Source organism: Papaver somniferum, chromosome 4 (assembly GCF_003573695.1).
Source record: "Papaver somniferum cultivar HN1 chromosome 4, ASM357369v1, whole genome shotgun sequence".
NCBI classification, from domain to species: Eukaryota; Viridiplantae; Streptophyta; class Magnoliopsida; order Ranunculales; family Papaveraceae; genus Papaver; species Papaver somniferum.
The window spans coordinates 49,786-109,082 of record NC_039361.1 but is presented as its reverse complement, the minus strand read 5'-3'; the positions used below and the strand labels follow the sequence as shown (position 1 = coordinate 109,082).

Here is a 59,297-nt window from a genome sequence, read left to right as displayed (position 1 = left end):
CTAGTAATTTAGAAAACACTTATTGAAAGCTGGTATGCCGTTACTTTGCATTATGTCAATCTTTTTCCCATTTTCGTTCACTCAAATAAAGTGATATTTGTATGAGTTATTTCAAAACAATAATCATGTCACAACCAATGTTTCTTTATGGTTATGCCAAAAGCCTGTATGAGTCAGTCTCCAACATTTCATCGTCGAAGTCAATATGGATTCAATAATCCAAATATTATAGTGAATTACATTGCACTAGATTGACTCATTAGTTTCTCTAAAATATATTTCCTTCCAAATATATTAGATACTATAAAAGATGCAATCAGTTACATTCTCATCATTTTGATGTTCCACATGATATCCATTTGCACGGGTTACTTGAAAATTTAACAAGGTGTGATTATCTCTTGGTACATTTAAAGATTTTGCGACGTCTTTGTTCTATCTTGAAAAAAAAATGAGCAGTGTTGCGCTCGATAAGATAGGGATTTGGGCAAGCAAAGTTCTTGTTGCCATTAAAGTTGATGTGAAAATTGGTTGTTACTATGATACACATACACATTACATTGTATATACCAACACCTATGACCAGGTGCATTTCCAACTCTTTTATTATGATGGGAGCTAGAATTACATCTTAGATGATCCCATGTTCAATTGATACATATACTTTGGTGTCATTACTACTGGGAAAAAAAAAATATTTTTGTCTCATGATATATATGTCCCTTTTCACATGCTTTATATGAGTCGGTATGTCTAACCCTCATTACTTCGGGGTTCTTTCCATTTTCAATTTTTCTAAATTTAGCTTAATTTGAGAAATTTCTTTATCTCAATATGCCAAGAGAATCTCAATACACATGTCAACCACTTACGTTAGGTTGAATATATTGCTAAAGATAATTCTCTTGTTGTCATACTTCAACATATACCGGTTCGTTAGTATTATGGATGAAGTAGAGAAATGAAAATTTTATGACTCATATTATCTTTTGTGAGTTCTTCCACAAAAATTGGAATACATGTGATTTTATTCGAATGTATCTTTTGAAAACTACAGACAGATTAATAGTCGAGCAAGTGGATTACATTCCAAGGATCATTCAACTTTTGGGAAGAAAAAATCATGTACGCATTAATGGTGTTCAAGTACTTCTAAACCCAAAATAAATATATTTGAATTGAGTTGGTACAACCAATGAACAAAAAACGCCATTCAACTATAGCCAATATCATATCCAATAAAACAAAAAATAACATTACAACCAAAATTCTTAATGGACGAGATCAATAGTCATAATTTAAATTAACCGTTTATATGATATGGGCTTATCTTAAGGGGATAAAAAAAACAAAACTAGGCGTGTTCTAAAAATAGATAAATAAGCCCAACGAATATTCGATGTAAATGTAAACAGTTACATACCTTACATTTTGGTTCCCACTGTATATAAGCAGAACCGGAACTAGAACAACCTTGGTAGGATACATCCCACAACCAGAACCGGATTGGAACACAGTTGGATCGGCCTGGTTGGAACGGGTAACTATTCAGGAAGAACAAATCACCAACTCACCCACTTTTTATCATGACGTGTTGGCTTTTACTTTCTCTTTCACATAGATTTTTCCCATGGATGGAATTGTGGTTTCCCACCGACGTGATTAGCACATCATAAGAGTATAATATTAGAATACATGATTAGATCACGGCATAAACATGTTATAAAGAATATATTAACATGATAAAATTCATAAAATGTATTCACAACATATCGGATTTAATCTATTGGACGGCTATGCCAAAATCAAAATCATAGGAAAATCAAATCACATATCTATTTTGTTTCACAAAATCGCACCCAATACCTAACAACAATCAAAAAGACGGGACTCTCCTCTTCTCACGGATTGGAATCAATTTTCACACCCAAGCACACAAATCCATTACAAAATATAATCATTCCATTAGTTTTAGTATAGGGTTGATTCTATTTTTTTTTCGAAGTGACAGATTCTAAAAATGAAACCAAACAGCAGGGAAAAAAAAAAATAGAATATATATGATAAAATAGATAACTTAGCTTATTTGATTTCAGATTTCGCCATTAACGGTGTTGAAAAAAATCATCCATGTAAAAAAAAAAGAATCAATCTCGCTCCGCGGTATAGCATCGTGCGTGATAACGTGTTGCAGTAGAATATTAAGGGAAAAGGAAGAGGCAGAAAAAGAAAGGATTTCATTGATAAGAGAGTTCTCTAGTTACATGGGTACAATATACTTTATATACATGGAAAAGGGGAAACCCAAAAGACATCTGTTTTGGACCGCACACCTATGGGCTGTAATCCCTACAACATGCTGAAGATTTTAAAGATTGGAATAAAAATGTTTTCAAAGACATTTTTAAAAATAAGGAAAGGATTTTAAAACAAGCAGATAATGAAAATAGGAAACCTAATCATCTGATATCCGGGAAAAACTCTTCGGCTTAGAAAAAGAATTAGATACTTGGAATAAAATCGAAAATATCTACTTGCTAGAGAATAGTAGAGATAATTTTTTTAAAGAGCATGATAAATGTACTAAATATTTTTTGATGTGGTGGCGTGAAATAGAAAAAGGCACAATATAGTTCACTCTTTGAGGGACAATTCTGAATTGTGGCTAGAGGAAAAAGATCAGTTAGATGTCTTACTTAAGAACCATTTTCTAGGTATCAGTACAACTGCGGGTAATAATATTGATCATATTTTTGAGCATGTTATTCCTAAATATATATCGGATACAAAAAATGAGAATCTCATCAGAGTTCTAGATAAAGAGGAAGTTAAGAATGTGCATTTTACTATGAACTCGTGGGGATCACCTGGACCAGATGGATATCCTCCAGGTTTCTTTTAAAAACACTGGAGTTCATTGGAGGATGTTTACAGATTGGTTACAAAATTTTTTGAATTGGGTAAGCTTCCAGCAGCATTGAATGAAAATTTTGTTGCTTTAACTCCTAAAGTGGGAAATCCAATTACTCTAGTAGATTTCGGACCAATTAGTTTGAGTAATGCTCTTTATAAATTAATCTCTAAGATTTTAGCTACTAGATTGAAATCGGTTTTGGATAAAATTATAGCTCTGAATCAGTCGACATTTATTCCAAAACGGAAGATTGTGGATAATATAATTATTGCGCATGAAATGTTACATTTCATGAATACAAGCAAAACCTGGCTTTGAAGTTGGATTTATCTAACGCGTTTGATAAAATGGAATGACATTTTATTGTGCACATGTTTAAGAACTTTGGTTTTAGTGATAAATGGTGTGATGTAATTTTTGAGTGCATTTCAACTGTTAAATCTACTGTCCTGCCCAATGGGGTGCCAGGTTTGCAGTTTAGCCCAACAAGGGGTCTCCGACAAGGAGACCCTTTGTCTCCATATCTATTCATTACGACTTTAGAGGGATTGTCTACACTGTTAAGCTTTTTCAGGTGTGCAAATCAATAAAAACTGTCCTGTCATATCTCATCTACTGTTTGCAGATGATTACTTTATTTTCTGTAAAGTAGATATATCAGAAGTTAGACAAGTGATGAATATACTGGATGCTTTTAGTACATCTTCAGATCAGAACATAAGTTATCATCAATCAGGGGTTTTCTTCAGTAAAAAGGTACATAATAAGCACATAAAGATCCTAGCTAAAATGATGAGAGTTCGGAGAATATCAAAAGATGAAAAATATCTATGGACTCCATTATTTTTTAATAGGAAAAGAGCGCTGAATTTTAAACCATTACTGGAGAAAGAATATAAGACTTTGCACGGATGGAAAGCAAAATTACTGTCTCAAGCAGGTCGTACTGTGATGATAAATTCAACTTTGTCTTCTTTTTCAATATATCAGATGCAATGTTTTGAGTTGCCTTCAGCGGTACTTGACAAGTTTGATAATGTACAAAGGCATTTCTGGTGGAATAAAAGTAATCTTAGGAAAGCATATTATCTGAAAACTTGGTGTAGAATCTGCACACCTAAATCTTGTGGAGGTTTAGGTATACGAAATTCTCACAAAATGAATATCTCATTGTTGAGTAAGTTAAGGATGGAGATTATTGAATAACCCAAATCATTTATGGGTTAGACTGCTTAGGGGTAAATACTTTCCTAGAATTCACCCTTTTTATAAACACAAAATTGGTTAAAAAGACCAAAATCAAGAATTCCTGGGTGAAAAAGACTTGTACATTTTGATACTGTTTAAATGGACAAAAATTAAAAAGATACTGTTCAAATGGACAAAAATATAAAAATAGCCATGATGTAACCAGTTTCATCCTACCCATTTTCAAATATTTTTTCTTTTTTTTTAATTTATATAAGGATGCATCCAGTTTCATCCTTGCTATTTTTTAAGTTTAAGCCGCGATGAATCCAGTTTCATCCTTGCTATTTTTTTTGTCCATTTCACCCATACTAATTTTTAGAGGTCCATTTGAACCAGGTTTTAAATTTTTTTGGACAAATGACCCATTTTCCGTTTTATAAAAATAGATACTATAATGTTTCTTGGATATGGACTAGTATTATGAAGGGAATAGAATTCATAAAAGAACATAGTATCTGGGAGGTAGGAGATTGAAGAAATATTCACATCTCGAAAGATAACTGGATCCCTAGGCAAGGTATTTTATCTGATTGGCAGAATGATGAGCTAGTGTATGTTTCAGACCTTATAAATATGCAAGGTAATTGGGATATAGCCCTTATTGACTCGGTTTTTCCAACCAGTATTGCATCTAAGATCAAATCAATACACATTTGTAGTAATCAGGATACAATGAGATGGATAGGAAATAAAAATGGGGAGTTTACCACCAAGTCTGCATATCGTATATTCTCTAATAAACATAATAACAATTCAGATAAAATATGGAATCAAATATGGAAGATGAATTGTATTCTTAGAGTAATTCTATTTAGATTGAAAATGGCAGCAGATATATTACCTCTGAGAGCAAAAATGAGTTCAGTTTTAAAGCATGTGGATTCCGATTGTTTCTTATGTAACTCAAATGTGCCTGAAACTTCAGCACACTTATTTGTTCATTGTCCTTTTACTGCAGCAGTCTGGTTTGGTTTAGGTATTCAGAAGCCAAGTTATAATTTAGATTTTTCACTTGGATAAGAAAATGGTTTACTTCTGAACTTTGGGAGCGGAAAGAAATTTTTGGCGTCATATGCTGGAAAATTTGGAGTCATAGAAATGATGTCAACTTTAACAGGGAAAAGCCAGATCATGTAGAATGTATCAAGGAGATTAGAATTTTTTGAATGACTGGAAAAATTGTTCAGCACCGCATTATCAAAAAACAAAGAAAGGAAAAATAAAATAAACGGAAGTAATTCGGACAATGTAAAGCATGAGATCTTCATTGTTTATGCTTCTTATGATGAACTAGATGGTTCATATGGTGTTGGAATCATATACTGTCTGCATAATGTTATTGCTGACATTCTATTTTTTTTCCAGAAAATACCACAGGACCAGCTGAAGCAGAGGGATTAGCGATTTACAAAACTGTGCAATGGGAAAAGGAGTTGGACATAAATACTATCAAGGTTACAACAGATTATCAGGATGCAGTGAAATTTTTGGGCAATAAAACATCCTCCTGTGACTGAAGAGCTAAATCTATCTTGAAGGATGTCATATCTTGTGTGGGTAATAGTACTTTTGAATGTAATTATGTAAATAGGGGTTTTAACGGGGAGGAGGACAAACTGGCAAAATGGTGTCTTGTAAAAAGGAAATGTTTTGTAAATGATGATGCCAGTAGCATAAGCTTGAAAGCTAGAATTCTGGATGGTATTGTAAAAGGTCATAACTTCTTGTTGTACAGTGGCTAGTTCTTAATAAAACATTTTCTTATTAAAAAAAAAAACATTATCTAGCGACCCAAAATTCCAAAATCTGTAGCGTGAATCCGAAATTAACTAGTATCCCAATATATGCATCGCCTTGATGGCCCAAATCAATGCTGTTTAGAAATCAAAACTCTTGTCATCTTTAAAAAGGTGGTGCGTAGTCATCTTTAAAAAGGTGGTACGTATTTTGCCTCTGTCTAGAGATAGATCCACCGTTCAAAAGAGGTGGGACAAATCTGGACGTCCATAAATATCCATATCCCAACCAAACCTAAAGAGGAGGAACCTTATGAGGAGGCATTACAATCCAAATTTAAGAAGAAAAGGAACAAAGAATCAAGAAAATAGCAGAGAAAAGGAAACTCAAGGGAGGAGGGTGAACAGAGAGAGAAGATCAAGATATCTAAGCCCCTCTAAACCACGGAGAATCGAAGTACTTACAACAATTAAGGAGTCAGGTCATATACTTTTAAGGGAGGAATTTCGTTATTGCTTTCTTACTTGAGGAAAATGACAAAAGTCTAAACCCTAGTTTTTTTTTTCCCTACTCGAACTGCACATTTATTTATTCGTCTCTACAATTACTGTCAGCACCTCAAAACCTTAGAGAGAATAGAAGATAAAATCTTGGCTGAAGGATCACATGCTAGATAGATTCAACAGATAGTATTAGACGCATTAAGCAGATTTGGTCGTGCTGCAACTCTAATCAAGAAAAGGAAGTTCACTCCAGAGTTCGAATGGCTATATTCAATATTTAATTCTCGCTGCTATTTGTTTTTGAACTTGGGTGTAGCTTAGACTGCTAAACAGATGTAAGATTGCAAGATACCACCAAGAGCTCAGTTTTTTCCTTTCACTTTGTAAAACTGCAGATTGTAACTATGGTTATGTTTGTATACCTTGCTGCATAATGAAATTATGATTGTTTTGGAGTCAAAAGGTTTATATAGGTCGAAATGGAAGGGGAACAAACAGATTAGTGTTATAAGTTTCCAAAAAGTCTGGATGAACCGCCATAAAAACAACACAAAAAAACCCGCTACTCACATTACATGCCCCTGCTAAACTCCCGAGGGGTGGGGCCCACTTGGAACCACAAAACTCACATAAACCGTGAGAGGCGATTTTTTCTTAGTTTTTTTGGTGGTTTGTTTTTAATCGCGCATAAGTTTCAATGTGTAAATTATGGAAATGGTACGATTCCAAATTTCGAAACAACTGAAACTTCAAATAGAGAAAAGATATATAAGGTGGGGAATTAAAAATTATACTTTTGAGTTGAGTGGGTATAGTTGCTTTTTTCTGCTGATCCTTATCCGAATTAGCAATTCGGGATACAAACAGTAGTTCGGGACGGTATACGTACATGAATTATTCGGATACATAAGTGTATAATTCGTTATAGGAATGTGAGTTCGGTATTCAAAATCCTGCATTATTAAATAATACAATTTTAGAATTTTATTAGGGGAATGTGTAGTTTGTGCTAAACATTGAATATACATTAAATATCATTTAATTAGATCACCAACGAGCTGTTGGTCCAGTGGCGCCGAGATAGTTCAAGGGATCTTGACGCCCTGAGTTCGATCGATTCCCATCTCAAATTTTTGTGAAAACAACATTTAAGGGGATGGAAATGGACAGTTGGGCTCGAGTTACCTCTGGCCCAATATGATAAGGGAAGGAATCGGAGTTGGGCTTCAGTAAACCAAGGCGAATCAGTACGCCGAACTTTCATACCGCACGAATTATTTGTGCATGATTCGGATCCCCATATAGTTCGCTTACCAGGGACGGTGTTTGAAGAATTCGGGCGATTCGGATTCGTTCGTGAATAATTCCCCAAATTACTAACTACGGTCCTCATATTTAAGAAAGATGCGTTTAGTTTTTTCTTTTCAATAAAATCTAGATTCACCACGTGACACAGAAATGGTGGGGTTTTCCTATTCGGTGTGTTTTTCGGTGATGGATTTACGGTGTGTAAAGAACGACCTGAGCTAAGTTGGGACAAGTGCATAAAGAACGACCTAAGCAACCGAAATCTGTCACCAGAACAGGCGTTGGACATACAACCATGGAGGGAGGCAATACGCGTGGTAGAGGTGGGTTTCAGGTATGTAGACTAACAACCCTCCCCTTATTTATTGTCCCTTTATTGCCCCTTTATTTCCTATAAATTTCTGTACAACTCAATCAGCGAACACGTAAAGGCAATCCTGCAGTATTTGAAGGGGGAACCCCTGTAGGCTGCAGTTGGCAGGATTGTGAAGGGGAAACACCTCGTAGCTTCTGCAACCAGGACATGGTGTAAGTATATCCGCATTAATGGTCGAGAATTCGTAATCCCATTAACACGGTGATTATTGTCCATCTGGCCCAAAAATAAAAACCATCGCGACGCGGGTAGCGTCAAGTATTTTTGCTTGCCGTAGTGTAAGTTGTGCGAGGCTCGGACAGGCCGGCGTAAAACCTATGTTCGACTCTTAGGAAATATTCTCTAGTCGACCCGGTACTTGCTACTGGAAAAGACTTTGAATTTGGATTTGGATTCACTATGTGTTCCTCGGTGATGGATTCACGGTCTGTCTAGCACAGCCGTTCTCTTTTTTATGATTTAGTTTCACTGTTATGCTGTGTAGTCCTGAACTTGAAAGTCTTGATTACAGATGTGGCATGTTTAAGGTGCAATTTCCCATGTCGTTGAGCTAAGGGCACTACTGTGTAATTACACAATCACCGTTAACATGTTGCATTTGTAATTCACCACTATCGTAATCTCCTCCTCCTACGTGTGTCATCGCAATGTGCCAACAAATGCAGCTTCGGCGTTCATGACAGCTCCTTTCTTGAGCGTTAGTCACAGGGACAAACACTCACTTGTCAGGTTATTTGACTGATGTTGGATTTGTAATAATGGAGAGAGGAGTATGTGTGCAAGTGAATCTCCCCAATTGGCGTCTCTATCCAGTAGTCAGATATTTTGGATGGAGTGAAGATCGAGTGCTCTCCAATTTATACTAGAGGTTTGCTCGTTGGTTCAACGCACTTCATTCTCTTATTAAGTTGTCAAAAAATCCATGCATGCAGTGTACTCCATGTATAATCTCTCATGAATCTATCTGCCAACTTATCACTCAGTAGTGGACCGACAAGCAGTGTACCCATGAGATCTCTCGCTACTCCAAAGACGGGAGGGTTTCTTCTTGCTAAGGTTATAGGATTCTTTCGCCAAGGTACTACTTCTTACTTGGTGTTTTGATAGAGAGGTACTCACAATAGCATGCTAGCTAGCATATTCCTTTTTGCCTAAAAAACAATTCTTAATTATACTCCCCAATGAATGAGCGGAGCCAATTAGCACATCGATGCCAGATGTTCACCCTTACTGTATTACTGTCTTTTATCAATTGCCATTTCAGTATCATTCTTTAGAGGTGCAAAATTTCCTTTAGTGGGATGTTAATGCATGTCTTCTTGCGTTCTTCATAACTCCCACGGGTTCTTTTGGTGTGAAAAATTCAAAGATGAGCTTGTTACGATGCTTTTATAGTGCTTCCATTTCAGCTATTTGGTGCTGATCTTAACTTACTTTTCCTACATCTACTCCCTAAATACTTACATGCTCTGCTATACATTGCAGCTGAAGATGAAGCTTTTATGACCATTAATCGAGAGATGGGTTAGAATTCCATCCCAAGTGAACAGAGAGAAGATGGTTTGACACTGTTCAGGCCAAATGAGGACTGGTCTGGCTTGGAGAGCACTGCCTTTGGCTGGCAAAAGTATATCCGAATTGTTGGCAGAGTTGAACAACACTGCCGAAGAAGTTGAAGCAGAAATACTAGTTCCAAGAGTAGGGGAGTTTTTTTCCCTGTGATGTCACTGTGAACCGAACGGAAGATGATTGATTTATGGAAAAATTATTTTGATTCTATTTTCTTACGGTTGTAAAGATTTTATCTTCATAAATTGACTTGAAATGGTTTTCATTCTGATGGACTGAAATAATTTCTTTTAAATTGTAATTTTCTTTCTTCTTTTTTTTGTAGCTCTCTACTATAACTAAGCTAGGTGTATTTTTCTCTTTTGAGTTTCAACTTATCACTGTCTTGGTGGTAAGTTGACCTTTTTTTAATATATTGACCTTTTTGAGTCAATAAATAAATAAATAATTTTTTAAAGTTGGAGGCCGGTGGACATGGTTCACCAAAAGCTTGTGTTTTAGTTTTACTGTTTTTAGAACTTTGTATTACTTAATCTATCTGGGATCAAATACCATGTCTTAAGTTAACGTTAGGCCCAAAATATCAAAGCCCACCCTCTTATGAGTTCCTCGCCACTGCATTTATTTCTGATGCTGCATCATGCAACAAACCTGAGAGTTATACGACCAAGCTAACATGTTAGTTACCGTTTTTCATTTCTCCCACTAGTATAATTTTGTAAAGCTTAGAATAGAAAAAGTAGTTATTTTGTATAAATTACCTAGTTTGACTCTTTGTTGTGTACTTTAGAAATAAAGAAAAATCTGATTGAGATGCAGGAGGAAATTGAATTATTCCCAAAAGTAATGACCAATTGATTAATGGTTTCAATGTAGTTGACCTCTGGTTCAAAATTTTATAGAGAATGTCTATGAAAGCCACTTGAACCAAGAATTCGGCCTTATAACTTGTTTCGATCATGATGAATTCATCACTACAAAGATTCTCAATGTAAAATTAAAATTATATAATATATAAAAAAAAATGGGTCATTTGTCCAAATATTTTTAAAACATGGTTTTAATGGACGGGTAAAAATTAGTTTGGGTGAAATAGATACACAAAAATAGCAAGAATGAAACTGGATTTATCCTGGCCTAAAACTTGAAAAAGAGTGAGGATAAAACTGGATGCATCCTGATGTAAATTAAAAAGAAGAAAAAACATTTGAAAATGGGTAGGATAAAACTGTTTACATCCTGGCTATTTTTTAATTTTCGTTCATGTCTAACATTGTAACTGAACATGTCTAACGAAAATAGTATTTTGCCCATTATGCTAATGTCGTGAGATTCAGGAGAATCAGGACAGTCTCCACAAAAAGTGCATGAGCTGCATGTCCATACATTTGTGTTGTAACATATCCAAAGAATTAAATTTTCTATGCATTGCACACCATAGTAAAAAGCTTACTTTTGTTGGAATACCAGGTTTCCAAACCGATTATGCTAATCTCAAACACTAGCTCGCCAGCATTTGGGGACATCCCCTAAAATTTGAAAATTACACCAGCTAGTTAGCTAAGATGTGGAAATTGGCAGACGAAACTCAAAATTCAATTTGTATTCAATGATTTTGCCAGAATACCGTGTTTAAATTTAGTTACAAATTAGTACTCTCAGCTAATAGATAATCGCAAACCACACAATTTTTGATGTGAAATCTCAAAGATCAAATACGTCGATCCAAAATTTGTTTTATGACCCAAACCTATCACTGCGATCCAAATCATCGTTATAATCTAAAATATTTAGCTCGATATAATCTCGTGGCTCGTGACCCAAGATTGCAAAATCTGTAGTGTGAATAGTATCCCAACATTTGCGTCCCCGCCACGGCCTAAATATACACGGATGAGAATTCAAAATTCTTGTCATCAATAAATGAGTGCGGTACTTTCACTTTCGTTTTTTATCCTCCAAGAAAGATATTTAGCAATGATAGGCAATATTTACTAAAAATTAAATTTTCGGAAAATGGATCATTTGTCCAAATATTTTTAAAACATGGTTCAAATGGACGAGTAAAAATTATTCTGGGTGAAATGGACACCAAAAAAATAGAAAGGATGAAACTGGATTCATCCTGACTTAAAATTAAAAAATAACAAGGATGAAACTGGATGCATCCTGATGTAAATTAAAAATAAGAAAAAGTATTTGAAAATGGGTAGGATGAAACTGTTTACATCCTGGTTATTTTTACATTTTTGTCCATTTAAACAGTATCAAAATCTAAATGTCCTTTTCACCCAGGAATTGTTGATTTTGGTCTTTCTAACCAATTTTGTGTTAAATTTTATGGTTTTTTCGAAATTTTATTAAATGGAGAAGAATCCGTTGACATGGTTATAATGACATAATCCGTTGACATGGTTATCATTTTTCTACCAAACCCAACCGACAATGTATTTAAAGCTAATATTTGGGTGACATGTTCCTCGTATAAAACTCTACATTCATATTAAAATTGAGAGTATTCCGAAATGCGCAACTTCATCATCCACAAATTTTAATTTCAACCGTTAATCTTCAACGACTGATATTCAAAATGGTAGATGGTAGTCTTATACATCTCGGAATGCTCTCATTTTTGGTGGGAGTGTAGAGACTTATAAGAAGAACATGTCATCAAAAAATTAGCTTCAAATTCATTGCTGGTTGAGTTTGGTAGAGAAAATGACGCTAAAATGTCAAGATTATGTCAGTATAACCATGTCAACGGATCCTACCCCTTATTAAATTGTACAAACGTTTAGATGTCCTTTAATTTTTTGGATTAGTTTTTTTTTAAATTTATTTCGCTGTTCCGTTGTTTAGTCCTGATTTTGAATTTATCGTCCATTAAAAGGAGTAATATACTAGAGATGTTAATTCCATGTTTTTCTTTATTTGATATTCGAAATTACAATTTACAAGGCAAGATAAAAAACAAAACGAAACGTAAAACTAAGCTCTCCAGCAAATGAGATATGCAGTGTATGCAGGAGTTGAGCTACATACCGTGGATATTGTTGAAGGCTGTGCAGTTTGTGCTAACTCCATTTGGATACAGAGAGCCTGACATACTCTAGCTAGTGTACACCGCAATACCGGTACTATAGTCATTAGAGAAGGTGTCCAGTTGGTTTTATAAGTTGGACGCGAACAAATTAATGCATGAGTTTTCACATTGGTTCTAGATATATAGTATTGGATAACACTTGATTTTCCAAATGGCCTTAAAACTTCAAGTCCATCAATTTCTGTTGCATCATGCAACGAACCTGTCAATTACACGGCAAAACTAACATGTCCAGAATGGTGTTTAGTTTTCATGTCACTTCTGTATAATTAATTATAAATTAGTCTACAAGTTTGTATCAAATTTATAGTGAAAAGCTAAGGGTTCCTATGTTCCCTATATATTCAGAAAGTAATAAAAGATCTAAAGAATTGAGATGTAAGAGAGAATTGAATTGTTGCAAAGAAAAAAAAAACGTCACAAAAGTATTGTGGTTTCTATACAGTGAAATATATGAAGAACTTTCTGGTCGCTAGTCTATAGAAAAATAAAATAAATTAGAGAAGAAATAACTGAAACTACTTGTTCATTTTGTATCGATATTAAAATAAGAGTTAATTAGTGTTTGGGTCGTAAGTTTTGGTATTGTCTTTGAGTTTGGGTCGTAAGTTTGTCCATTTTAGAGTTTGGGTCGTTGACCCGTTAATCAACCTGGTCAATTGGTCAAACTGTTAGTATTATCTGACGACCGTCAACTTCTATTAATTAACTTATTTACACGTTTGCCATTAATCATTTTTGTCTTCCCAGATTCCCCTTCTCTTATTATCGTATCTTCTTTTCACTTTAGATCTAGATACCAGAAACGCCGAGAGGAAATTCAGAGATTCAAAGAAAAAAAAACTCATTTATCTTCTTTATTAGCTCGACACATGAACGTTTCCTGTTAAGTGCGATGATTATGACGAGTTGATGAAAGAGGATAGAGGCGAGTTTGCTGGTTCTGAGATTTTAAGATGAAGAAAGGAGCAGTTGACGTTAGATAAGTGAATCAGAGCTATATACAGCACAACCAAGTAAGTAAAATCAAACCCACACATTTTTTTTGCCCAAATTCCATGTTTAATTGTGTTAATTTGATAATGCAATGAAATTTTATTTCTAGGGTTTATATTATAATTGGAATTGAATGATTAATTTGATGTAACTGAACATGGGTATTTCTGATTTGGTGAAAATTGAAAATTAGGGTTTGTGTAAGTAGAACAAGGGTGGTAATTCTATCATGATTGAGTGAAATTGAATGATGTAAACATGATATGAATTACAATTACATTGATATAAACGACTATTAGTTATATTGAAATATCAATATCATAAGAATATGTAATTGAGGTATGGAAAATGGCTACTTTCATACATTTAATTTCACTGAAGTGTCAATCCAATGTAGGGAATGAACTGTCAGGAGTTCATAGACGTGTATGGTTAGAAATCAATCTAGTATTAGATATATAAAGAAAATGATGCAGCAGCAGCTGAAATATATTGTCTCGATAGAAATTATGGGAGGAGAAATAGATATCATAGATTCTGTTCGAATTAAGGAAAAAGAATTGTCGGAGGCAGAGCTGGCAGTGCTATTGGAGCTGTTAGAGGTAGAGGAGGTAGAGCTGGAGTTGTTGGAGTCAGAGGTACTGGTGCAACTGCAGCTGTTGGAACTCAGTCTTCCCAAACTTCCACAATAACCCAACAAACTCCAAGAGGAAGAGGAACTGGAATTGGTAGAGCTGGTAATGCTAGAATGAGGGGTGGAAATAGTGGACTGCAAGTTATCCAGTGGAGAACATGACTAGGAGGAATGCTTCTCTGATGGAAATGACTCAAGACCAACCACCTGCAAAGAGAGGCAAGCAATCAAAGAAAAGAACAGTCGTGCAGTGGTATCAGGTAAGCTTGTTTTATTAGAACTGAAATTGGATTAAGTGTAGTATAGTTTCATGGTAAACAAGTATATTCAGTACTTTTAACTTACTTTCTTTTGGATGCAAAATTGATCTTGGAAGCAAAACTGAAGTTGTGGTATGTTAACTGTTAACATGAAATACAATTGATTTTTTTTGTTAAACTGGACCTGTTTTATATGTTGTCATATTATTTTTAGATCAGACTATTTCTTTTCCTTTCATCATATATGTAACTTCATCTATTCTATTTGTATGAGAGTTGCTGGTACGAATAACTCAGGCAGTTCTACTTGTATTTTTTGGGTTATAATTGTTTGAACAAGATGTCGGATTTGTTTTTACATCTTATGAAGGCATGCAACGGAATGAATGTCATCCACACATCTCGGAGCAATTTGGACCATAGATTCTTTCAGTGATAGCACGTGATTTTTAAGTGTGCACGTGTGTGAAACATTTAACGGAGTGTCAAACTGCGTAAATAAGTTAATTGACGGAAGTTAATGGACGTCAGATGACACTAACAGTTTGACCAGTTGACTTGGTTGACTAACGGGTCGACGACCCAAACTCTAAAACGGACAAACTTACGACCCAAACTCAAATACATACTAAAACTTACGATCCAAACACTAATTAACTCTTAAAATAAAAATGTAGGTTATGTATTATATTACGGTTTAAAATTAAAACACTTTGCAATTTATTAGGGGTTACCAAATTCGGCGGAAAATTACCGAATCTTATACCATTTACGAACCTATTTCGTAGCACTGACAATCTTCGATTGAATTTGGTAACCCTGAAGTAACCTTGAACATTTTGATCAACGATAGTTTTCTTTTTTGCAGTCCATTAACAATCACTTCTATGTGACGACATCCGGAAACACTATTATTACAGTTGAAGGCTTCACTGAACTTTCTAATTATTACAGCATACAGATATAACTGGTTACACCTTCTCATCTCCTCTTTAAATTTCAGTGAACCTTTGGAAAATGAAAAATAGAAGAAACGGAAAAAAAAAGTAAAAAGAGAGAGAAGCCAAACCATACATTCTTGCGGAAAATAACTGTTGCAATTTCTCAGCATTCATCTAGGAATTATTACCGACCCAATCTTACCTGCCTCCAAGCTATTTTGTGCAGAATCCAAAGTAGAAATACCAGCGTAAGAGCTCAAAGGCACACTGTAGAGGTCAGTTTCAACCTGATTAAACTGCACGTTCTTTGAATCTTCGTCTCTTGGTTGATAAATTTGATGTGTATGTATCTCTAAGTCTTTCAAACCTTCTAGACTTGTTGCAACTTGTTTCATTGTAGGGCGATCTTCCCCTTTTAAGCTTAGGCATCTCTCATTCGAAACTCGAGCCTCAAGAAGTTGGAACCAATTATTTGCTTCCATGGAGGAAACAAAATATGTAGCTAAATTCCTTTGTTCTTCTGATCTCCCGAAAGAAAGAGGTTTTTCTCCAATTAACAGTTCTACTACAACTACGCCCAAACTATAAACATCACTTTTCTCTGTCAACTGGCTTGTATTAAAATATTCTGGATCCAAATACCCCAATGTCCCTTGAACCATATGTTTACCCATGTTTGATCTAGAGGAACCAACCGTGACGCTCCAAAATCTGATACTTTTGCAGTATAATTTTCGTCTAGCAATATGTTAGTAGACTTTATATCTCTATGAATAATAGGGGTAGAGGCAGCAGAGTGTAAATATGAAAGCGCATTTGCAGTTTCTGTAGCAATCGTCAAACGACTTTTCCAAGAAATGGTGGCAAAGCCGCCCTTGTCATGGATATGTTCAGAAAGGGTGCCTCTAGAAACATACTCATATACAAGCAAAGGAACTTCAGTCTCCAGACAACAACCTAACAGCTTTACTACGTTCCGATGATTAATTTGAGTTAGAATAATAACCTCATTTATGAATTGCTCAATCTGACTCTGGTCGACTAATTTCGACTTCTTAATGGCAAATATACGGTTATCGAATAAAGTTCCTGTAGTTACCAAAGCATAAGTCGACACGTGGCCATAGGAAGGCGCGGGAATCTGGTGAAAAGATCTTACTTCAAACCCCGAGATTCGCCGTCAGGGACTTGTCAAATCAAGTCAGAATTATCCTTATCCACACGACAACGAAGTAAAGTTTGGGACGAGGTAACTCGCCAAAGGGGACGAAGAGCGCGAAAGGAATCAGATGTCCATTACGAAATGACCACGAAATAATGTGACTTGGCTTGAAAGAAAATCTACCCCGCGAAGTAGATAAATTATGGAGCAAAAAATGTGACAGGTGTCCCGACAAGATCACGTGAAGTCAGTGAAAGGAGGGGAAAAACTTTATTGAATATGCTCCAGGCGAAGCATAAAGTAACCTCGGCGAGATGATATGAGCTGTATGCCACTAAGGTTGCTTAGGCCTATAAACAGAGACCATTTGACAATGTAAAGGGAGAGATCTTTTGGAGAGGGAAAGGTCTAGCATAGGAGAGAGAGAGTTAGGATTTCCTTGTAATTCATACGCTGTGAGAAGGGATTAGGGTTTCCTTGTAACCCACGAGTGTAACTTGTATTTCGCTTGAGATTAATAAATAAGTTTAAGTTCTAGTGTTTATTATGTCTTAGATCTTGCATATTCTCCATTTGGGTGTGTCGCTGGATTTCCAGTAATCACAGTTCCCTTGTAAACTGTACCGAACCCTCCTCTTCTGCTGTGAAGATCTTTGTTGTTTCTATACCACGTTCTTGGGAGGACAGATGGTTTCTTAATAGTAATCCACCGTTTTTCTGAAAGAACCCCTCTTTAACTTTGAGTAGCTTTTGCTTCTTAAGGACAACGTAGGAAAAAGAAGCGCAGATGGCGAGAAACAATAATCCGAAACCAATACCTGCACATCGATCAGTTGCTTCGATTATGTAAAAGCAATTGTTATCGCACCAATTAGTTAGCAGTTATAAGTACCAGACACATACCAAGAGCTGCCTTTATTACTGGAAAATTGGAAGCACAACCAGTTCCATCTTTCCTTCCATCGCCATGACTGCCGGCTGGGCAAGAGCAGCTATAGTTTCCATCCGTATTAGTACATATTCCTTTACAGGGGTTGCTGAATTCATCTTCACACTCGTTTATATCTGTTAATGGAGATGCTAGCATTGATCAGTGTAAAAATGAAAGATATAATACACAAATTATTATTGTGAAATATATGAACTTTGGCTATTGACCGAAAATACCTAAATAACGTACCTTGACATCCAGGTTTAAGATAGGGGTTTCCAGCGTAACCTTTTGTACAAGCACAACGATATCCTGGATTGTTAACTGTCTCAGTACACCGACTATTATTCTGGCACGCGTAAGTTTTAGGGTTTACTTGAGCTTGTTCACAAGTCATATCTCCTATAGCCCAATCGAGCACCACTGGTATGATCGTTGTATTTTTACGAATACCTCCATCTAAAAGAAGATCCGATGGCAGAAGAAGATTGTTCTGACCTACCTCAGCCACGAAATAGAGAGGCACGAGTTGTAAGACGAAATTGGAGGCTTTGTCGGCCATAGACCAATCACTTCTGAAGTAATTTTTTTCAAACCCTTTGGGACTGTTATCTCGCAACAACCATTGGTACCAGTACAAGCTCCTTGGAACATATTCTTTATGCTGCTACTGCACTTTGATACACAAGAGTTAGTAGTTGTAGCTGTTTTGTTGTCTCCTGACATCCCTATCAATGTCGCAGTGATTTCACAGCCAATCCCGAAAAACCTGTTTTTTGTGTAGGAAAATGTAAACGCAGTTGTAAGCACATCAAAAGTCCATATAAGACCAGGAACTCTGTGTCCAGATTCATTGTAACATTTGTTGGTTATCATGGTTCCGAAGTTCATGCGCAATTCAGTCTCTGATATACTTAATATTTCTATATCCCCAGAATTACCCACTAAGAGTTTTGGAGGATCATATGAAGTATTGCATCTCATGTTATATCCAGACTTCTGACCAATTGCATCTCGATCAATAAAGCAGCCATCACCTATACCAAATGGGTATGGAATGGTAACATTCCCACATTTTAATTGGCAACCTGGTTTTGCCTGAAAGAATGTCGTTGATGATTCCCGTAATGTTGATGATGATATTGCTAACGATAAAAAGTAGAAGGAAATAATTTGGAACACTAAGAAGAGCAGTTTCTGATGCATTTTGATTTTAAATTTTCTCTAGTTTCATTGTTACTTTAGGCAATTAAGTTTGCTAATCTGCTTGATCAATGAGTAATATCAGAAACCTAGTGACAGAAGCTTAATTGAAAGGCCGCTTGACCAAGCAAATTTGATCTTGCCTGTACAGAAAACAATTTCCATATAAATAAATAAAATGACAATACAATAATACATACACCAACTCCATTAGCGTACAGATGATACCATAAGATGATTGACGACTCTTGTCGGACGTTTGGGACACTACGTGCCTGCAACGTTTTTCAAGAGTTGTTTGGAACTAAACTATTCTTTGGACTTTGATTTTTTTTTTTTTTTTTTATGGTTTCCTAGTACATGGAACATACATGCAATCATTTGCTTGTTTCAGCATAGGACTATCAATTAATGTTTTGTTTTCCTAGTACATAGTACATACATGCAATCATTTGCTTGTTTCATAGGACTATCCATTTAATTTAGTATATATTTTTGTTTTCCTAATGCAAATATCCATTTAATTTACTATTGACCGCTGGAATGGACTGGCATCGATTTGATAGCAGACAGTGATCTCCATGTCTAGGAACCAAAATCAGATTGACCAGTTCAGAGTGAAGGAACTATTGACACCTAGTGACCATGGTACTGGCCTACTGGGTATGTTCGGAATTCTACATCGCTAGTCAACCAAGCTGTAGCTGTATTACAAATTACAATCAAACATACTGGAAATATCTTGCAGACAATCAAGTAGTGTTAGACACGTTTTATTGTAGTTGTTGTCTAGTTGTTTTCCAAGAAAAAAAAGAAGGAAAGAAAAAGGAATACATATCCTGGCTGGATTGGGGTATATCCAAATTAATCCTTGAACTAATTAATTTAAAATTAAACCCTGAAATTAAAAATTAAAAAATTCTTAATCTTTCCTATTCTCTCTTCTCTAATTTCTCTGCTCTTCCACTTCATCTTCTTCCATTTCTTCCATCAACCGAAAATCTTGAACATTGATTTTCCAAAGAAATGGTTGATTCTACCGGCGAAAAGAAGACTCCAAGTGATGTCTAAACTCAAACCCATCATTGTGTTTTGTGATTTGGTTGTTATATTAGGTTAGAAATCGAAAATTATGATTTCCGTGTCTTTAGTCGGCAAGGTCGTAACAAGCATATCTTGCCGACTTTTCATAGTAGCCGCGGCGACTGTAAATTTTTTCAACAACTGGCAGGGTAATTTTTGAAGACCTTGCCAGCTAATACAGCCGGCAGGTCGTAACATGCATATCTTGCCGACTTTTCATAATAGCCATGGCGACTGTAAATTTTTCAACAGCCGGTCGGGTATTTTTCTCAACAGCCGGCGGGATTTTTTTTGTAGACCTTGCCAACTATATTAGTCGTCTCCTGTATGTCAAAAAATAAAGTCGGCACTGTCTTCATTTGAATACCCTGCCGGTGAAACTTAGTCGGCATCATCTTCATTCATCTACCTTGCCGGCCAAATATAGTCGACATGGTATTCATTCATCGATCTTGCCGACTTTTCATACTTTCAGAACTGAAAGTGTTGATTTCTAATCTAATTTTGAGTATGATTTCATACAATAGCTTTGCAATATCCTTTTTTAGAAGTGTTTGGGTAGTGTGCTTTCATTTCCATTGCAAAAGATTTTCTCAAAATAAAATTGTTTTCATCAAAAATATTCCAAACAAGTTCAATCAAAAACAAAATTTCATAGAAGTTTTAATCTACTCAATTAATCAATCTAAACTCAATTAATTAAGTTAATCAGATTTTTTAGTGTTAATTAAACAAGGGTATGTTAGCCATTTTAGAAAATACATGATTAAGGGGTGGCTATCTTTGGATACGATTCATTGATAAAAATATCGAAAATGCTAGGTTTACACATTGATAATCCTAATGGCAGAGGCATTTATAAATAGTTGGATTCCCCTCTCGGGAGCTTTTGCGGTAACATTTATGGGTATGGGTAGCACTTCTCTAAATATATAGACCAAGTGAGTTATTTTGAGTTTAGGTCCCAGTAAGGGACCATCTGAGCTAAGGCTGAGTTTTGAAAAATTACAGACGAAGTGAGGCGGAGTACTATGTTCAGACATTCAGAGAAATTCTAAAAATTAACTTTCACTGGCAGAAATTATTTTTTGTTTAAATAAAAAGTAATACAAAAAATGATTAAAGTAAAATGAAAAGCAATTTGTTAGTATCAAGGCTTAGTTCTCAATTGCACTCAAATACACGATTTAAGAACTTGCTTCCAAAAAAGAAAACTAAGAACTTATAGTCTCCCTATGATGATCCAAGTCAAGAATCCCAACATGAACATTCTAAATTTCGGCCCTCTTCTCCGTCTTCTTTTACTCTTTTCACATCTCTCATGTTTTGATATCGTTGTACCGGTATCTGCAAAAGGTAAGGCCGTTGTTTATCTCTAATTTTCATGTTTATTTTCTCTAAACAAACATAATTAGTACCATGACCGTGGATTTTTTTTTGTAATTACAGTGCTTATGAGCATAGATTGTGGTTCTTCTTCACCGGACCTTACATTGATAAAGATTCGCTCGTCTGGTCGGGGACAATCAGTACGTATAAACAGGAGAAACACGGAATGTCACAACAAAAGATTTACCACCTGGTTGGGATTCTCATGTTATGAGCACTCTTAGGGAGTTCAGAACTCGAAAAAAGAACTGTTATTCATTAGATGTTGATCACAAAGCTGAAGATAGTAGCACTTCAGTTGAACGGGTCCTTCTTCGAGCTAGTTTCTTCTATGGAAACTATGACAATAAATCTACTCCCCCGAGTTTCCATCTTCAAATCAATGGGAACAATTGGACACGAGTTGTAACATCGATGGACCAAGTCGTATATCAAGAAATGGTTTATTCATTAAACAGTAAAAACAGTACTATAACGGTATGTCTTAGCCAAACTCATGTTGATAATCTTCCATTTATATCGGCTCTCGAAGTAAGAAGTTGGGATTCAGATATTTACAGTAATTACACTGATCCAAATTATCCTTTGTTTTTCAATGAGAGAACAGCTTTTGGTATCAGCAGAACTGTAAGGTACGTATGCATATATATTAAACACATGGGGTTATTATCTAATTTAACAAGCACTTTTTAACACTGATTAGAATCTTATGTGATGATCGATGTAGGTTTCCTGAAGATAGTTATGGTAGAATTTGGGCTCCTGACATCGATGATCGTCTGGAACCAACTACGGTTAAGGTTAGAAGTAACTCAACATCCATTAAAGTGAACATCCACGATAACCCTCCCGAGATTGTAATGAGGACTTCAGCAGTGAATCTGAACTCGTCTGCGAACATAACTCTTTATGGCAGCACAGTTGTTGAAGTACCTTTCCATATAAATCTATATTTTTCAGAAGTGATGGTATTAAATTCTACTCAGAAACGATCATTTAATATCATAGTTAACGACGGTTATACTTCTCGCGATGGGACTTTTCAAAAGTATGGCCCTGTGGTTCCACCTTACGGACGTGCTTTGGAAGTCCGCATTAAAAATGTGATTACTGGTATTCTTGGTTGGTTTAAAATTGAAATTGTTCCGACAGATGATTCAACTCTTCCTCCACTAATCAACGCCTATGAAGAATTTTATATCGGTGATAAATTAGTTCAAGGAACCAATTCAGATGATGGTAAATTTTCTCTTTTTTATTTCTTTACATTTTTTTTTTTGGTTTCTTAATTTATTAGTTTTTTTCTTTATTAGTGATTTCATTGAGGTTATTGCAAACGACTTTCATGCAACTTCAAGGTTGGACTGGTGATCCTTGTTTGCCTTCACCATTTACTTGGGATTGGGTTGCTTGTGATTCTGATGCTAACTCTCCTCGAGTTATAGTACTGTAAGAATAATCTTCTCTATAATTCCCAGTTGTTATCATAGCACTGCTTTCTTGATTGAATCAGATTTTGGAAGCTTTTATCAAATTTTATAACATGGGTCATTTACAGATATCTCAATGGCCTTGGATTAACAGGAAGCCTGCCTGATTTTAGTGCTATGGATGCTCTAGAAACCATGTGAGTAACAAAGATATTTTAGTTATTAAAATAAATATGTGATTGATAGTGAACCCTGTTAAAAAGTGTTATATGATTGCAGAGATTTCAGCAACAACCGTTTGACACAAGAAATTCCTGAGTTTCTTGGCACATTGTCTAAGCTCAGTATATTGTAAGTTCAACATTTGCCTGCAACTTAATTTACCTTTGTAGTACTAGCTAGACGCTAGTAGACCACGAACGAATATGCCGCTAATATTTTTTTTCCAATATACTATGTAGAAATTTGGAAGATAACAATATCTCAGGAGAGATTCCATGTTCATTATTGAAGAATAACAATCTAAGGTTAAGGTAAGTGAAATTGAATTTTCCTTCAAATCATTTCATTTTACTTATCGCTTGTGATTACTGGAAATCCGGCAACACACCCAAATGAAAAGTAAGTAAGATCTACGACATGATAAACACAAGAACTTAAGTTTATTTATTAATCTCAAGAGAAATAAAAGTTACACTCGTGAGTTATTAGGAAACCCTAATCCCTTCTCCAAGCCTATGAATTACAAGGAAACCCTAATTCTCTCTCTCCTATTCTAGACCTTTCCCTCTCCACCAGATCTCTCGCTTTACATTGCCCCAAGGTCTCTATTTATAGCCTCCAACAACCCTAATGGTATACAACCCACATTATCTCGCCGAGGTTACTTTATACTTCGCCTAGAGCATATTCCATAAAGTTTTCCCCCAACTTTCGCTGACTTCACGTGGTCTTGTAGGGACACCTGTTCTATTTCTTGCCAATAACTCATCTACTTCGTGGGGGTAGCTTTTCTTCCAAACCAAGTCACATTATTTCGTGGTCACTTTGTAATGGACATCTGATTCCTTTCGCACTTTTCATCCCCTTTGGCGAGTTACCTCGTCCCAAACTTTACTTCGTTGCCGTGCAGATAAGGATAATTCTGACTTGATTTGACAAGTCCCTGACGAAGAATCTCGGGGCTTGAAGTAAGATCTTTTCACCAGATTCCCGCGCCTTCCTATGGCCACGTGTCGGCTTACACTTTGGTAACTACATTTTGCCTTTTCTTATTCTGCTCGATCATAAAGGGAGGAGAATAAGAACCGTCTGAAGTTTGATAACCGCCTTTCCTCCCTTTCTTCATCTTCCACGTGGTTTTCTTTTCCTCTTAACCGTCGATTACTTGTTCATATTCTTCAGTCGTGGGTTGTTTTGACCAGTTATTTGGTATAAATACTCCTTCTTCTCATCTATTTAAGGCTTTAGCCTTCTCCTCCTTTCCCCCTTTTATCTCCAGTAAGCTCTGTACTTCTATTTTTTAATGGCTCCCAGAAAGGTCCCCTATCCAACCACATCCTGGACCTATGAAGAGTTTACGACCGATCTTGATAAGGTAGGAATCACCTTATCTCTCGCAATCGATTCCTATGTTACTCCTCCCATCACTGCTACTCATTCGATGGAATTAAACTACCGGTGGATCCAAGATGAAACCTGGACTTCATCGAGGATGATCATCACCATTGGACAGTTAAGAGCAGGGCTTTCTTTTCCCTTATATGATCCCAAGAATCCTCTGTTCCTTGAGATTTTAGCTCATCTTCGCCCTGGTGTTTATCAGCTAAGTGGGAATGCTATTCGCTTGGCTAACAAATTTGTTCGAAGATCAAATAGCCTTCCTTCCCAGATTCCTGAATTAGGGTCGGACTTTCCTTCTGCTGATTATAACGTCGAATCTTTTCTGAAAAATTACTTAGTCCAGTACTCGTCCACAAGATCGTACCAAGAGTGGGGTGTAAAGTTTACCCGTACGATCTTGGCTGACCCATCCAAGGCATTTCTTTTAGATGTCGATCCTACTGGCGAAAAGAGGAACAAGTATCTTTGCTTATCCAATGACGAAAATTGGATGGTGTATCCTCTAGTGATCGAAGGTCCCTTCGTGTGGGGGTTAGACGAGAATGGTATGCCTCGTTCCGGTCCTCTTCCAAAGCACGCCCATCTCGCCGAATACGAACCGGGTCGGTTTAATTGGCCCAAGATTCCCCATGGGGTAAGTTTGACTTTTCATTCAATTTCCCCTCTATTGATCGTACACCCCTCTAACGCCCTTGTTTTTTTCCTTAGTATTCCTTCCCTCCTCCTGACATGATAAAGGACCGCTCCAAGAAGCCACCTCCAGCTCAGGTCTGTATCTCGCGAATCATATCTTCTCAATTTCTTATTCCATCTTCTAATCTTTTACTTCGCAGAGGGGGGAATCTCAAGTTGTAGTTGGCCCTGCTGAAAACACAAGATAGCGTGTCCGCTCAAAGGTTTCCTCCTCCTTCGCTCAGGTTCGTCCCTATCTCGCGGCTTTCCTTTCTCCCTTTGATTCACCTACTAATTTTGTGGATTTTAGGATGACTCTTCAACCTCTCCTCGTGCTCGGGAGACTCCTCAACATCACCCTCGTACATTGGATGTAGGCGGGCTGTCTCAAGTTAGTCCTTCGGGACTGACCCGTCCTCCTAGCTCCTCTCTCCCTCAGGTTGATGATTCTAAAGACCCAACATATCTTCCTGATATGAAATTTCTTCGGGATATCTTTGTGACAACTCGTTCGAACCCTTCCTTGAGATCTGCGGCTTCTGAATCTCTGACCTCCTTGAGCTCTGATTCCTTTCTAGACGCTGATCAAGGGTTTATCCAAAATGCTTCTTTCAACCTCTCCAGTCAAGAACATCCTTCCCTGCTGTGTTTGGTAAGTGTGACAGCTGATTTTATTTTTCTGAGAGCTTAACAACATTACCTTGCTCATTTCTTTCTTATTCGCCTTCTCAGGGACATAATCACAGCATGTCCCATCTCGAGGAACTTCACGAAAGCCGGGACCTTATTGGCCGCAAGAATACTCGTATCGCTCAGTTAGAATCGCAACTCGCTAAGGAGAAAAACATCTCGTCTGCTCTTCGTCGTAAGTTTGCCTTTCTTAGCCATTTGGTCTTGCCTTAGATTTCCAGATAGCCTACTTACTCATCTTTCTTTATCTCAGGGTCTGAACAAAAGCTTAAGGACCAAGTCTCTTATCTCCGAGAAGATGTACGCGGCTTAAACGAGGATCTCGACAATTCACTACAAGAAAATGGGGGTTTGGTGTCAAAAACATTTGTCAGGAAATCCCCTGTTTTTGCCTCGAAATATTTTTTGAGATGAATTTTTTTTTGTCACGAAGTTGTCTCGAATACCCCATCTGGGAAAGTATTTCGCGACAAAATTATGAACGGTCACAAGAAAAATGAATTAACAACTAAGAATTTATTGTCAACAAAAGTCTCTTTCACCAACGAAATAAAATTGTCTGCGAAAGTTATTTTAAGGACCAAAAATTTAGCCACCAAAAGACACTTTTTTGCGGGCAAGTTTTTTGTCGCAAAAATGTAAATTTCAAGGACAAACTAATTTTTCTTTAATAATTAATATTTAAGACCAATTAAATTGTCTCAAAATCGAAAGTTTTGTGTCAACTTAATTTGTCTTTAATGATAACTATTTAAGACCAGAAAAATTGTCTCAAAAACAGAAGTTTTGCGTCAATTTAATTTGTCTTTAATGCTAAAATTGTCTCAACTTAATCAAACCTATGCCTAAGATTATCACCTGATCACTGCTAGAAGTCCTTTTTCTAATCCTTGTTTTCTCTCTTCTGCTTCTTATTTCTTTTTCTCAAAATACAGGGGTTGAAGTTGGATGTGTGCACTAAGAACAGATTGGGATTGCTATCAGACATCACTAGGGTGTTCCGAGAGAATGGTTTGTCTGTCTCAAGGGAAGAAATTAGTACAGGTGTCGAAGGCAAATTGATGGTTTGTCTGTCTCAAGGGAAAAAATCCATGTTTGTGTTGTACTAAACTTTGCTTGGTCAGCATTTGGAGTTAGTTTTTGGAAAGCTTAACTTAGATTAGTTGGTTGAATATGTGTTTGCTAATTGATGTTATTGTTCATCTTTTAGGTGTCAGAGAAGTTCGCAGTGCCCCATGTGCTGGCAATCCATCAGCCTGAAGGATCCCACCAGGTTTTCATTCTTGTTTTACTGGTCTGTTTTTGTTTTGTGTTTTGAGTTCCTCTGAAACTAATTATCTTAATGGAACCTTTGTCATTCTATCCAAGAATTTCTTGAGGCTGTGGAACATGAGAGGAACATTAGGTCCAACCGACCACGAAATCCCACAATATTTCATCATCCTGCTCTTGGAGATTTTGAATTACAACACGTATATATTTTTTCCGACCTTGTAACTGCAATCAAATGAAAAAAATTTCGATGACAACCAGAAAATTTAAAATTTGTTCTCGGTGGTTACTCATGCTTATCTTTTCATTTCGATGCAGTTACCTGTAGGCGCAAATGATGCTGAACTTGAAGAGCGTATTATCCAACATTTGGCTGCTGCTGCTGCAATAGGAAGGGCACATCACATGTCTAGAAGGGACGGCCTCCGAAATAGGTCGTCTGGTCAGGGTCGACCACAGTTCTTGGTGTTCTCATCTCAGCCTAATGCAACTTCTTCCACTCCTATTACGGCCACTCCAGCTCAGGGAATTAGGGACGATGAACCTGCTCATCCAGTTGTTGCAGCTAGTCCAAATTTCCCTCTAATGACGGTGGGAATTGAAACCTCCTCAGGGACCCAAAAATTTCTTGCTCCGCAAGCTGATCAGAGTCCTACTTCAGCATCTGGATCTGGTCATTCCGCAGCTAATCAATGTAGATTTTCCTTTAGTAGTCCAATGTACGGCGATCCAAATTGTCATAATCTTTTTCTTCTTGTGGTTGATGGATTGTTTTGATGCATCTTTTGCATTTTTCTGATCTTTTTTCTCGTTTTCACCCGTTTTTTTCTTCTTGTTTTGGCCATTTAGTAATTCTGCAGGTCAATCTTCCCCAATATATCAAGATAGAGAAGGGCCATCTGAGTTACAGTCTTTCTCTGAAACTCTAAAATCAAAATTTAATGCAGTTTCAACAAGGTATTGGTCACATAAATGGGAATAGAATCCTACGTTAATTGAGTTACAAGTTGGTCATTGTTGAATTCTAGCTTATTTATTAATATTGTTATCTAAGGTACAAAGAGTCGATTACAAAAAAGTACCAAAGGATGGAAGGTGAGGCTATTTTCTCGAAACACTGTGATGGCTGATCTTGGTACTGAAGTATGACGAGAGGTAAATGCTGTAATTGCTAGTGTTTCTCTCCTGATGGAACGCCTTGAAACCAGTGGTAGAAATAGTGATGCTTCGGTATCAGATAACCTGGAAGAGGGTTCAGTTTCAGATCCAGGTAATCAGATGATTGCTGATAATCACGGTACCAGCCCTCTGAATGAAAACAATCCTTCAGCTTCTTGTGCTAGTACAGATGAGAAATATTTGTATGGACCTCAATGCTTTAGATATCGTACTCCAAGGTCTTCATTCAATTTTAAGTTGCCTTATTATGAATTGAGCCCACAACAAATTACGCTTAGAATGGATTTCAAGTAACCTTATTGTATGTATTGATTTTATAAGCTCATTTTGCAGACGTCTCAAAGCCTCAATATGTTTGTGTAAATATGCTTAAAATGGATTGCGAGTCTGCTTTTCATGAATTGAGCAAACAACACAAAGTATGATGGTTTGTTCTACCAGATCCAGAACGAAAAGGAATGCAACATAGCTACTTTCTTCAGTTTAACTCTTCGACTCGAAATGTATTACAGGGCATTTTAATTGGTCAAAATGCTCAACCATTGCTCAGTCTCTTCTGATACGGTGTGGAAAATTATTCCCTTTCTCGTGTTACTTCGAAGGTAGTCGAAGCTCCATAATGACCAAATCTACTGATGATTCAGGTTCAGGTGATGCCTGTGAGGAGTGTCTTTGCAACAACCGTCCCAGTCATACTCGAAGCAACATCACCACTTCAATTCCTCTGAGCAGACTAAATCACAAGCAGTCAATGAATATTTGTATTTTGTGACCACAATTTATCTTGTCATTACAAAATTTTAACGACGAAATTTCAAATTTGCTTCGTATTCATTTAGATGACGAACCAATTTTTGTCTACCTAAATAGATATAAGGACAAAAGTTACACGTTGTCAGCAATAGTTTTTTCGGAGACCAATTTTTTTCCGTTGGTAGAAAACAATCCATTTGTGACAACAATTTGTTTGGATACTAATAGTTCTAATGGAAAAATCTGTGTTTGATGGGCATTCATTTCGGCGACAAACTAATTTTGTCAGTGTAAGATATATTCAGGGACAAAAGTCTTCAATCGTTAGCAATAATATGTTTGGAGACTATAATTTTCCTTTGTCGCTAGAAACCAATTACGTGACCAAAATAATTCGTCACAAAGTAAAATTTAGAGACGGAGACAGGATTGGTCGCTACATGTGGTCACGAAAAAGATATTTAGAGACGGAGACAGAGTTGGTCACCATACTTGGTCACAAAAGTTTTCAGTGACAACTTTAAAGACTAAATTTACCGTTTGTCGCGAAAAATTATATATTGTGACCAAAAAAATATTCCTCCCTAAACACTAGATTTTGCAGACAAAATTTTGTTGGTCACATAAAATTTTGTCACCAAACGTGTGTTTTTTTGTAGTGCAAGATGGCGATGGACGCAGTTTTACTTGCAAAGAAGCTTCGCCGAAATAACCAAGATGAAAAGGTCAGGATCTTTCATGAATTCTGCGACTAAGAGAATATTCCTCGTGTTCCCCTGGAACTTAAGGTGTTTTCAGATGACGAACCCGAACCGGAGCCTACTATCCACGAATCAATTCTTCCTTCCGACGAAGGCACAGAGTCTGATGAAGCTGATGGAGATGATGATTAGAGAACACGGTCCTTTACCCTTGTACTCTTCGCCTATGTATATAAACTTCAATCCTATATGTCTATTATGATCTTGTTATTTTTTCAATTAGAACTGCTGTTTGCGCCTTTAGTCTTTTCACACCAAGTATATACTTGTGCCCTGGTTGTAAAAATATGCCTTCGACTTTGATCTTTTCCTTCGTTCTCCTTTCTCTATTGTCTTGTCTCGTAGATTTAAATTATGCCTTAAGCACTTCGTAGTCTTGAGAGGAGAATGCTAAAAAAGAACAAAAAATATAAAAAGTATATACTTGCCTCTTGTTTTTATTGAGCTTTGTCCGATCAAGACGAGATTCCCCTGATTACACTCTTCATAACTACGCCATTCCGGTGTGTACGTCTATTTTTTGTTTTCCTTTTGTTTTCTTATTTATGAGGTATTAATGCGCCTCCTAGTTAAGGTATTATTGCGCCTCACCCTATTATGAAGGGCATTTCTTCGGCGAAGTCTCAAGCACTTGTTACCCTTGCGAATAACAATCCATCAACCTCGCCTTAACATCCTGATCAAGTTTTTCCTGGCGACAATATGACAGGCCTAACTATTCCCATGAGTAGTAGCCCCATGACATTGCCGTCTTTTTTGGTCACACAGCTCCCTAATCTGGAGGGTGTCATCCTTTTATATTCCCCCTGAGTGCCCCTTCAAGGAGGTTAACCCTAACATGGATGTTGGTCTCCTCCCATCCGATTATTACGACATTCAGTTGTTTTCGTGACTTATTATCCCCTTCGCCGATGAGGCTCAGGGTTACGAGGTCACACCCTAAGTGAGGTTTCTTTGGGATCGAGTGCATCGTAGCCAAGAATTTCCAGAAGGACATGGCCGGTAACGCTCCAGACGTCCCAGGCACCCGCAGGTCAACCGAATACGTCGGTACCTTAGTCATATTTCTGCACCCCTTACCGAAGGTGTTTATGGGTGAAAACTATTTCTGCCGGTTTTGGTAATTTGGGGTGTGTGAATGAGAAATGAATCTAAACCCTAAACAAATGCACTACACGGGAGTGCTTGTGATTCGAGAAATCAATCTGTACAATTCTGGCCTAAACCAAGAAATGGTCGTTTCAGACTTGCTTCGGTCACAAAGTGAAGGAGATGGGGTTGATATTAGGGAGGGAAGCGAAGAAGGTGTTGAGATTGTGAAGGTGTTGGCTGTGTATGACTTATATTAGAAAGATGAACTGGCTTGTAGAATGTAAGCTATCAGTTCTGGTGTTTGGATACGATTGTATCAACACTTGGTTTCTGTTGTCTTGTCCTGTCTTGGAAATAGGGAGGAGAACCTATTTATACAAGTCATTGAGCCGAACCCACGTCTCTCATAGGAAGTGGAGAAAGTGGAGTGATGGAGTAGTGGAGTTGCGTGTGTTAGTGTCACACGATCAGTCTTTCCCACTTCTCCCATCATCACTAACCGTCCATGTCTTTCTGACACGTTCTTGTGATGGCGCGTTGTGCGCTGCACGCTGTAAACCGCCAGACCAATACCCCAGTAAGTATCCCCCAGTTTGTGACATGTTTGATGTCTCGAATGTGTGGATCGTGGGACCCATAAAAAGTAGCAGGTGATGCTAGATTAAATAACTAAGTTATTTAGGAAGTAGATATTTGTGAAGTATCGTGTATATTTTATGCAGGTAATGCATCGAATATATTCAGCATGTGTGAAGCATCGCTGTTTTAAGAATTAATGGAGTAAGTCGCGGATTAAGCATCTTAAAATAACATCACGTCCAGCCATCTTCGAGTGATCGTTTGGAGGTTGTACATGTAAGTCCTGACTTGGCCGATCACTTTGTGTGGAAGAGTGGTGGATGACGATCGTGGTGATGCCTCATTGGTCTCCTAACTCCTGTCTTAGGTTGCCCGTCCAAGCTGGTGAAGTTAGACGGACGAGATGGCTTGCGACCCACATCTGCGACCGTCAGATTAGGGTTTAGGAGGTGCTTCATAGGATCCGGAGATGCCTATTTATATAAACCGCAATTGCACGGTGTCTAACTAGTAGAAAAATGGAAAGTACAGGTCGTTCTCACGAGGAGCGGTGGAAATACGTAATCAATATCTCTAATGGACTAAAATATAAATATGTTTTTGTATTTTTGAAAGAATAAAGACAATGAGAAGAATAAACTCAAGTAACAAAACGAATCAAATGGGAGAGTTGGTAACCAGGGTTTAATGTATCCACCACTATTTCTATTCAAATACTGAAATGAAACATAATTCATGAATTATTTATTGTTCGTTCTATTGACATCACCTATTATATATATTAGAGTCGCAAATATCACTGGGACGCCCTAAGCATGGCACATCAAAAGACTAAACCAAAGCATGCACCATCAAATTGCATTGGTGAGAAATTTATACGAAACTAAATACAGGTTCTCAAATAATACCTGGCTATTTTAAGCATACCCCATCAAAGGATTTAACCCAATCATGAAATATCAAATAAGTAGACAAATATATTTTCGATCCTAACAATTATGCACAAAGGTTATACGAAACCGTTGAAACAACAACTCATATTATCACTAAATCAATATATAAAATCATGAAATTATTTATTCAATTCAAAATGGTCTGTTGCTATATAATCCAATCAATCAAAAATGGCCTAATACTCATGTAGTTTCAACCATAAAAACCCTAGTTACAAAATAATCAGCAAGCCATCGCTTTCTCAAAAGCCATAAATAAATATATTAGATATTCACTAGCTAATCGAAATGAAATTGGAAAAACGGAAGAACGCAAACCCTTCTCCGTGTCTCCTTCACGCGGCTATGTAGCCGCCTCCCTTCTATTCGTCTCCCAAAACCGGCCTCAGAACCCCCCCTGTTTCTTCTTCACAATACAGAAAATATATACCAAATAAAGGTGTGTCGTCATTCTCTTAATTATCCTTAATTAAAACTTGCATGGTGGTCATCAATGTGATTTCCCCATATATATATATTCTTCTTCATTTTGCTTGCATGCATATTTGGTTGACTTAAAAAGAATCCCACTGGTGGGAAAGCAAAATCTTTTTAATTCATTTTTTTCCCTCCAACAAGATATTCACGTGGACCCATTTATTTGTTCCAATATTCCACTACCTAACAGGTTTTCCTGTCCAACTTCCCAAAACTATGCATATATGCAACGATACATGGCATAGTAACCCCTATAATGTTTTCTGCTTGCATGAAAATCACACGACTGTTCTTCTGAGCCCCACAAAACCATGATTCAGAGAAAAGCATGTGTACGTGCTTGACCTCCTTGTTTTCAATTAGACCGTCCCCCTTGTGTATCATCCCTTCTCTGTCTGTCTTTGGTGTCTCGAGTAACCTTGCTGGTTTTTTGTGTGGCAAGCACTGTTTTAGCTTCACATTTCTCCATTTATTCTTGGATAATTCGATTTACTTCTACTTTTTACAAAAGCATTAAAATAGTATATTAGAAACAATATCGAGTCCTAACTAATATAAATATGGGTACAAAATGTAGCACATACGTGCTTATCAACACTCCCACACTTATATTTTGCTAGTCCTCGAGCAAAACAAAGAATTGACCCGCTACACAGTTGGTCATATCATAAGACAGGGTTAGACCCGCTACACAGCTGGTCTTTTTTTTTTTAATTTTTTATATATATTTTTTAGACCCGCTACACAGCTGGTTATATAATGCAAGAAAAAAGAAAAGACCCGCTACACAGCTGGTCATAACCCAAACAATCAAATTATAATTTTTTTTTCATTTTATATATTTTTTTTTTGCTTTTTTAGACCCGCTATACGGCTGGTCATGATATTCAATTTTTTTTTAGACCCGTTACACAGCTAGTCATCTTTTTTTTTTTAACTAACGAAAATGCCACTCCCCCACACTTAAACATTACATTGTCCTCAATGGATTTGAGTCATCCAACGTAGAAACTAAGATGGGAAATTCAAGCAAATAAATAAAAGATAGAGGAAAGAAAACAAATCCGATGGGTTGACTCCCATGAAGCGAAATAGTATGGGTTGACTCCCATGAAGCAAAATCTTTGTATCCTTGCTTGCGCACATAAAGAACCTCAAACAAGGTGAGGTTGCACCAAAGTAAGCAGCAAAGCATATATATAAAGTCTGAAAAGTTAGAGATCAATCCAACAAATCAGGTCAGCTGCAAATATGAATCTGCAAACACTAAAAACCTCCAAAAAGATGTGTAAATTCATTCCCAAGAGAAAACAATTCTTAGTCATCAAGTCATGCAAGGTCGAGATTAGTAAATTACTCACATGAACAACAAACATAGAATGCATATTAGTTTCCATTCGGAAAGCACACTCTAAATCGGGTTCTAAATCAGCTGAAATAACTTCCGTCGACACAATATCTTCACTAGAAATCATTGGAAGCAATGAATTGACAATTACAAAAGGAAAATAATCATCAATATTAGCACGATGACCTGTACATGCATCTAGTGGTTTAAGTTTATCAAAATCGGTAACTCTTAAATTTGGTTCTAAGTCTGCGGAAATAACTTCCGTTGTTGAGTTACCCTGATTAACTATTGGAGGTCGCAAAGCCTTGATAATATCAATAATCATAGGGTCATCGGAATCAGAAAATTGGGCTAAACAAACAGATAAAGGCTCAAAATCATCGACACAAGTTATCTGACCAATATCAATATGTTCAACATTCACATCAGCATTCAGAAAATCATTAGATGGATCAGAAAAACAAGAGCTCAATGGAGCAACAATATCATGAATAATCTCCTCATCACTATTTGCAACTAAGTGAATTATAGGAAACTCATTATTTGAATGATTAGAAAATATCTCATTATGCATTTCTACTGTCTCTAAGTCATCAGACTCAACAATAGTATCTTCTGTAGATATATGTTCTTCTAAATCATCATTATCTGAATAAATGACATCTCTAACACAGCTCTCGTCCTTTTGAATAGACAAATAATCAGTTAAATGATCATGAGTTGGGTAAGATACAATAGATTCAGATATTATATCGGTATCATAATTCCTAAAATCACTTCAAGTGTCAAGTTCATGTTCACCCTCATGGTATTGGGGTTGATACTCATCTGAATAACCACCCATAGAGAAATTACGTGGATTCCAAGTTCCATATCTGAGACGATTATAAGCAAGAACTTCCTTATACCGTGACCCATACATGTATTCACCAAGCGTCATAGACGACGTTTCGCGCAAAGCATTCATCGTTCTCAAAAAGGCTCCTGAAATAAAATTCTGAAGCACAAAACAAGTCAAATGGAAAAAGAAATCCTAAAAAATAAAAATACTGTAGAAAAAAATAAAAACAAATAAACACCTAAGAATTTACAAAATAAAAGAAATACTAATTACCATATTCCACAACCGCTCCCCGGCAGCGGCGCCAAAAATTGATAGGATCCGGAGATACCTATTTATATAAACCGCAATTGCACGGTGTCTAACTAGTAGAACAATGGCAAGTACAGGTCGTTCCCACGAGTAGCGGTGGAAATACGTAATCAATATCTCTAATGGACTAACAAATAAAGATGTTTTTGGATTTTTGAAAGAATAAAGACAATGAGAAGAATAAACTCAAGTAACAAAACGAATCAAATGGGAGAGTTGGTAACCAGGGTTTAATGTATCCACCACTATTTCTATTCAAATACTGAAATGAAACATAATTCATGAATTATTTATTTTTCGTTCTATTGACATCACCTATTATATATATTAGAGTCGCAAATATCACTGGGACGCCCTAAGCATGGCACATTAAAAAACTAAACCAAAGCATGCACCATCAAATAGTGAGAAATTTATAAGAAACTAAATACAGGTTCTCAAATAATACCAGGATATTCTAAGCATACCCCATCAAAGGATTTAACCCAGGCATGAAATATCAAATAAGTAGACAAATATATTTTCGATCCTAACAATTATGCACAAAGGTTATACGAAACCGGTGAAGCAAAAACTCATATTATCATTAAATTAATATATAAAATCATGGAATTATTTATTCAATTCAAAATGGTTTGTTGCTATATAAACCAATCAATCAAAAATGGCCTAATACCCATGTAGTTTCAACCATAAAAACCCTAGTTACAAAATAATTAGCAAGTCATCGCTTTCTCAAAAGCCATAAATAAATATATTAGCTATTCACTAGATAATCGAAATGGAATTGTAAAAACTGAAGAATGCAAACCCTTCTCCGTCTCTCCTTCACGGCTCTGTAGCCGCCTCCCTTCTATTCGTCTCCCAAAACCGGCCTCAGAACCCCCCTCTTTCTTCTTCACAAAACAGAAAATATATACCAAATAAAGTTGTGTCTTCATTCTCTTAATTAGCCTTAATTGAAACTTGCATGGTGGTCATTTATGTGATCTCCCCATATATATATTCTTCTTCATTTTGCTTGCATGCATATTTGGTAGACTTAAAAAGAATCCCACTGGTGGGAAAGCAAAATCTTTTTAATTCATTTTTCTCCCTCCAACAAGATATATATTCACGTGGACCCATTTATTTGTTCCAATATTCCACTACCTAACAGGCTTTCCTTTCCAACTTCCCAAAACTATGCATATATGCAACGACACATGGCATAGTAACCCCTATAATGTTTTCTTCTTGCATGAAAAACACACGACTGTTCTTCTGAGCCCCACAAAACCATGATTCAGGGGAATGCATGTGCACGTGCTTGACCTCCTTGTTTTCAATTAGACCGTCCCCCTTGTGTATCATCCTTTCTTTGTCTGGCTTTGGTGTCTCGAGTAACCTTGCTGGGTTTTTTTTTTGGCAAGCACTGTTTTAGCTTCACATTTCGCCATTTATTCTTGGATGATTGGATTTACTTATACTTTCTACAAAAGCATTAAAATAGTATATTAGCAAAAATATCGAGTCCTAACTAATATAAATATGGGTACAAAATGTAGCATATACGTGCTTATCAGTGCTCGAACACCAACCTTTAGCTTGGTCGAATTCAAGCATGGAACACGTTTTTGACAGGTCCGATTGGTCATGCGTGTAGAAGACATGCTTGTGTAGGTGTTTGTACCTCACTATCCTATGGAGATGCGATCTAAGCCACTCAATTTGTCTGGCAAAGATGAGCGGTTGAGATTGATTTGCGACAGAAATCCCATGCCACAAAGGAATTGAAGACCGCACGTCGTGCCTACTTTGGGTGCCCGTTTCGAGACGACCAACCATTATCGGTCTTGGCCGATCAGTCAGGCGTGCAGTCGGCAGGCCAGTGTACACGTCTGTACATTACTGTCCCGTGAAGATATGATGTAAGCCACTCAATTTGTCCGTCAAAGTTGAGTGGTCGAGATCGATTTGCAGTTCAAAACGCGTGGCCGTGCCTAGTTTGGGCGCACGAATCGAGACGACCAACCATAGTTGGTCTTGACCGATTAGTCATGTATGTAGACGGGACCACGGTGATATGTTTACATGCTCTGGGCCCTTTGAATCTACATCTACACCCTCCATCTATGCCTGCGAAGATGGATGGTTGAAACTGATTTGCGACATATGTCATATGCCACAAACCCTAATTATGGTTTCACGTCCACGCTGCTTTGGATGGAAAAATTGCAAGCCACGCTTTTTTTGGGGGAGGCTGACCATGTGGGGCCCATGTTGGGCCGGTGGTGAACACGCCAATACCTGCCTGGTGGATATGGGTCCGATCTAAGCCATCCAATCATGCCGGTGAAGTTGGATGTTCGTGATCAATTTGGGACCTTTAGTGGAATTTCCTGCGACCCTTTAAGCTTTCACGCCGTCCCAACTTCAGGCAACCGTACATGGTTATGTGGCTAGGTCAGGGGAGGATCGATTATGCAGGCGTGAAGGGGGACCCGCCGGTGTGCAATACACGCTTGTTTATCTGGTCACGGGACGATCTATGCCGTCCAACCATGCTGGTGATGTTGGACTGCAGTGACGATTTTGAGACTGCCATAGGCGTCCTTGTTCGCACGTCTCCTCCAAGCCGCTCCATACCAGCCTGGACATCCAACTTCAGGTTGGTGTTCAGTGGTAGTTTGGGTGGCATGGTAGATATTCGACCAACCAGGGCGTAAGTGGGCCCGCTGGTGGTCAATAAGGTGGTAGCCTGCTCCTGCTGAGGATCGTTTAGGCTGGTTAAATCATGCGGCCGACTTGCGTGGCCGTGATTGTTTCTGAGACTGATATGGGCAGTCCAAATTCAAATATGTTTAATCGGGCTATTATAACACACCGAGAGATGTGGCCTATACGAGTATTTCGTGAATACCTCATTATCAACGTTTTAAGATTCATGTTACTCTGCTGAGAGCAACACTCAGTCGTCATGTCGCACTAATAATGAGAGTTCAGCGGAACAGGAAATACAAGGCTACTCATGTATTAATTGATAACGCTATAAATTCACAGGGTATAAGAGCATGAAAATCCACCATCAACATTAAGTCCCCTTCCTAGCACATAATGGTTACACTATTAGATGCTCCAGGAGAGATGAGTCGGCCTGTCCTTGGAGCATGTCATGTTCAAGAGGCGTCCAGGAGAGCGTTCCCCTGGCATGATGTCGGTCTTGCCTGCTTCGATCGACCTTGATATGCCTGCTTCGGTCGAGAGCCTGCTTCGTGATTGCTCCGCTCGAGCGTGAGGCTGATGTGCCTGCTCAACGGACTGTTGCGCCTGCTTCGCTCGATCGTGGGACTCATTATGCGCCTGCTTGCTCGAACGTGGGCTTGTTATGCCTTCCTTGCTCGAACGTGGGCTTGTTATGCCTTCCTTGCTCGAACGTGGGCTTGTTATGCATGCCTTGCTCGAACGTGGGACCCGTCACGTGCCTGCTTTGCTTGGAGACGGTTGTGCCTGCTTCGACCAATCTGGGGTTGGCTGTGCCTGATCAAGTGGGACCCGTCGCATGCCGGATTTGCTTGGGGCCGGTTGTGCCTGCTTCGAACAAACACCATACCTGTTGCCTCACCCCAACACCAGACTTGCCCCTTGACCAACACCGGCCTTGCTGATTTGACGAACCCCGACCTTGCTGACGGAAATCGCTGTTTCGATCGACACCGGCCTTGTGACCTTGATCAACACCGGCTTCGTGGACTTGACCAACACCGGCTTTGTTTACTAACGTGGCTCAATACCAGGCTTGTTTGCTGACGTGGACCAGTACCATCCTTGTGACCTTGATCAGCCTTGACCAATACCGGCCTGACGTGACCCAATACCGTCCTACTTGCGTGACGGGATATTAGCCTTGCGATCTCGACCAACACCGGCTTTGCGGACTTGACTAACACCGGCCTCGTTTGCTGACGTGGCCCAATACCATCCTTGTTTGATATGCCCAGCCTGGTGTATTTTAACGTGAATGTACGTCCTGTCATGCGTGACTACAAATCCCATGCGTTTTCATACAAGTACTGAATCCCCCGCTTTTATTTTATTGTAGGATGAACAAAAGGGGTCCTGCTAAGATGTCTTCTGGGGATAATGCTGATGCCAAGTCAGGGAGTGTTGACATCTTCAAAGATATGCCGAACATAGATGATGAGTTATTCACCACGCCCTTTCAACTATCTGAAAATATCCGTTCCACAAGATAACCCTTCTCCTATTGACTTCAAGGTTTTTCATGCTCCGCTGGGCCCTTATGAAGGATGGATGATACGTATGTTGAGCAATGAGTACATCAAAGATAACTTGACCAAAGCGCAGATTATTGATGTAGCTTGCGTGTTGAAACCGCTCGAGAGGATGTTAAACACTATAAAATATTAAGGATTTAGTGACAGTATTTTCTACCACAATTTAAATTTGCCACCAAAAGTCGTTGTTTGCGACAAAAAAAAGTTCACCACTATAAAAATTTATTTGCGATAAACACTTATGATTATCGCTAAGCTTGTCACTAAAATCAAAATCAGGGACTAAATAATTCTTTCTCACAGATAATTTTTTTAGTGATTATTTATGTTCACCACAAAAAATCACAATTAGCGATAACCATGATAATTCGTCATAGAATATTATTTTTTGTGAGAAACTAAATTGTTTGTCGTTAGATATTCTTTTAATGACATCACTTATTTCTCGCAAAATTAATTTTGAGTGACGAAGTCGATTTTTGCCGCTGGCTTTTTTTCGCTACACAAAATAGGTTGTCACTAGCAATACATTCTGGAACTAAAATATCTTCTGTCACCAATATCGTTTTTCTGTGATGATTCGTGTTTGCCACAAAATAATACAGTTAGTGATGACAACAAATGTATGTCATAGAAAATTATTGTTGTGACAAACTAAGTTATTTATCGCTAAACAGCTTTTTAATGACATCGTTTATTTCTCGCAAATTTAATTTTGGATGACGAAGTCAAATTTTGTCGATGATTAAGAAATGTAGCTAAATTCCAAATATCTTTAAATTAGGATATTGGTAAATAAATTAAGAAATATGGTTAACTAGGAAATTTATAAGAATCTATACCCGCCATCTTGTTTCTCGGATAAATTAATCGGTGTTTTATAAAGAAAATTTTAGGAATTTACCTAGCTAGCATTTCCGCACCTTTTTTCTTAATTGGATTGATAGGGGAGTGTCGATTTTTTTTTTTCTTGGTAGCTCAGCAACCTCTCCAACATATAATATTTGTGCATTTCACAAGTATTTGACCGTATTCTCATGACCATTTCTCATTTCACATTCTTTTATATAAGATAATAAGAGAGACGTCCATATTCACTCGTATGAAAATTAATCAATCGTATGAAACTTAAATTTGATAAGTACGGATATTAGCCGGTTTTACCTGTCAAAACAAATCACGTGTTGCCAGAAATGAATTGGCACCGAAGCGATTTAAATAATCTATATGACTTTTTTCGTATTATTTATCCATTAGGAAACACCTGGTAGCTCTTTAGATAAAGGAATAATAACCTTGGAAAACTACAACAAAACCACATACAAATAGAAAACCAAACCATTAAACCTAAATTCTGAATAACGTTTTGTCATTAGCCAATGAATATTTTGCATCCGTGTACATCTATTTATACTCTTGTTTTAACATCTGAAATTATTTTCACTCTTATTCTAACATCTGAGATTCTTGTTTTGGTGAAAACAAAATAACCCCTATCAAGAAATAAGTGGGCCTTCGTAACTTTAAGCCAGAGATTTTATTTACCTTAAACTAAATAGCTAGGACTTTTGTGGATAAGTGAAAATCTGCACCCTAAATCGTCGTCTAATGCTAAAACCAAGAAATCAAATTTTTATAAACTTGCAAGAAGTGTCGATTAAAATGAAGTCACTTTCTTGATATAGAATATCCAATGTCGGTATAATATTTTTGATGAAAATAATCACTTATGGTTAAGGTAAATATTATATAGGGAGCATGCTGTTGAAGTTAACTGAGGAAAGAAAATCTTTTGAATATTAGATTGTAATAATGGTATGATTTCTAGTCGTAATCGAATATTCAAAGGCTGGTACACAATAAATACAGCCCCATCGGTATATCTTTGGTCAATCTTTTCAAAAAAAAAATATCTTTGGTAAAAAAACTAAGCAATTATGATAAAAGAATAAATAATACATCCATTTGTTCCTCATAAATAAGGATAGAGAATACATAAAATTGGTTAAAAAGACCAAAATCAACAATTTCTGGGTGAAATGGAATGTTAGATTTTGACATTGTTTAAATGGAAAAAAATGTAAAAATAAGCAGGATGTAACCAGTTTCATCGTGCCCATTTTCAAATATTTTTTCTTATTTTTAATTTACACAGGATGTATCCAGTTTCATCCTTGCTATTTTTTAAATTTAAGCAGGATGAAAACAGTTTCATCCTTACTATTCTTTTTTTCCATTTCACCCAAACTATTTTTTACTTGTTCATTTGAACTGTGATTTAAAAATATTTGGACAAATGACCCATTTTCCGTAGAGAATAAATATACACCAATCAGGTCACACGATAGTTAGAAGAAAGAGAATGTCAATAAATAAGATTGAGATATTTTTCGATTTCATCTTCAATTCGATATATACGGATATAAGAAAAAATATTCTTTAAATAGCTGGCATGATTTTATTTTGCATGCAAAAATATTCTTTAAATAGCTGGCATGATTTTATTTTGCATGCTTGCAACGCGTAGGCGATGTAATCTATATTTAGAGCCCGAGGAAAAATGATAATCTTTATTTCATTTCTCTCTCAAAATACCTCATCTTCTGCAACTATAGTATTCTCCTTCAAACTAGCAGCAGACCAAAACATCTTATACACCTAACACCTAAAACATATAAATCTGCAAGCATAGGTGAAAAATCGAGAATCATAATGCTTTTCAAAAAGTTTGCAATTCAGTTATAATTATTTATCATGGGAGGAAAAATCGCTCCCACTAAGCTTTCAGTTGAAATGAAAAATCTAAAAGAATTGGCGCGAGATTTTTCCCGCTTGGTGTTGCAGTTATTCAGGCATAAGGTACTTATTTATAGATCCGAAACTGCTAGTCTCTATCAGAAAAATTCAGATTCAGAAAGAGTCATTTGCTACATATATTTCTTTTCTTACTGCAAGTCATATTCCTTGATTCTTTTCATATTAAATTGGTTTGGTTTTTAGATTTCACTCTTGTTGCTCCGTCTCGCAGAGATTATTTGCTTTCATTAAATTCTGATATTATTTGTTATTTGAATATCTGCTAGACTCGTTATGGCTACTGGCATTGCTCGTCGTGTTGTTCCTGGACAATCACCTCCTGCTGGTATGAGTATGACAATCAATGTTTTCTTATCTTATTTTCTTTGAACTTTATTGGAAAAGTTATAAGATGTTTTCTTGTGATTGTATCATAGGGAGAAGAAATGTGCGTGGGTTAACCCGGGGGATTGAGGTATCGAGAACTATGGCTATGAATAATGGAAATAAGCTTCCTGTGGTTTTTTCTTAAATTGAAAAGGCACCTATTTGTCCCAATGCTCCCAAGTTGTCATCTGAATGTGGAATTATTGTACGTGGTTTAGCTCCTCTTCAACACCAATCCTGGACGAAAATTCCTGAGCATTATCGATCTGCTTTAATCGAACGAATTAAGATTTGTTAACATGTTAATAAATTCCAAAGGGAAATTTCAAAGTTACATACTATAAAGCTTTCAATTAAACAAGTTATGTTTTCAAAATTGATGTAGGAAAAGTTCGTTGTTGATACTACTGTGCCTTTCATTAGAAAATATTTGAATGACAATATGGTTAAACATTTTAAGGGTTTCGGGACAATTGAAGAAGCGCTCCTGAATCCGCCTAGAAATGTATCCCAAGACAGCTGGAACTATTTGTGTGATTGGTTCTCTTCTGAAACGGTTCAGGTATACATGATGATTATATGTACTTCAGTTTATTATTATGTATTTTATATTGCTTACTTAATGTTCTAATTGCAGAAACGATCGCGTGCTGGATCTAATAATAGGGCATAAGTTCCCTATAATCACTGTGGAGGGTCGCTTCCATTCATTGTCCACTGAGAATTGGTATGTATAGTTCTTTTAATTACACAAATTATACGTTCTTAATGTTTTTTTTCTTTCTTTGTTTGTTGATTTAAAGTGATGCTAAGTATTGATGCAATGGTTACTTTGGTTTTTAATTTTGATCAAGCAGAAAAAGGCCCAAGAAGTTCAACTTGTCTACATTCAAACTTTCCATGATACCCATACTCGTATGGTAAAAAATTCCGATGATGAAAACGAGGTGCAGTGGATAAGTAAGGAAGCCCAAATAAGACATGTATGTTATTATGAAATTGATTTTAATTGTGTTATTTTGGCTTGATTAATATGTGTACATATGCATACAGGAGAAGATGCTTGAGCTGTATCAACAAGTTCAACAAGGAATTGCAGAGGGATCTCAACCACATGAAGAGTTAGATATTTTTAATGAAGTGATTGGTGCTAAAAGATACAAAAGACAACGTGGTTCTTCGGCTTCATCTTCTAATGGAGTGGTGAATGAGTTTCGTGATTTGATTGAGACATTAAATGAAAAGATTAAAAGCCAGGAGGACCAGATTTTGAAATATCAAGATGAAATCAAGGAAATGAAAGATGAGAATCAGAAAATGAAGGATGACAATGCTGCGTTCAAGGAATATATGTTTAGTCGACTCGGTTTTATGTTTAGTCGACTCGGTTTTGCTCCGGCTATGCTTAATAACCTTCCCATTCCACCACAGGAGCACAATTAATGAAAGGTCCAGATGAAGTTTGTTTTAGGTTGCAAGTTCATCGTATGGAATGTAGTTTGTTTTATTTAAGGTTGTTTCGTATTTTATCAGGTTTGAAAGTCTATTTTATGTAAGTTTGTCTTATGCTGAATTTTGTCTATCGTGTTAAGTTTGGTTGTCTGCTGTAACTTTTATTTTATAATATAAGTATCAAGTTTTTATTACTTGTCTAATTATTTTTTATTATTTTTCGAAGTATGTTTTATCATATGTTCTTAGTTATTGTATTCACTTATAAATTATGGCCAATAACTGATTCTTTTAAAAATAACCATTATGGCTTTGTAAACTATCTTTGGTGAGAAGTTTTCACCATTTAATCTTATTTTTAGAAACAAGGTATTTGGCACTAAATTTGTTTTTGGTAATAAAATATTTTCTCATTATTGTTTAGGTAAGAAAATATTTTCTTTATTAAAAATAGAATCTGTGATAATTTTTTTGGTCACTATATTTTCTCATTAAAGATTGTTTATATAAGAAAATATTTTTCTTATTAAAAATAGATTATGTGATTATTTTTTTTTGGTCACTATATTTTTTCATTAAAGATTGTTTAGGTAACAAATTATTTTCCTTATTAAAAGTAGATTCTGTGATTATTTTTTTAGTCACAATATTTTCTCATTAAAGATTGTTTAGGTTACAAAATATTTTTCTTATTAAAAGTAGAAGTAGATTCTGTGATATTTTTCTTGGTCACTGAAAAATTCTTTTCCAGACAAATATATTTGTTGTTGAAACCATATCTGCGATAATCTTTATACTCGTTAAAAAACTGTTTTTATGATAAATTAGTTTGTCGGTAAACTATTTTTTAACGAGAATTTAATTCAATCACTAAAGTCTATTTTCGGTGATAAAAAAATATTTACCGTTAAAATTGTTTTCTGTGATGGACTGACTTTTTAGTTGGCGAATGCTTTTCCTGACGGGGATTTACCGACCATAAGGGGACAAATTTTTTTCCATCACAAAAAATTTTTAGGGAAAAAAGAAAAGGCTTTCGTAACAATATAATTACTCACTAAACAGGGTTTTTTTTGTAGTGAAAGTGGCTTCTGGTGCGAACGTTGAACCGGCTCCTGGAGAGAGTGTTGAAGCAGGATTCTGAAGCGAACGTGGGTCCCGGAGAGAGCGTTGATGCGGCTCTTGAATAGACCATTGAAGCATCTTCTGAAGCAAATGTGGAGGTGGCTCCTGGAGAGAGCATTGAAGCAGGATTCTGAAGCGAACGTGGGTCTCGGAGAGAGCGTTGAGGTGGCTCTTGAATAGACCATTGAAGTAGCTTCTGCTGGAGGGAGCGTTGAAGTGGCTTCCTCTTCAGTTTGATTTACTTTTGTGAATTCCATGCTTCTTGATTGACCATCTCTATCGTGTAGAAGAAGTCCTTGACTGACGGTGAAGGAACTTCATGCTGAGCCTCAGTCCCCAAGCGTGGTTTACATGGTTCTATCTTGTATGCCCGATGGGTCTTTTGTATGTAATGGTCGTTGATATGGTGAAGCTCTGGATGGTATTGATGGTATTTTTCAATGATGTTGTAGTAAGATGATTCGTTCACTCAGATTTGTTGAGAATTTGTTTAAAGATTTAATAAAGAAAATAAGGAAATATATATATACACAATTTGTCACAAGATGAAGAGACGCTGAGACGCGGGATTCCACTACTTTTCATATTGTTGTGGTTCAGTCATCAACTCTAGACAATATAGCTCAAACAAAAGAAGTTGTGACTCTAGTTCTTTGCCAAAAATAGATTTCGTAAAATATTATTTGTAAGTTAAAAGCATGACGCATCTAAAGTATTTAGAACTAAGCATGCGACATCTAACAATAAAATAACAAATAATTAATAGAAATCATAAAGCAATTAAATCCATGCAAAAAGTCAATAAAAGAATTAATTCATTTACCACAATCATGAGAAGTTGCTTCCTCCGTTGTCCCAGTGATGGGGTCTAGCTCCGCATGGTGAAAACACACTCAAAGGAATTTTTCATTGCTTAAAAAGGTGTTTACAAGGAGAAAATGAAGAAAATAATCAAAGAAGCTAGTTTGCAACGCTTTATCAGCGTTACAGACTCGCTGTACAGAACGGGCGTTGCGAACTGAAATATACGTTACTGATGGACTGTTACAGACTTGAAATATACGACCCTAGATACGACTGTCCTTAACAGCAAATGTTCTCCATGTTCATCTTCTCTGCAGCAGCAGAAACTTCTCTCTGCAACTCGTGATTTGATCACTCTGTTGCTCTCTGTTGTAAACCCTAACTCTCCATAACCTTGTATATGATCCCACATGCCCTTTTATACTCGACAAAAGCAAGAATAACTTCGTAATAACTCTCCAATCTTCTCGCTGTCAAACCATAACTCGGGAATATTTTCTTCTTTGTTTTACTCTTCCACATGCCTGCACGGTATCTCGATGCACCAGCAAGTTGAAAACAAACCTCCGTTGGAGTAAAACTCGGTCTCCACACGTAATCCCGTGAATATCTAACCAACGCTGAGTATTCCTCTGTTTTCTTCAATGCATGACTCATCTCATTTTTCTTCGAAACCATGCCCATTACCAAGCCTGTCTTGGTCAAACAAGTTGATACTGATCCAATCCTGTGTCCAAATCCGACCAACAACTTCCCAAAACCAAAACAGAAAATCCCGCAGTTCTTTCCCGCCATAACCGTGAACTCGATCAACTCCCAATTATCCATCCAATTTTAATCAGATCGAACAACCATTTCATGCCTGTTAATCCCACTGGAAGATACCCAATTAAAGACAGCGATTTAGTCTCACTAGAAAGCTTCCAAAACTCGAACCCTAGTTCTGGCAGTTTCAAACACATTTTTCCCGCCAATTTCGAATTCAAATGGGGAAGAAAAGGTCTCTCCTTAACAAGCTGCTTGTGTGCGAATATCAAATGGGTACCCCTTATCATCTGAGGTTCCCCTTATCCGAAATAGAGAGTCCGAATAACACGTTCCTCCGGGTGCTTTAGAAAACTTTTCGACCTGATTTTTTGAAAAATGTTTTATTCCCAAAAATGCCCACAAACACATAAAATATCAAAATTAGTACAAAATCGAGTGCCAACAATAAATAGTATTGAGATCAAATTAGATACAAAAATATGTCTATCAAATACCCCCAAACTTATTATTTGCTAGTCCTCGAGCAAATTTATTCTAGAAAAGAAAATTCAAACTCACTAGGTGGCCCTAGTGACCGAGTTATAGTCTCGGGAGGGTTTACCAGAGGTGTACCCACAAAACCTTGAACTCCAGACCCTAGTTATCTACGCAGAACCTTAGAAGGCACTAAAGAATCTCCTTGGTTGGTGTACTTATTGACTACAGGAGGAAGTACCCTGATGCGAAATTCCAATTGTTGTACACGAGTTTGCACTCGAGCATACTAAAATTCATTATATAAAGTGACAAAGCTCTACTCAGATAGTTTATGGACATCATAAACCGGAGTCAACCAATCACATGGATAGATTAAGAAGATGGATGTAGAGAAAAACATGGATGATGTTGACTAAGGTGAACCTATCCTAATGGACTGAGATACTGGTCTGGACTAATATCAACACACTGGAATATACAAGGGAACCAATGGTCGATAATCCTAACTCTAGGTCAACTCAGTTGACATATACAAGGGTACCAATGGTCGACTTTATTGTATTTATTCCGGTTGGTCTGGTGGTCTGTCTCAATTTTTTTTTTATCTTAGTCACTCTATTTCACCCTAGCAATGGTAAAAAGAAGAAATAAAAAGAAGTGATCAGGATTCTTTCGATGTTTCCATCACGAGGATATGGCGAAACTACCATGTTTTGTTTTTCTAACAACTGAGCTCTGTGCTTTTATGAATAGACTCTTTAGATGTATCCATCTAATCAGATTGGTTCCTCAACTCCTACAACCAAAATGCTTCCATTCACTTAGACTGGTTAGTGCCATCCTTAATAAACATAAATTTCTAGGCTCTGGAGTTTATTTATTGCAACTAAAAAGAAGTTTCTTCCCCACCCCCAAACTTAAATATAACATTGTCCTCAATGTTCTAAAGATAAAATTAAAAACATTAACAAGGAGAAACTATTACCACTTGAGGGAAAAGAAATAAGGAAGAATATTTCCGTGTCGCATGAAAATGGGTTACCTCCCAAGAAGTGCTAAGTTTAAAGTCTTCAGCCAGACATTGGAAGAATTAGTCACCTCGTAGAATCATATAGCAGCAGCCAGAATAATTTTGGGTCATCTGGATCAAAAAGTATTACCCACAAGAAGAGGAAACTGCAACAGACCAAGAAGATACCGAACATACCCTTGATTAAGACAACTACATCTAGTTGTGGTTCAGGTTCAGGCTCTATAAAAGGGTCTAAATAAAAGGTTTTCATCGGTTGGATTTCCTCAAAGCAAAGATCCGGTTCAGGTATTAGAGTATGGAAAAACTCAAATAAAAACTTCGAAGTATGTAATAATAACCTAAAAACTGCGGATCCTTAAAGTCAATCAGGTTTGACTCACACAATTGACCACGATGAAAGTGGTGGTTTTCCTTAAGAAAATGTGTCGACCCTAATATCCTAAAGTAATTAGGTTTAGTCTCAAAACTTAATAACCGACACATCTGAAAATCATATGTTCCCACAATTGGTTGAAGATAATATTGTAAGATGGTTGAGGCATAAATGTCAAGTCCTACACGAGGGAACTTTCTAAGAGTTAAACCACATGGAGAATGATAATCACCCCCAAACTTAGAGTTTTCTGTGTCTCTAAAAAGACTAGTCACAACTTCCCTAATTTCTAGGTCATCAGATTCCTGGAAATGGTCAATTGATTCTTCTAAGTTGGGTTCATCCTCACTCATTTCTACGATTTTATCATCTTCTAAGACTAGTGTTTCTAAATCGCTAGATTCTAAAATAGTATTCTCAGGGTAAACTCTTTCCTCTAAACCATCATCACAATCATATAAAGGATTATCAGAGGAATTTTCTAGTAAAGGCTCATTAACTAAGGTGTTAATCATAATAATTTCCTCTGATTCACTGATAGGCACATCAAATAATGGATTATCCAACACACTGCAGGCTAAAAGGATCATGAACTGCATCGCCTAAAACGGTGGTATCTCTAGTCAAATCGTCATCCTTTTGAATAGGTGAATAATTATTAAAATTATTTGGATTTGAACTAGAAACAACACTATCATTATAAAGATGAATTGGAGTAAAAAATTCCTGATCACTATGCCTACATATTTCATGTTCTTCATCAATACTATCCTCATCATAGTCATCATTATTATAACATGAAAATCATCGAACCTCATCTAAACAAGTTGTGTCACCAATTCTAACCTCTTCATATTCATTATTATAAAAATTATCTTCATTTTCACGGGTGACATAGGAAAGAATATATTGGCAATCATGAGTAATTCGAGCAGTTCTTTCTTCCGTCTCTAATTTATGCATACGTGTTAACTCAGCAAACTCACGTGTTGACTCAGTTAACTTACATGTTGACTCAGCTAACTTCCTGAGGTTATCTTCTAAAGAAGGTTCACTTACCGTTAAAGTTATTTCTTCCATAACTAAGTCATCTGTGTCCGCTAACTTATGTGTCGACTCAAGTAACTTATGGGTTGACTCAAGTATCTTACGTGCTTCATCTAGAGGAGAGGAATTATAAGAATCTTGCTCGCATGACTGGTATGCATGTGGATAGTAATTTGGCTCACCATGGTATGACCCATATCCTTCAAAAGGATGGCGTTCCCAACCACTATTCACACTCTGGTCATAATAGGACTAATGTTCATACTGCTCAGTCGGATACTCATTATATTGGATATTATAATACCAGTTCGACATCCTAACTGCAAGGGAATTCTAAACAAATACAAAGAAGGCTGACTCGACCACAACAAGCCTAATTTATCTAGCAAACAAAAATCATGATGGCTCCACTTAGATTTTTTCTAGACCATCTTCTAATCCTTCGAAAGGGAATTCGTTACAATTTAAGCAAACCCATCTGGAATCAATCCGAGTCAAAGTAAGTTGAATAGAGGCGCGAGAAGCTGCGTGGAGCTTTGATACCCAAGGCCTCACCGCATTACAAGGCGGCACAGTCACGCATTCAACTCACAGAAACCATCATGAACTTTGAAGTATGCTTAAAAGAGTAACCAATATTTTCCGTTAGAGAGAGTTAAGTGCCCAGACGTTAGGGAAAAGATTAAAATGCCCCATTCCGTTAGATTTTCCGTTAGAGAGAGTTAAGTAGTCGAAATTTCCCTTCAGGGTACATTGTTCATAATTCAGGGTTCAGCGTTTAAAATTCAGGGTTCAGGGTTTGGGGTTCATGATTTAGGATTCAGGTGGTGGTGGTGCGGTAGTATTGGTGGTGGCAGCGATGGTGATAGTGGCGGCGGTGGTGGCGACGATGGTGGTGGCGGTGGTGGTAGTGGTGGTGGCAGCGATGGTGATAGTGGCAGTGGTGCTGGCGGTGATGTTGGCGGTGGCGGTGGTAGTGGTGGTGGTGGTGGAGGCGGTGGCGGTGGTGTTGGTGGTGGTTGTTCTAGTGGTAGTGGTGGTGGTGGTGGTGGGGATGGTGGTGATAGTGGTGGCAGTGGTGGTGGTGGTGGCAGCGATGGTGGTTGGTGGTTGTTAGTTTGGTGGTGGCGGTGGTAGTGGCGGATTGAGATGTTTTGATTAAGAAGGATAAAAATGGAATTTCAAAACTCCGTTGACCGGTCAAGATGCCCAATTTTGATGAAAATGCACCAAAACTAAGGGAATGGGGCATTTTAATCTTTTACGGGGCATTTACAAAACCTTAAGGTCCATTTTGGGGCATTTTTCCACTTAACCCTTCTTTCTTTTTGCTCTGTGAGTTTTAGTTGTTTAGTCCGTTCTCCGAGTTGAGCTATTCCTTAATGAATTCTCATTCTTTGACGACCAAAAAAAGAAGAAGAAATGCATCTGCAAATGACCTCTTGGCTCAACGGTGGGATATCCTCCCATATGTCATAGGAGTGTGACGGATCTGCTGCATCGTCTTTTTTTAAACTCGAGCCAGACAAGGTGGGAAAAGGAGAATCAAATGCTAAATGGAAACCTCTAATCCTCTTAGTCGAAACCCACACAACATGTTTATTTTGCTTCCTTAATTAGTTGTAGGTCAATGTTTGATGTATAATTTGTTTGGATAAAACTTCATGTCTCTTGATTCCTGCTGCATCATGGAACAAACCTGACAGTAACACGACTAAACTAACATGTTACTGCTTTTCATTTCGGAAAATGGGTCATTTGTCCAAATATTTTTAAATCACGGTTCAAATGGACGAGTAGAAAATAGTTTGGGTGAAATGGCAAAAAAAAAATAGCAAGGATGAAACTAGATTCATCCTAGCTTAAATTTAAAAAATAGCAAGGATGAAACTGGATACATCCCGTGTAAATTAAAAATAAGAAAAAATATTTGAAAATGAACTCGATGAAACTGGTTACATCCTGCCTATTTTTACATTTTTGTCCATTTAAACAGTATCAAAATCTAACTGTCCATTTCACCCAGGAATTGTTGATTTTGGTCTTTTTAACTAATTTTATGTTTTCATTTCTAGCACTTTATGTTATGATACAATTTTTAAAAATGTGAATAAAGCTTAGAAAAGAATGTGCTTGTTTTGTATAACTAAAATTAGACTACAACATCTATAGCAAGCTTGAATCAAACTGATATAAAATGCATAGTTGTAGTTTTTTGTTTTCTTTTTCTTTTTCTTCTTCTTCTCTCGACGGAAGGATTTCTTGGTTGTCTATGTTGGAAATAAAGAATGATCTGATTGAGATGGTAGAGGAAATTGAATTATTCCCGATAGTAACTATCTAAGACCTTTTCAAATAATGTAAAATGTTGTCATGGAGAAGATCGGGTTGGACTTAGCCACTTAGACTTTAGAGTTTGATTTAAGTTCACACCTTTGTAACTTCATTGGATGGTGGCCAGATGTATAAATAAGTTCCTGTTTGTAAAATTACCACTCGACCAATTGTTGCAAATAATGTACTGGATCTCCGGCAGATATTACATGTATTAAATAATAGAGTACTCAATACGATAGTAACCTTTTGTTTTTTCTATTAGATGTTTGTGAAGGGACCAATTTGTACCTTGTAGAGCCAAGCATTTGTAGTGAACTCCTCCTATATTCGGACCCTATAAAGCTGATTTCTTAAGGTTCATGTGAGGTGTTGGGGTGCATACATGGCCACACGGATCGGGCATGTGTGATCATTTAGTAGTGTCAGCGGATTGGGCATTTCAACTTCATTTCCTCCATGTGTACGTACTCCGAGTCCACGCATTAATTCGTAGTACATTCCTATTATATTGGCCCCTAGAAAGCTTTTCTTAAGGTTCATGTGAAGTGTTTAAGTGCATGATGATATACGGATTGGGCATGTGTGATCCTTTGGTTGTGTCGGTGGGTTGTTGCTATCTTTGCCATTTACCGGCCCTTTCAACTTCATTTCCTCCATGTGTTCCGCGCAGTACTTTGTAGAATTTATATTGTATTTATTTATTTATAAGATAGAATTTATATTCATATAATAAATGAAAAACAAAAAAGTATCAAATATTAAATAGCATATATGCAATTTGGTTCTTATTACAATGCATTTCAAATTTTCAATTACAGCAGTTGGATTTCTTCTTGATAATTTCATTAGTCGTCTTTGTCTTGGTTGTCTTCGAAAGCTGCTTGGAAAATATTATCAAAGGCTTCATCCATACAAGAACCAAAAAGTTTTGAATCAATAAATCCCTTTTCCATTTTTACCACAAGATTCAACTGCTCCATGCAGCTCACTGATGTAAACGTTAAGCTCTGCAAACAACTTTTAGTAGGTTAGCAATAGGTTTTACTAATTAGGAATTCTTAGCTCAGTTGGCCAGATCAGAAGACTAACTCTTACATTTGAGATTAGTAGTTAATCTCCTGCAACATATTTATCAAACAAATCTTTTATGACTAAAAATTGAAATAACACTTACCTGAGGTTGAAATAACACTTACCTGAGGTATACCTGACACAAAGAAGTAAACACTATTTACAGGCTGATTACAGATAGCGATTTTTTCTTTTGGGCCTATTACACTCGATATTGATGTGCTAGTATTCCTAAAGCTTGAATATATCATTTCATCCATCCCCTGTGTATAATGAATACATATACTTCTGGTTAAATATGTTAGCATGGCTTCCAGTTGATGAGAAGAATGAAAAGCTAACAACGTGAAAGGACCTTAAAACGGCCGCATAGTTTGCATATATACCTTTTGACCCTGAATCCGGAATGCAATATTTAGAACTTTATCAATAAAGTAAAACAGCATAGAATTTTTCTTTTTGTCCATTATTTCTTTTGCTTTTATAATGAAATCAACGGGGTTGACTTTCTCAGCATTGATAAATGTCGGTAACTCCGCGAACATGGCTCGCGATCGGTTGCCCCATGCGACTGCCCTTATCATATCTTCGATGTTGGTAAAGCCGTCAAATACTCTCATGTTGGACATGACCAGCAAGGTCATCTTAGTATATGTGCCACAATTAATAAAGTCCGGCGTCAAGCCATCTCCAACATTGTGATCCACCATTGTTTTCCTCAGTGTGTACAAGTGAATAATATACGATAGCAGTCCGGTGATCACATCATTTACAGTCTGCATGAAATGATCGGTCATTAAAATTGGGCAACTATTAAGAATTAGGTTACCTACCAAAAAAGAAAAAGAAGTTAAGAATTGAACTCACCGCTCCAAGCTTGGTTTTAACTTGCTTGACTCTTTTTAGTGATAATGTTACCGAGTAGATATCAAAAGGTCTAAATAACTCAATCTTCATATTTGTCCATGCCTCTGGACGTATTGCAGATCGCCGATCTTCTAAAAATGTTGCCCTCAGTGAACTCTCCATGAGATCGGAAATTGTGTTGACACACTTACGCATAAATCCCAACATTTTGTTCCCCATCCCTATTACGGTTCGCTTACCATCACCTTGTTTCTTGAACGACATTTGCGGAAAAGTAAAAGGAAGTGAAGGATGATCAGCTCTTTGAAAAATATTACAAAACAAACTTACAAGTGAATAACCATCACTAATTGCATGACTAGCCTTAAAGATTAGACTGCACGCTCCATTCAAACTAGGGTACTTGACCAAATGAAGTTCCCATAATGGTTTATTTTCTGAAAAATTCACACAACCAATTTTTGATAAGTATTCTCTCAGGTATTCATCATAGGTTTCTCTTGCTAAACCTAAAGGGAATGTCGGGACAATCAAATGATCTTCGACTCGAGTAACGACTTTTTTCCATCTTAAAACACCTTTATTATTTCTCTCCATTGTTGAAGAAAGACGAATATTTAGGGGTAGCATATTCTGGAATAATCTTACAATTTCTAACTCAGTAATCGGTGTCTCTAGTTCAAAAACAGTGAAAATGATTAATGATAAGATTGAACTGTGTAGGCTCTGAGAGATTGGACTCACCGGAGGACTTGTTTCTTCATCTATGTTTTCAACATTGTTCTCGTTTATGTACTGATTATCCATTGTTGTAACTTCTGGCCCGTAGAAACATTCAATAGAATTCAGATGCATTTATACAAAAACTCTCGAAAGTCATAAATGTGGTACCACCAGCTCACATGGACACACTGCTGTTTTAAAGAAGACAGTTATGTTCACATGCTATATCACATGGACGGGTACTATATCCTCTCCACTTCATTCTATATATGTATAAACAAACTAATGGATCTCAAAAATCAATATTGATGAGTCTTGGGGATGCAGTGAATGGTGTAAAGTTATTAAAGCTACATGTTGGCAGCGGAAACACTCTTCTCCTGTGAAATCGTCAATATGGACTTGTATTAAGAAGGCCTTGTGTTAAGAACACGTGGCAGGATATGCAAATGCAAGTTCAATAGTTGATTGGTAATGTCAAAACAATAAAATCCTGGTTGGTTGGTATAGTTTGTTATGGTAGATACTAAATAATCGCACGTCTATTATGTGTACGAAGTAATGGTTCGATGAACGAGCGAAGTTTATCGCTTACAGTATACTTAAGATGACGCATCAAATGACGTCAGAAGAATCACGAGTAAAGTGTGATGATTGTGCGATATTGCATAGTACGTGCGAAAGGGGCCAATATGACGCACGCGAGATACGAAAATAGGGGCTTTGTTAGCTATCATTCACTATGTAAAATCCCTATATAAGGGACCGAGCGACCGTGTAAAGAGAGAGATCTTTTTGAGAGCTTAGACTTGGAATTGAAGAGATAGAAAGATTATTTGTTTCCCAAGTTAGAGTTCATCTCAGGTCTTGTAATCATATGGAAGATTTTCTGAATGAATGTATAAATTTTAAGATGATCACTTGAATTGTTATTAAGATTTCATTAAGGGTGTGGTTGTAGGATTTCCTGCAACATACATTTTGGCGCTAGAAATCAGCTTGGAGTGATATACCCTGGTGGTGAAAGTTTAGAAGTTTAAACCTAAAAGTTCAGAAGGATAGCTTAAGAAATTTCATCTTCATTGTCAAACTTTTAGTTCTTTAGAGAGAAGTTCTTCTTTTAATTAAAACAAGAAAACAAAAATGGTAAGACAAAATTCTGCAGCAGGACAACCGGTACCGATCAGAAGGAGCAGGAGAATTACTGGAAGAAGGAGTGAATTTGCAGAGTCATCCAGGATGGGAGAAAGACATAATCAAGATCAACAAGTCCATCATCCGATTCAACGAGAACCTGTGCAAGATAAAGTTATTGAGTACGATAGAGTGAGTGTTCATACTTCGCAAACAGATTCAACAGAAGAGGATGAACAAAGGACTGGAGAGGGAGGACTCATAGAAGGAACTGATGAAGATATGACAATCAATGAACTTCGATAGAGATTGGTTGCGGAAAGAAGGCGAGAGGATTAAGAGCGTGCGAATTTGATGCGTCAGAATAATGAGTTAAGAGAAAACAATATAAGATTACAGGAGCAGAGATCGAGAAGTACGACTCGCTCAAGGTCAAGATCAAGTAGGAGTACATCAAGACGTAGTCAATCTAGTCGAAGAGATGTCAGACAAGAAACATATTTGGATAATATTACAGAAAACAGTCAAGAAAATGATGATCTGCAAGATCGACGCGATGAATATCGCATAGAGCAACCGCCATTAGATGATCGGTATATGCTACATGGTGAAGGTCATCACATGCAAGAGGGTAATAAAGATAACATGCATGAACAACAAGGTGAGCGATATCAAGGTGAACAGAATGATCCACAACAAGGAAAAATGATACTACAAGGTAGACAAACATTAAGAGACCAACATGAACGTGAAGCTGGGGCTGAAAGGTATGTGGTTGTACAAAATCATGCAGAAGATGAGCGAGAAAGGCACATGAGAAGAAGACAAGAAATTGAATAACGAGAATTGCAGGACGCTGTGCGTGAAAAAAACCATGACAATCGAGTAAGAAGACGCGAGTTTAATAGCACACTTCCAAACCAGATTATGGACGATGAGGAAGAACAGAGAGAATCTAGGTGGCAAGAAAGAGAGATGTTAAGGGCTCGACATGATCAAGTCGAAGAGGATGAAAGAGAAAGACGGAGATGTCGGAGAGATGATGAAGAAGAAAGAGAGATGCAGGAGGCTATTCGTCAAAATAGACATGACAAAAGAGTAATGCAAGCAAGATTAAAAAGGCCAATGCAACAATACCAAGTAGTGAATGAAAAAATCTTAAGAGAGTAAGCGGAAATAAGAGAAATGGTGACAACAAGAAGAGAGGGCGGTAGGCGAAAGATGGATGAGGCAATTGAAGAAGCAGGAAAAACACCATTTGCAAGGCAAATACATTTGGAGGGAATACCTCCTAAATGCAGTTTACCAGCATTTGCCAACATCTTTGATGGAACAACCTGTGCAATACATCACATAAAAGCCTATGTGCGATCTTTATTGCAATGTGAGGATCATGATGCGGTTCTTTGCAAGTATTTTCCGGCAAGCTTGTCAGGAGAAGCTTTGAAGTGGTTTGAAGGTATACCTACTGGAACAATCAGATCATTCAATCATTTACAGTCAATATTCCTAGGAGCATACATCAGCAATAATGTATTAAAACCAGGCAATATAGCAAGTATTTGGTTTGCGAAGAAGAACAAATGAAGACCTGCGAAGTTTAACCACAAGATGGAGAACTATGTGCAGCGAAATGACTGGATGAGTGGATGAAAGAAATCTCATATTAGCGTTTATCAATGCACTCTTCACAACAGATTTGCTATACACGCAAATTTTCAGAATTAAAGAAACCATATCAATGACAGAGTTACGCGAGTATCAGGAAGAATACATCGCTCTTGAACAAAAGCAGAAAGAAATGGAATCTTATTCTGTGGAAAATACAAGTATAAAATCTAGGAATGCGAGTTTACTTCCTAAGATAACAATCACAATCGCAAGTACATCTCAAGGAATGCACGAGAAGGCGATAAATGAATATCAACAAAAGCTAGTAGCAATTGGTAGTCGAGATCAAGAACAATGAGAAAGAGAAAAACAATTCGATAATCGTGGAGGAAATAATAAAATTCAAAGACTTGATAACCATCCAGAAGGATATGGAGGCCAAAAACAATATTTTAATCAAGGTCAAAGAGGTCACAAAGTAGTTTGGGAGCTTATAAAGATACCACATCTAAATGCTACAATAGAAAAAATATGGGAGCTATAATTTTGATGGAAGAAATACCGGCACCACCAAATGCGGGAAATGAGCCACCACCAGGGAGGAGAAGTAGAGAATTTTGTGCTTATCATCGCTTCCATGGTCACACAACAAATAATTGTAGGGACATAAAGAAAATCATACTGCGAATGATAGATCAAGGGAAGTTAGATCACTTTTTGGTACAACAACTGCAGAATTTACCTCCACCACCACCAGAAGGTCGCACACAAGGTACGAATACAAGAAGAAATACCTATTTGATTGAGGTAGGTGCCAAGGCAAAGAATCTATACTGTAATTCGATAATACATTCGTTCAAGAACATAGAAGACTTCCATGATAATATCTTGAGGAGAGTTTACGCGAGGGATAGTGATGGAAGAGAGATATTGAATCTTGCGAAGTTATCGCCCTTAAAAGATTGGCAGAAGCAACTTATTTCCTTCAACGCAGAAGAAGTACCTGGAGGTGGAGAACCACACGAAAGTCCTTTAGTGGTAAAGTTGGAAATAAACTTAACAGCAAAAACTAATGAAGAGGAAGACACGGATACATGGGATATTAACAGAATACTAATAGATCCTGGTAGTTCGGTGGACATCTTATTTTACCATACATACAAAACAATGGTGGTCGAGATGAATAGTTTGTTCCCTCTACTTATAAGATATACGGTTTTAACGGCACAACTAATAAACCGAAGGGAGAGATAACAATGCGGATTCCTTTAAAAAACATATCATCTGAAATAGTAATCTGTGTTGTTGATGTAGAATCACCTTACAATGCTTTGATTGGAAGACCATTGTTGCATGGTATTCTAGGGGTGGATACAGTCGCACGGTTATAAGACAAAGAAAATTTCTCACAAGAGAATTTCGCATGGTAACACGAAGAACATAGCTGAGGCAAAAAGTAAAGGTAAATTTGTAAGAGGACGAAAAGGTACAGTGATGAAGAAATGATATTAACGTGCGTAAGATATATAACCTGATATATAATAACAAGACGTACTATGACACAAGAAGAATATGTACATTTATAATAATCTTTCATATTAGCTTCATTCAATCATCTGCCGTCGAATACCAGAGGAAAATATGGGAATGCAGGGTGTTATTCGCCCCCA

General features: G+C 37.0%; 6 protein-coding genes across 7 annotated transcripts; 3 read left to right on the top strand and 3 right to left on the bottom strand.

The window, feature by feature from the left end:
• Window positions 1–14,553: 14,553 nt before the first annotated feature.
• LOC113274459 (wall-associated receptor kinase 5-like) lies at window positions 14,554–16,266 on the bottom strand. Its single transcript, XM_026523842.1, has 3 exons — window positions 15,795–16,266; window positions 15,604–15,659; window positions 14,554–14,598 (listed from the first exon to the last, which is right to left on the bottom strand). Exons 1-3 carry the CDS (start codon window positions 16,264–16,266, stop codon window positions 14,554–14,556), a joined length of 573 nt encoding a protein of 190 aa, XP_026379627.1.
• A 1,088-nt stretch (window positions 16,267–17,354) lies between these two features.
• Window positions 17,355–18,891, bottom strand: LOC113274458 (wall-associated receptor kinase 2-like). The gene is made up of 4 exons (XM_026523841.1): window positions 18,318–18,891; window positions 17,935–18,183; window positions 17,658–17,819; window positions 17,355–17,572 (listed from the first exon to the last, which is right to left on the bottom strand). The coding sequence occupies exons 1-4, from the start codon at window positions 18,889–18,891 to the stop codon at window positions 17,355–17,357; spliced, it is 1,203 nt and encodes a 400-aa protein (XP_026379626.1).
• A 2,342-nt stretch (window positions 18,892–21,233) lies between these two features.
• On the top strand, window positions 21,234–23,145 carry LOC113274457 (probable LRR receptor-like serine/threonine-protein kinase At5g59680). Its single transcript, XM_026523840.1, has 6 exons — window positions 21,234–21,327; window positions 21,515–21,992; window positions 22,088–22,599; window positions 22,719–22,809; window positions 22,919–22,987; window positions 23,070–23,145. The coding sequence occupies exons 1-6, from the start codon at window positions 21,234–21,236 to the stop codon at window positions 23,143–23,145; spliced, it is 1,320 nt and encodes a 439-aa protein (XP_026379625.1).
• Window positions 23,146–43,448: 20,303 nt separating this feature from the next.
• On the top strand, window positions 43,449–44,322 carry LOC113273396. The gene is made up of 3 exons (XM_026523128.1): window positions 43,449–43,532; window positions 43,663–43,788; window positions 43,859–44,322. The coding sequence occupies exons 2-3, from the start codon at window positions 43,723–43,725 to the stop codon at window positions 44,246–44,248; spliced, it is 456 nt and encodes a 151-aa protein (XP_026378913.1). The 5' UTR covers window positions 43,449–43,532; window positions 43,663–43,722; the 3' UTR covers window positions 44,249–44,322.
• An 8,654-nt stretch (window positions 44,323–52,976) lies between these two features.
• LOC113273395 (O-acyltransferase WSD1-like) lies at window positions 52,977–55,004 on the bottom strand. 2 transcript variants are annotated; one of them, XM_026523126.1, is made up of 5 exons: window positions 54,904–55,004; window positions 54,160–54,411; window positions 53,679–54,068; window positions 53,418–53,555; window positions 52,982–53,228 (listed from the first exon to the last, which is right to left on the bottom strand). In XM_026523126.1, the coding sequence occupies exons 1-5, from the start codon at window positions 54,964–54,966 to the stop codon at window positions 53,067–53,069; spliced, it is 1,005 nt and encodes a 334-aa protein (XP_026378911.1). In that variant the 5' UTR covers window positions 54,967–55,004; the 3' UTR covers window positions 52,982–53,066. The 2 variants fall into 2 exon arrangements, with proteins under 2 accessions (XP_026378910.1, XP_026378911.1); XM_026523125.1 differs by having other exon boundaries at window positions 52,977–53,228; window positions 54,160–55,004.
• Window positions 55,005–58,158: 3,154 nt separating this feature from the next.
• LOC113274456 lies at window positions 58,159–59,018 on the top strand. The gene is made up of 2 exons (XM_026523839.1): window positions 58,159–58,753; window positions 58,942–59,018. Exons 1-2 carry the CDS (start codon window positions 58,159–58,161, stop codon window positions 59,016–59,018), a joined length of 672 nt encoding a protein of 223 aa, XP_026379624.1.
• The last annotated feature ends 279 nt before the right edge of the window (window positions 59,019–59,297 follow it).

Bases quoted from the DNA above. Each gene is read 5' to 3' on its own strand.
- LOC113274456 (XM_026523839.1), top strand. From the start codon at position 58,159: ATGGGAGCTATAATTTTGATGGAAGAAATACCGGCACCACCAAATGCG. The intron at 58,754-58,941 runs GTAGTTCGGTGG...TTGTTGATGTAG, and splicing joins CAGAATACTAATAGATCCTG to AATCACCTTACAATGCTTTG.
- LOC113274459 (XM_026523842.1), bottom strand. From the start codon at position 16,266: ATGGGTAAACATATGGTTCAAGGGACATTGGGGTATTTGGATCCAGAA. The intron at 15,660-15,794 runs GTAAGATTGGGT...CATTTTCCAAAG, and splicing joins ACAAAATAGCTTGGAGGCAG to GTTCACTGAAATTTAAAGAG. The intron at 14,599-15,603 runs GTAATAATTAGA...CTCTCTTTGCAG, and splicing joins ACCAGTTATATCTGTATGCT to GTGGTTGGTCTTGAGTCATT.
- LOC113274458 (XM_026523841.1), bottom strand. From the start codon at position 18,891: ATGCATCAGAAACTGCTCTTCTTAGTGTTCCAAATTATTTCCTTCTAC. The intron at 18,184-18,317 runs GTACCAATGGTT...TGGCTGAGGTAG, and splicing joins GTTCCAAGGAGCTTGTACTG to GTCAGAACAATCTTCTTCTG. The intron at 17,820-17,934 runs GTACGTTATTTA...CTCCATTAACAG, and splicing joins TCTTAAACCTGGATGTCAAG to ATATAAACGAGTGTGAAGAT.
- LOC113273395 (XM_026523125.1), bottom strand. From the start codon at position 54,966: ATGGATAATCAGTACATAAACGAGAACAATGTTGAAAACATAGATGAA. The intron at 54,069-54,159 runs GTGAGTTCAATT...CATTTCATGCAG, and splicing joins TTAAAACCAAGCTTGGAGCG to ACTGTAAATGATGTGATCAC. The intron at 53,229-53,417 runs GTAAGTGTTATT...AGTTGTTTGCAG, and splicing joins TTGTGTCAGGTATACCTCAG to AGCTTAACGTTTACATCAGT.
- LOC113273396 (XM_026523128.1), top strand. From the start codon at position 43,723: ATGGTAAAAAATTCCGATGATGAAAACGAGGTGCAGTGGATAAGTAAG. The intron at 43,789-43,858 runs GTATGTTATTAT...ATATGCATACAG, and splicing joins AGGAAGCCCAAATAAGACAT to GAGAAGATGCTTGAGCTGTA.
- LOC113274457 (XM_026523840.1), top strand. From the start codon at position 21,234: ATGAACATTCTAAATTTCGGCCCTCTTCTCCGTCTTCTTTTACTCTTT. The intron at 21,993-22,087 runs GTACGTATGCAT...TGATCGATGTAG, and splicing joins GGTATCAGCAGAACTGTAAG to GTTTCCTGAAGATAGTTATG. The intron at 22,810-22,918 runs GTAAGAATAATC...GGTCATTTACAG, and splicing joins TCTCCTCGAGTTATAGTACT to ATATCTCAATGGCCTTGGAT.